Below are 59317 nucleotides of genomic sequence, written 5' to 3'. Positions count from 1 at the left end.
TAAACTAAAAAATAAAGAGGGGTGCGTCTGGTGACTTAGTTAAGCGTCTGACTTTGGCTCAGGTCATGATCTCATAGTTCATGAATTTGAGTCTGCATTGGGCTCTTTGCTGTCAGCAAGGAACCCACTTCAGATCTTCTGTCCCCCTCTCTCTCTGCCCCTCCGCAGCTCATGCTCTGTCCCTCTCTCTCAAAAATAAACATTTTAAAAAATCCATTATAGGGTAGATCTCATTTTTAAGTATTCTGAAAAACAAAGAAAAAAGAAAAAAAATGGATAGGCAGCTCTATGAAACATGTTTCTTAAATAAGACTGATAGATGAGTAGAGATAAGAATTCAAAAATAGACCAAAGTATATGAGGTTAATAAGCAATAAGAAATTGGGGATGACATCATTAATACTTGGGGTTTGGTAGTTGATATTACTTGATATTACTATCACAAAGGTAAGAAATTGATTTACTCTTCACATCCTATAATAAGGTAAAGGTCCAATGAAAAGTACAACTGCATGTTAAAAAACAAAAAGCTTATTTTCATTGCAGACTCTGCCTATTAAATGGAAATCAAAAATACCTTCTCTCCTTCCTGTTAGAACAGTTGGCTCAGTGTGAAGGTCATGGCAGTCAGTACATGCAGGAGGGAGGCAGCCAGATCTTAAGGTCTGGGTTTATGATTCCGCAACCTCCCCTTCCTGAAGAAATAATCATTTCATCTAGAACTCCAGTGAGAGCACAGGTTTGGGGAACTGAGAATATTGAAAAGCTTTTCTTCCTCCCAGTTGCTACTTGCCAAAAACCAATTATAAGTTCCAAATCAGCATCTCTCAGGTGTTTGGGAGAAGCTCTCTCTTTTCCACAAGCCCTGGAGGTAGACAAGTGCTCAAGAGGAGGGCAGGAAATGCTGAGGTCTGATAGATGAGGGACTGTTGAGGAAACACTTGAATTTCTTTTTTTTTTTTTAATTTTTTTTAATGTTTATTTTTGAGACAGAGAGAGACAGAGCATGAATGGGGGAGGGGCAGAGAGAGAGGGAGACACAGAATCGGAAGCAGGCTCCAGGCTCTGAGCCATCAGCCCAGAGCCTGACGCGGGGCTCGAACTCACGGACCGTGAGATCGTGACCTGAGCTGAAGTCGGACGCTCAACCGACTGAGCCACCCAGGTGCCCCAGGAAACACTTGAATTTCAATGGGTTCTCTGCTCTCTTGAGAAATTCTACCCCAAATAGAGTTGTTTCTAACATTCAGACCACTAAGGTGACCTATCATATAAGTTATAAGCATAGAAATGAAATCAAAGTATATGCAAAGGATTTTCAGAGTTACAATCAAAGAACATGCCAACAATGATTTACATCAGGGATCACTGGATTATTTGCACAACTCAGTGCCAATATATTTGGAAGTGTACATGACATGGAAATTTGTTAGGAAGATATGCTTTACCAATTTTGATCTCCCTAGTGTTAACAGGAAGTCTAAACAGAACAGCATCTACAAAAAGGGAGAAGTTTCTGAGACCCTCACAAATAAAAGCACCAGGATCAGATGATGAAATGGGCAGATTCAATAATTCCTTTAATGCTCAGATAAGCCAATACTCATTTAAATTAATTTTTAAGATGTTTAAATTTATTTTGAGAGAAAAAGAGAGAGAGATAGAATATAAGCATGCAAGTGGGGGAGGGGGACAGAGAGAGAGGGAGAGAGAGAATCCCAAGCAGGTCCAGACTGTCAGTGCAGAGCCTGACACAGTGCTGAGTATCACCAAATGTGAGATCAGGTCCTGAGCCAAAATCCCGAGTCGGAGGTGTAACCAACTGAGCCACCCAGGGGCCCCAATGTTCATTTAAATAGCATTTGATGGTTATATCTTTCCACACCTATATTTTTGCTGAGTTTTCAGTCATCAGCTCTAATTGCCTTTATTATTAAAAAAAAAATTTTTTTTTTACATTTATTTATTTTTGAGAGACAGAGCACAAGTTGGGGGAGGTGCAGAGAGAGAAGGAGACACAGAATCCCAAGCAGGCTCCAGGCTCTGAATCGTCAGCACAGAGCCCAATGCGGGGTTTGAACTCACAAACCGTGAGATCAGGACCTGAGCCAAAGTCGGATGCTTAACCGACTGAACCTCCCAGGCTCCCCTAATTGACTTTATTATTAAGAAACATGAGTTCAAACTAATCCTTTGTTTTTCGTACCATAAATACACAATCAAATACTCCCCATGTCTAAGTCAGACAGACATTAGAACCATAATGGTGGACAATCCTTAGTTCACAAATACAAATACATACACATTACACATAGATGCAAACACACGTGCATATGCACAACATAATACTCAAATGCACAGCCATATACCCTCACACAATCACACCCTCATACACTCCATAGCAAACTCACACTCATGCACATGCTCATCAAACACAAGCACACACATTTACACACTCGCCTGTACTCCCACATTCCCAGTCCCGTGTGATTACATTCAAAGGGTCTGCATGCACATGTGTATCTCGACAATGTGCTCATATGTTGGAAGAATACAGGCATCTCCTGACCTTGGATGCCAGACAATAGAGGCACTTTCCACCTCTTTTACTTCTTCCATCCCTACAACAATCCCAAAGATGATATTTACCAAGTGAGATGTCTTAAACTGCTGTGAGCATTGCCACTTCAGGTCCAGGAGAATGGGGCCGAGTTGGAAGGTTGCAGGTGTGTTAGAGCAGGGTCCAAATGAGGCCAGAGGGAGGCAGAGAGCATGGGAGCACGGAGGAATAGATGGAAAACTCTTCAAAGGCATATGATGCCATAGTACTTGGTAAATACAGATTGGGACAGAAAAGCAAGGGGGAAAGGCTAAGTATGGGGTCAAAGTCAGGGACATCAGTATGAGCACAGAGTTGGCTGTAGATATGCAAGTAAAATCACTATGAAAAATAATTCAGTAAGCTAATAGGATATAATATTAATATATAAAAAAAAAAAGAAAAAAGAAAAAGGGCTCATGAAATAAATAGCTTTAAAAAAATAAAATGAAATAAACTGACCAGGAATGAACCTAACAACAATGTGTAAAGCCAATATGTAGGAAAAAAATAAAACATTACTGAAATATATGAAAGTAGGAAATGAATGTAAATTTATATAATGTTCTTGGGTAGAAAAACTCATTATAAAAAGGTCAATTCTCCTTAAGCCAATTTATAAATTTAATTGGATCCTGATATAGATACCATCAGTTAGTTTTTCAAACTAGCAGTGTTATTGCAAAAACCTTACAGAATAATGAACAAATAAGAATAGCCACAAAAACTCTAAACAAAACAAGACAAAACAAAACAAAAAAAATGAGTATGGTTATCCTCCTGAGATGTTTATTTATGAAGAGGGTATTGTATCAGTGAAGTTAAAAATTCAGAAGTATGTCAAAGTGCACAAGAAAAGTTAATAACCAGTAAAAACTAAAGTGGGGATGACATCATTAATGCTTGGTATTTGGGAAATGGGAATTCCTATCAAAATGTCCATAAATGGTCTTTTCTTTACATCCTACAGAAAAATAAAGCTCAAACAAAGGAGGAGTCTATAGGGTAAAAAAATAATTAAAACATGGTTAAATTCCTCATAAGACTTGCTTCTCTCTCTCTCAATAAACTGTTTTTAAAAATCTAATTTTCAAGTATAAAGTAGTCTTCCAAAATAACTGAGAACAAAGATTTTTAAAAATTGAAATTGATGGGGCGCCTGGGTGGCGCAGTCGGTTAAGCGTCCGACTTCAGCCAGGTCACGATCTCGCGGTCCCTGAGTTCGAGCCCCGCGTCGGGCTCTGGGCTGATGGCTCAGAGCCTGGAGCCTGTTTCCGATTCTGTGTCTCCCTCTCTCTCTGCCCCTCCCCCGTTCATGCTCTGTCTCTCTCTGTCCCCAAAATAAATAAACGTTGAAAAAAAATTTTTTAAATTGAAATTGCAATGATATTTGGCAATTACGGACTTAAGCAAAATGCAGGTACCATCTGGTAGGTCTCAAAGGCGTTTGGATTTATAGTTCATCTCGAGAGGTGTGGATTCGAATATCAAATTTAAAGAGAGAAAAATTGATGAACACTCATAGAGGCAGAAATGTTTGTTCCTTTAAAGCAACGTGCCAGCCCTCCGCCCCCACAGCCCAGGGCCTGGAGGGGAACGCCAGGGAACGCAGTCCAGCGAATGGGGAGCAGAAGTGACAATTCAGTGAAAAGCTCTGATGGGGGGTTAGTACCAAATTGCACATTCGCCACAGAAGAGTTTTGCATTTCGCATTCTAGCGTCCATCATCGATACTGACCACCCCGGCTTTTTGCCTCATTAAACAAGGAGCTGTCATGTCCAGGTCTCAGTCGACCCACGAGGACCTCCGGCCCCAGGTCCCCGTGCTGCTACGCCTCCCTCGCTGGCCGCACGTCTCCACCTGTCGCTACAAATGTTTCCCTGGGCACCGTGCTCAACCTGTCAAATACCACTGCTCCCAACAGAAGCGGCCCACCCTTCCCTAACGTTGTACCCAGCCTGGCTCCAAACGACACCAGCGGGATTGGAAGGAATCCAAAAGCAGAGCTCGAAACCGCCGGGGAGAAAGGACAAACAGACTGGCAGACGCAGGGAAAGGGACGGTGCGCAGGCCGGGATCCAGTGACTCAAGCCCCGGCTCCCAACCGTCGCGTCCTCGACCCGCCTCCGCCCCGCCCCACGACGCACGCGCACGCGCACGCGGCTTTTCTAGAGACCCGGAAGCGGATCGCGCGGAGCAACGGGCACGCTCGGGTGAGTGAGTCTCCGTTTTTCTGGTTCTTACCAGCGGTCGCGCTCATCAAATCCCTCCTCCACACCCAGGTTTCGGGGTCACCTGGTAAGGTAAAATCCTGGAACCCACTCGTCCCTCTCGCCGGAAGTTCGTCCCTTTTGCTTCTCGCGTTGTGTCCATAAGACTTTCCGAGCCCTGTCGCTTGGTTCGGGTACCGAGTGTCTGCGTTCCTTTCCGGTTAATATCGCTCAGAGGCAAGTACGGGCCCCAGGCCCACTGCCTTTGGCCGTCTATCGTATGTTGGAACTATTCTTTGATGTCTGGTAAATAACTTTATAGTATTTCATTACACAGGCGTTAAGCATGTTGATGATCTTTTAACATTCAAAATCTAGTTTAGTCAGTTAATTTAATACTCAACAGTTCTCTTCTTCTCTTAAGTTATCTTTTACATTACCGAGTTCTGAGCTGAAGTCTCCAACTAAGTAGATGTTCTCCTCAAGTCCCCTTTGTCTTTTCAGTACAGATGTTGATGGATGGGCTGGATTGATGTGGAACTTTGTTCCAGCAGAGCCCATCCGTTCATGATGCAGAGACTGCTCAGACATCATCTCCACAGGTGACCCTTTTTCATGTTTTCCAGGACTAGTTGCTGTTTGTAATTTAATATAGTTGTTCTGAAAAAAGGAATTAAATGCTTGGGTTTGATTACACCCATGAAAGAGAAGCTTCTCTTGTTTCAGGAATATGAAAGGTTATGATCTGGAATTAGGACAAGCCCTTTCCACTTAAACATGTCAAGGCCACCATTTCAGAATTTACTTATACCCAGTTCTGCTCACTCCACTCAGACTTAAGGGTAACTTGGTAAAGTAACTCTTCCGTGATCCCCAGGGCACCCACCTTTAACATGAGTCGATAGACCAAGAATTCTGAACATGAGCTAATAAGATCCCTGAAATGATCCCTGAAATGATTGGGTGTGTGTTTGTCTTTGGCAGTTTTCCGGGAGAGGGTGTGCAGTTATCATTAGACTTTACAATGTGACCCAGTTCCAAAAATAATGAAAACCACTAAGAAAGAGGCAGGAGCATAGTCTTAGAGACAAAGGCATGCCTCTGTCAGCTTCACCCTCTTTCTGTGTATCCTAGCTAAATCTTAAAAATTTGATCATCTCGTCTTTTGACATTAAACCTTCTTACAGCTTGCCATCACCAGCGGGACAAAGATCTAAACTCTCCGTATGGCTACCAGGGAGCTCTGGACCTGGGGTGGCCTTTAACAATTGTTCTAAATTGATGGAATGGACAGGATTCTGTGTCCTGCATCAACCATTCATTGCATGTTGGTTGCCTAAGGAGGAGCCAAGAACTTGAATGAGGCACCTCCCTTTGGCTCAGTGTCAGGTAGACAGAGGACAATTCAGTTGCAGTAGAGTATGTAGGTTTCAGCAGGAGGGGAGGGCTTTCTGAAGAAATGGGTGAAAATGCACTTGGAGAACTCCATATAGGAGTTTATTATCCCTGTATCCCTCCTGTTGCAGTTGGCAGCAAAGGACGATCTTTCTCCCATCGTGAGGTTCTCCCTATATGTATATTATGGCAGAAGAAGGGGTTATGATTCTAAACATTAAGCAACGTAACTTTTTGTCACGCAGTATAACCTTACCTGAGAAAGAAGACCAGAAGAGGGAAAAAAGGAGGAATGTCTCTTTTCCAGGTAAAAGTCATATTTTTCATTGATTGTTCTTCCTAAAATGTCACATTTTGGACTTGTTAATCTTCTTCGTCTCCAAGGTATCCTGCCTACAATGTTTACTCACACCCAGGGCCTTCTCCCACTCTCCTGTCATCTCCATGCAGATTCCATCTCACTGTGACCCAGTGACATAGAACTTAATGAAAAGGCTCATTTTAGGTGGTAATCCTGTGAAGGATTTTCTACATAGGCAAGGACTGGAAAATGGGAGTAGGCTTTGTGGTGTCCTTGGAGTTGGGCAGTAAGGATTCTTCAGAGACCCCTTCTGGATCGTTTTCAGCTCATATAAACCAGGATTAAAGAGATTACATATGTTAGTAATGTATTAATGTGCACAAGTACCTGAGAAATCCTGGAAAGTAAGACTGACAGGGTAGATTTGCTTTGTCTTATTTTACAAATGCCTTTTGACGTTAAAGAAGGGAGTCCTTGTGCTTCTGACTCCAAAGTATTAATTCTTTGGAATAGAGTGGGAAGTTCAATGTAGGAATAAGGAATACAGAGAATGTTTTATTTTATTAACATAATTGGTTTTAAAGTGTAGGATCAACCTACTTGTGTAACAGTAAGTGTTCTTTAAATTAGTGTTTTTGGGGCGCCTAGGTGGCGCAGTCGGTTAAGCGTCCGACTTCAGCCAGGTCACGATCTCGCGGTCCGTGAGTTCGAGCCCCGCGTCGGGCTCTGGGCTGATGGCTCAGAGCCTGGAGCCTGTTTCCGATTCTGTGTCTCCCTCTCTCTCTGCCCCCCCCCCCCCCCCCCCCCCCGTTCATGCTCTGTCTCTCTCTGTCCCAAAAATAAATAAACGTTGAAAAAAAATAAAATAAAATAAAAAAATAAATTAGTGTTTTTTTATTTTTTATTTTTCTAATGTTTATTTTTGAGGGCGAGAGAGCAGGGGTGAGCAGAGAGAGAGAAGAGGACGGGGGATCTGAAGTGGGCTCTGTGCTGACAGCAGCAGCCCTGATGTTGGGCTTGAACTCATGAACTGTGAGATCATGACCTGAGCCCAAGTCAGCTGCTCACCCAACTGAGCCACCCAGGCGCCACATATTATTTATAGCACATCCATCTCATACAGACCATGGTGTTCATTTAGGAAATGTTACACTGCACATTTTTTAGATAGAAATGTTTAATTTAGCCGGACATAGCTGCAGAACCTTCTGTCATCAGGGAGGCTGGTGCTAAATTTTCATTTTACTAATTGTTAAATATTATTTTTATTTTTTATTTTTTTGTATTAAATCCTTCTAGTATGTATTTTTGTGGTTCAGTTCCACAGAGTGATGCAGTTTAGAAACTAAGAAGTAAATATCCCCTTGCCTGTCATATCTTCCATCATCACGGATTGTCTTCATTGGGAACTGATGTCCTCTTTAGTGCAAATCTTCTAAAAATGCATTTATATGTTGTAATAAGATTTTAGAATATATTCTCCAGTAAATGTTTAATCATCATATTTTATTCTACAAATTGAAATATTTACATACCATATGTCTTGAAGTTGTTTTCATGTTAGGAAACATAGAGATAACTGCTTTTTTAGATCCTCATTGGAACATTCTCTAAATGAAGATACATGAGTCCTTTACAATTTCTTCCTGTTTCAAAGAATGCCATGGTGGCTGCTTCTACCAGGCTGACTTCACTACAGATATCTAAGGATATCTTAAGATTGTACATCTTTACCGTGATTAACCAGATTAATGATGGTCTTTCTGAGGAGGCACAGACATTCCACTTAGTAAATAAAGATTTTAAACCAACTGTCTTGAACATCCTCAGGTAAATGAAAACTTGGAAGAAGTAGAACAGTGTTTCAACAAATAGAAAATGTCAATAAAGAGATAGAAATTATAGTAAAGGGATGGAATAGAAATTCTGGAGTTAAAAAAGTATAAACACCAAAATTGAGAATCCACTAGAGAGTTCATCAACAGATAGACAATAAGAATAAAGAATCCGTGAACCTAAACATAGGTTAACTGAAATTATCAAGTGTGAACAGAAGAAAGGGGACAAAAGCAGAATAAAAGGGGAAAAAAAAAGAAGAAAAATGAACAGAGACTAAGAAACCACTATTAAGAATACTGATATACATGTAGTAGGAATCCCAGAAGGAAAGGATAAAGAAGAAAGGACAGAAAGAATATTTGAAGAAATAAGAATTGAAAACATGCCAAATTTATCAAAAACAACCTACACATCCAAAAACTCAATGAACTTCAGCTATGACAGATGCATGGAGATCCCTGGCAAGCACATAATCAGTCAACTTTTATAAGACAAAGGAGTGAATGCGGAACGTAGCAAGACAGAAACAACTTCTCATGTACTGGTCTTCTCAATAAGTTTAACAGCCTATTTCTCTTCAGAAACTGTGGAGGCCAGGAAGCAGTCTCCTGTGGTATTAAAAGTTTGAAAGATTAAAAAAAAAAAAACCTGTCAGGAATTCCTTACGAGGCTAACTATACTTCAAAATTGATAGTGATATTAAGAGACTCCTAGATGAACAAAAGCTGAGGGAGTTCACACTTACAGACTTAGCCTACATGAAATACCAAGTGGAGTTCCTCAGGCTGAAATGGATGAAACCTAGTAAAGGTAGCTACATAAGTAAATATAAAAGCCAGTATTATTATATTTTTGTTTTCTAACTCAGTTTTTCCTATGTGTCTTAAAAGACAACTGTGTAAAACAATAATAAAAATCTGTTCTTGAGTGTATAAAACATCTGTTCACATCTCTTACAAATAATTTTTGACAGTAAGAACATGAAGGGTGACTGTATAACAACAGTTGTTTGTATGCTATTAAAGCTAAATTAGTATCAACTGAAATTCAAATATTATTAGTTTAACATGTAAACTGTAATCCCCAGGATAACCATGCTGAAAATAACTTGAAAATAGAAAAATGAACATAAAGGCAATCAAAATAGTATGCACCCACATAGACACCTACAAAAGGAGGAATTATGAAAGAAAATATTAGATATACAAACAAATGTTAGAAGTAATTCTTATCAGTAGTAACTTGAAATGTATACAGATTAAACTCTTCAATAAAAGATAAAGGAATTTTTTTTAATGTTTTAAAATGTTTGTTTATTTTTGAGAGACAGACATAGCATGAGTGGGGGAGGGGCAGAGAGAGAGAGGGAGACACAAAATCCGAAGCAGTCTCCAGGTTCTGAGCTGTCAGCACAGAACCTGATGCAGGGCTCAAACTCACAAACTGAGATCATGATCTGAACCGAAGTTAGATGTTTAACCGACTGAGTTACCCAGGCACCCCAAGGAATTAGTTTTTAAAAATGATTCCACTCTATGTCTATAAAAGGCTCACTCTGTTTTTTAAAACTCTTTATTTAGAGAGCTTGAGTGGGGGAGAGGGAGGGAGACAGAATCTCAAGCAGGCTTCCCACTGTCAGCCAGAGTCCAATGCGGGGCTTGAACTCATGAACTGTGGAGATCATTACCTGACCAAAATCCAGATCATGTGTTTAACTGACTGAGCAACCCAGGTGCCCCAAGCCTCAGTTGAGATACACAAATAGGTTCAAAGTGAAGGTGGAAAAAGATTTTCCATGCAGATAGTAATGAAACTTAGTTGGGTACCTATACAAATATCAGACGAAATAGCTTTTAAGTTGTAAAACTGTTACCAAAGATATTGAAGAACATTATGTATTGAAAAAAGAGCCAATCCATCAAGAAGATAAAACAACTATAAACAATATGTACATAACAACAAAGCCCCTAGTTTTTTGAAGCAAAATGGAGGAGATAGTTCTAGTATACTAGCTGGAGACCTCAGTGCTCCCTGTTAATAATGGATAGAACAACCAGACATCAATGATAGAGGACTGTGTGTAAACCAGCTAGATTCAGCGGACATATACAGAATACTGCATCCAACAAAAACTCAAAAATTAGAAGTAGAAGGGAACTTCCTCAATCTAAAAAAGGGTATTATTAAAATTCCATAGCTAACATCATACTGGTGAACAACTGAAAACTTCCCCCTAATACCAAGAACAAAACAAGTGTGCCCATTTTGCCACTGCATATCAACACTGTACTGGAACTTCTAATCAGAGAAAATACAGAGGAAAAATAAATCAAATGTGTCAAAATTGGAAAAGAAATCACACTATATTTGTAGAAGACATGATTTCATATTTAGAAATAAAGAATCCTCAAACTACCAGTGATAATAAATTCATTGAAATACAGAATACAATATCAACACTCAAAATTCAGTTGCATTTCTGTACAGTAGCAATCAACAACTGGAAATTAAGTAAACAATTCCACTTACATGAGCAAGGAAACAAATGGGAATAAATTTAAGAAAGTAAATGGAAGATTTATACACACTGAAAACTACGAAGTTGCTGGGGAATATTAAAGAAAACCTAAATAAATGTCAAGATATCCTGTGTTTGTGGATTGGAAGACTGTAAAATGGGAGTCCTCTCCAGAGTGATACAAAGAGTAATGCAGTCCTCAGCAAAATCCCAACAGCCTTTTTGGCCTAAATGGGATTCCTGATTCTAAAACTAATACTGAATTGGTAAGGATGCCAAATAACCAAAATAAATGTGAGAAAGAAAATATTGGAGGACCTAGAATTCTTGACATCAAACCTTAACTACAAACGTTGAGTAATCAAAAGTGTAATTCCAGCAGAGGCTAGAAATACAGATCACAGTGACAGAACTGAACTTCCACAAAATAAACCCATACATCTGTAACCCATTCCTTTTTTACAGTAGTGCCAAAAACAGTGGACAAGGACAGTCTCTTAAATGGTGCTGGCACAACTAGATATCCGTGTGAGAATGAAATTGAAACTGCCTTATATAAAGAAATCAATCCAGAATTAATCAAAAGACTGTGTGTAAGAGCTACAAGTATAAAAGTCTTAGGTGAAAACATAGGGGTAAATTTTCATGACCTGAGGGTTGGCAGTGGATTTTTATACATGATCCCAAAGCAAAAGAGAAAAAGACAAAGTAGATAAGTTGGTCATCATCAGAATTAATCATGTCTGTGCACTGAAGGACATTATCACATAGGTGAGGAAATGGGAGGAAATAATTTGCTAATCACATATCTACTAAGGGTCTAGAACTTAGAATGTATGAAGAACTTATACAAATCAACAACCAAACACAAAAACCCAACTTATAAGTGGTCGAAGCATTTTAATAGACATTTCTCCATACAAGATACACAAATGAAACAAGCACATGAAGAGATGTTTGATGAAAGTAGTCATTAATAAAATGCAAAATCAAAACCACAATGAGATACCATTTCACACCCACTAGGATGACTATTGTAAAAGAACAACAACAACAACAACAACAAAGTGTTGGTAAAGATGTGGAGAATGTAGACTCATGACACATTACTGTGAAAAGTGTGTAGGTGTTGTGGAAAAGACTGTGGCAGATTCTTAAAAAATTAACCATGTGACCCGGTAATTCCACTCCTAGGAAATAACCAAAAGAATTGAAAACAGGTATGCAAACACTTACTTGTACTACAAAGTTCATGGAAAGTTACTAACATTAGCCAAAGGTGATAACAACCAAATGCCCACCAGTAGTTGAGTGAATATGGTCTAGTCCTGCAGTGGAATACTCTGTATCCAGAAGAAAGGAAATGTACCGCTGATACATACTATATCATGGATGAACCTCAAACATTATTCTAAGTGAAAGAAGGCAGATACCAAAGGTCACATTTTTGATGCCATTCCATTTACATGAAAAGATCCAAAATCGGTAAATCCACAGAGACAAACCATTCATTAGTGGTTGCCATGGACTGGGGAATAGGAAGCGCCTGCTTAATGGGTAAAGGATTTTGGGCTGATAAAAATGTTTTGGATCTAGACAGAGGTGATGTTTGTGAGTGCACTAAATGCCCCCGAATGGTACTTTTAAATGCTAATTTTATGTTAAGTGTAACTTGCTCAAAATTATATTGCATGGATCAAAGAGCACTCACTCCAGTCAAGTCAGTCTTTACACATCTGTGCTTCTCTTGTTTTGTGTCAAATAAGAACACTTTCCCTGTCCACTTGCTGAAATGTGTTTTCCTTTCAGGGGCCGTTGACATTCAGGGATGTGGCCATAGAATTCTCTCAGGAGGAGTGGGAGTGCCTGGACCCCGCTCAGAGGGCCTTGTACAGGGACGTGATGTTGGAGAACTACAGGAACCTGGTCTCCCTGGGTGAGGATAACTTCTCTCCAGAAATTGGTAATTAACTTTTTATGTCTTTGCATTTTCTATTGAGAGCCCCTGACGTGATCATAAGAGTTTCAAATCCCTATTCTTAAGAGAATGATTGCAGCTGTTTTGATTGAGAATGGAAAGGCATCATAATGTGGCAAATGGACTCTAACTTCCCTTTTCTTCAGAAATTCTGCATTCCTGCTTGTTTAGGTATTTGCAGAACATTAGTAGTCAGAAAAGCTTAAGGTAGGGAACTGGTGATGAGGAGCACTGGGTGTTATATGTAAGTGACGAATTACTAAATTCTGCTCCTGAAACCAATATTACACTATATATTAACTAAGTAGAATTTAAATAAAAAAATCTGGGAGTTGGGAGAATAGGATTTAAAACCCTTAAATTCTTAGCAAAGTCAAATTTCACTGACATCTTTAAAGATAAGGCTCAGAGACAATAAGGTTATTTAAAGTTGAGGAAAAGAAGGAAACCTTATGGTGAATTTTCATAAATAACTGATTCTGTGGTTTTGCACTTGTGCTTTTGGTTCAGTAGTTCTTGGAAGAGAACCAGTATTCTGCATACCTAAAATAATCCTTAAGCATTCAGGCAGTCAGTTAACTTGTTTTGACCTTTTCCAAGGTCAGGCGTTTAACTTACAGCACAATCATATTCCCTTAGATGTGCAAGCACAAGCAGCATTCCCACATTGCCCGTTACTCCTTGTGTTTCACTCTTGCTTTTCTGAATCCAGGTCCTGGCCTTTCCTCAGATTTTTCATTGAGCTAAACAAACTATACTGGTATCTTCTGGTATATTAATTTTGAGCACCAAAGCACCTCAGTGTCCACATGTCTTGCCCCTCCCCACACTGTAGAAAGACCCCTATTCATAAATGGTACAGATTGCTCAGGAGAGCAGCTTGATTTGGTGTTTAATAATAATGTGTGTTTAATAACGTATAAGGATATGATGAAGGAAACAAGGTCTTTTAACAAATCCGTATATTACAATCTAAAAATTGATCTAGCAGGTTAAGTTAATAAGTAACCACATTTACAGAAAATAATATTCTCTGGAATTCTAAACAATTCTTCCTTGAGAACTAAAGACAGAATTTACATTCCATAAGGAACACACAGTAGGAAAAATGAAAGATATGTTGAGAATCACTGAATTATGAAATACCGTGTTCAGGTAAACACATTTTTATAAAGATTAAGAATTAAGGAAGATAGACATCTGTATGATTTCATGCACAGTTATATAATAGCCAGTGTATGGATGAGCTAATTATGAAGTTTCATTTCATTATCCAGTTACATGGGCAAAAAATATGTATAGTGTATAATGTGTGTTTGGAAAAATTACCTTAAAATTAGAGAAATTATTGATATGGAAACATTTATAAAAAGAAAACTTACAAACATTGTATATTACAATATTGTTTGAATACCATACTTGAGAAACTTCCTGTGTTCAGTATAAAGTATTATTTTGGTGTGTAATTATGTAATTTAGTATAAAAGATTTATCTTCCATCTCTATTTGATAGGAATCCCTTCTGATGGATTTGCAATCAAAGAATTATCACCAACAGAGGACATTAATAAAGGCGAATTTTACCACTTAGTGATATTGGAGAGAAATGAAAGTTATGGAATCAAGGATTTTGATCTCCAGGAATCCTGTGAAAATATGCATGAGTTTGAAAGTCAGTGGGGATATGATGCAAGAAATTACAAAGAAGTGCCTTTGTCCCATAACAAAAATCTCACCTGTAGAAAAGACCAGCAACTTAATCAGACCTTAGTTACTCTTCCTGAAAAGCAGAGTGTTTCTGTAAGAAATAATACATACCAGTATTTCATGGATGATGAGCCATTTATGAGGAATTTGCTAAAAATGGACAATAACAGAAGTGGTGCTGGAAACCAGTACATAAACTGCATGGAAAATAGAATTGGATTAAGTTTGCAGGCACATCTGGCTGAACTGCAGAGATTTCACAATGAGGAGAAAATGTGTGACTGTAATCCGACTGAGAAGTCTGTCAACAGTGGTTCCTCAGTCTCACCACTTCAAAGAATTCCTCCCAGTACCAAAAACATTTGGAACAAATACAGGAAGGTTTTTAAGTATCCTTTGTTACCTGCACAATACAGGAGAGCATACACTAGAGGAATTTCTTACAAATGTAATGACTGTGGGAAGGCTTTTAGCAAAAGTGCAAACCTCATGAGTCATGAGAGAATTCATTCTGGACAGAGACCTTACAAATGTAATGACTGTGGCAAAGCTTTTACGGACCGTTCAAATCTTATTCATCATAGAAAAATCCATACTGGAGAGAAACCTCACAAATGTAACGAGTGTGGCAAAGCATTTACCCAATTTGGAAACCTTGCTAGGCATCAGAAAACACACACTGGAGAGAAACCACACAAATGTAATGTGTGTGACAAAGCTTTTACTCGAAGTTCAAGCCTTATGGCACATCAGAGAATTCATACAGGAGAAAAACCTTATAAATGTAATAAATGTGATAAGGCTTTTATCAAACATTCACACCTTTGGGGTCATGAGAGAACTCATACTGGGGAGAAACCTTACAAATGTAGTGAGTGTGGCAAAGCCTTTGCTGAGCGTTCACATCTTACTCAACATAGAAAAATCCATACTGGAGAGAAACCTTACAAATGTAAGGAGTGTGGCAAAGCATTTACCCAATTTGCAAATCTTACTAGGCATCAGAAAATACACACTGGGGAGAAACCATACAAATGTAACGTGTGTGACAAGGCTTTTACCGAAAGTACAAGCCTTATGAGACATCAGAGAATTCATACAGGAGAAAAACCTTATAAATGTAATAAATGTGATAAGACTTTTAGTAAACGTTCAGACCTTTGGGGTCATGAGAGGACTCATAGTGGAGAGAAACAAATGTAATGAGTGTGGCAAAGCCTATACGAGCATCTTGCTCAGCATAAGAAAATCCATACTGGAGAGAAACCTTATGAATGTAATGAGTGTGGCAAAGCTTTTATGAGGCATCAGAAAATACATGTGAAAAGAAAGAGTATAAACTATATCATTTGTGGTGGTGCTTTTATTCAAAGTTTAAGCTTTGGGTGTCATGAAAGAACTCAAAGTGGAAAGAAACCTTGCAAATAAAATAAGCAAATGATCAAGCCTTACTCAACATCAGAGATTCCATCCTGGAGAGGAACCATATGAAACTAATGTATGTGGCAATGCTTGTAACCAGGGCTCACATCTCACCTGATATCAGAATATAAATCTCTGAAAGCACACAAATGGAATGTATGGCAAGGCTTATCCAAAGCTTATACCTTGTGGAACATAATTCTTTCTGGAGAGAAACCTTACAAATGTAATGAGTGTGATCAGACTTTTAAAAATGTACAACTTTGGGGAGGGGGTTAAAATAGGCAAATGGGATTAAGAGGTACAGACTTCTAGTAATTAAAAAAATGTGTGGTCTTGAAAGAATTCACATGAAAATCATACAAATGTGTCAAGATATTTACCTCAGGAAACACAGAATTTATACTGGACAGAAACATTACATGTGTAATGAAGGTGATAATTGTTTAGCCAATTCTCAGTGGACTACAATACGAAAATTCACACTAGAGGGAACTAGGTCTATTTGGAGGATTAGCCAATCCTAGGTGTTAAATTCCACAGAAAATTAAAATTATTTAATGTGTTTCAATGGAATAAGTATATAGAAAGACCTAATCATCTTCTGTTTAAATTTTTTTAAGATTTTATTTTCCTGTCTACACCCAACGTGGAGCTCAAACTCACAACCCCAAGATGAAGTCCCATGTTGTTCCGACTGAGCCAGAAAGACACCCCTATAGCTGTTTTTTACTCAAGTATTTGAGGTTTCTTGAGGCTACGTTATTATTGATGACTCATAACCTCAAGTTTGGAATCCACTGATGTTATACTCTTACTAAATACATTTCACTTGTCAACCATGGTGGTCTCAGAGAAAGCATCGGTAAGGTTAAAGGAACCTATTTCATTAGGTGGGGCTTAGTCATAGCTATATGCCCTGGAAAAATAGGATGCTAATTTTAAGATACATTATAGTATAAATCTGAGACAATGGGAAGTGGCAGGGAATAGATCTAAAACTATTATCTAATTTTCCATGTTTTCTATGGTCACGAGTATTTCTCTAGATTTGTTGATATGATTGAGAGCCTTTGTTGATTATTATAGGAAAGGATTACTCTGTCAGGTCATCATGAAACAGTAGGTTGGGAAATTGAAAGAATTACAGTTTCATGTGGCAATGATAGGTTACTAGGGATGGCATTTGGATAGAGAAAATGGAGGGGGAATGATGGTCTCTCCCTCTTTTGAAAGGTAATAGTTGTATTTCATGGATGAATAAAAATTACTCTTATTTTTGGAAACTGAAGAGAAAGTTGTAGAGAACATTTTAATCCAAAGAACCAAAGTAGGCGTGCATAGGTGGCTCAGTATGTTGTGTCTGACTCAATTTCAGCTTAAGGTTTTGGGATCAACCTCTACATTGGGCTCTGCTGAGTGTAGATCCTGCTTAAGATTCTCTCTCTCAGCCCCTCTTGCCTACTCATGCCCTCTCTAAAAAAAAAAAAAAAAAAGAAAAAGATAAACGCAAAAGTAGTATGCTTGTGAAGGTCTCAAATTTGGCCACTGAAATTGCATTTTGATACCATTTGATTTAGGATATCCTATTTCTCATATCTAAGTAACCAAAATATGAATATGAGCTTTTGTGTAACCCTAAGTAAATCATGTGCCTTTTATTAGCCCAGGTGCATCACACTTCACTGGGGCATTTCATAATGAACACTAATAATACATCCTTGTGCTCTCTAGGTTGAATGTCATCCACAACAATTTTTTTTTTCATGTTAGATTCAAACCTACAGTTTTGGAAATACATATTCATAAGTTAAATTTGAGTTACATACTCCATAGTATATCTCATATTATTTTTGTGGCTGTAGTGAAAATACCATAGCAATGCAATCTCAAACTCTCACCCTCTAAAGTCTGCTTCCTATTCATGAATATACTCCATATGATTATATTTCTGCACGCTTTTGTGCTGAAATGAGGCCCATGTGTTGTACCATTAACATTAAATGAAAGTAGAAAAGTAGCAGGCATATGAAAAGTATTGGGAAATAGAAAAATTAAGAAGTAAGGGTAAAGATACTGTAAGAAGTCAGAAGAAGTAAGAAGATACTGTAAGAAGTAAGGATAAAGGCACAATCTATATTTTGTGCTGGAGTACTCAGGGACATAATTTGAAAAGATAAATCTTCACGAATTTACTCTCAAGAATGAACATACACAATGAGAATCTTTTGATAACTAGAAATCTCACATATTTACCCTCTGAAACATTTTTTGCTCGTTTGCACTTGTGCTTACTCCACTGGAACAGGATGTTCGGATGTAAAGAATTGATGACTCCCTACAATTAAGTGTTCACAGAATATTTATTACATAATGATGCTTTCTCAGGAGAGCAGGGTAGACTTTTCAAGTTCTGAAAATGGCTAGAGAAAGCAGGGAATGGTGACTACTTTGTTATGATGCATCCTGTGTGGGGCCAGGGTGATGGTACTCATCGACACTGTGAACTTAAAACTACTGCCAAGGGATGGGCCTCTCGGGCTTTATTATTAGCTTGCCCTGCCCAGATGAGCAGAATAGTAAGAGGTAATGACGCTTCACGGGTACCATTAGTCGCGCATCAAGAGTAGAGTCAGACTCTTCAGTATAAAACTGAATGTTTACTTCTGACTGTCTTGGTTGGGAAAGACCACAATCTTCCTCATGCTAACTACCAACTTCTTTTTCCTGATGCACACATACCGTCTACTGCACAATATGATTGTGGAAAATGGTTGTGAAATACTGTTTAGACAAATTACCAAAGATATTTTTAGACTTGTGATGTCATGATTCTTTTTCTATTAAGTTACAGTCTAATATTAATACAGACTCAGAAGTGAGAATATTTCCCAACTACAAGCCTTTTATAGATCTCTCACTTTAAGGGAGAATGGAATGAATGGAATCTCAAAATCAGTCCTTCCATTTTTCTACCGAGATACTAGACAGGGAGTGCCTGGGTGGCTCAGTTGGCTAAGCATCCAACTCTTGATTTTTGTCTCAGGACATGATCTCATGGTTCATGGGATGGAGTCCCAGGTCTTACTCCACACTGAGCATGGAAAAATGAACAAACTTTAAACAACTTTTTAAAAAGGTACTAGAATCAGAATATCTGTAATGAAACTTGGCAAATTAGTTTTACATTCAGGTAAATAAAATCAACTTAAATTCAAAGGAAATCTATAAGAAAACACTGAGGACTAATAACTTTTGACTTATTTGGAACACATATCATACTGGTCATGGGTTGCATGCAATATTATACTCTCCGGATAAAGAACAAAGTCTGCTGATAAAATCTCTCTCATCCCACAGTTATCCTTGACTACCTTGTCATTTAATATTAATAACGGGTATATTTAAATTTGGTCTGCAAAATGTTTACCATCTTTTTCTTTTACCTTCTGTTATTTAGGTGTGACTATGTAGTTTGAAAAGTCCCCAGTATCTTTAATTAATTAGTTAATTTATTTGAGAGAGAGTACATGCAAGTGGGGGACTGGGTCAGAGGGATCTTAAGCAGGCTCCATGCTCACTGCAGAGCTGACACAGGTCTCAATCCCACAACCCTGGGATGTTGCCCTGAACCAAAATCAAGAGTCTGACGCTTGACTGAGCCACCTCACTGCCCTTCTAATATCCTTATCAAAATTACATTATTAAAATGTGTAGCTAATTGGGAAAAACCTCCTGGGATTATTTCCATGTAAATGAGACAAAACCTAATAAAAAAAAAAGGCCTTTGCCCCTCACCATTCATCCTTCTTGGTCATACAGCGGCCATCCTGCTGTAAGGAGAGAGAGTGCTGAGTGCTAAGGGAGGTGGAACAGGCAGAGGACTGCCCAGGAGACCTGTCCATCCCAACCTGCATCCCTGGGCTTCCTGTTATGTGAGAATGATAAACCACCTAGTTGTTTCAGCCACTGATTTCCAGGAAGACTGTCACAAATAAGAACTGTCCTACCTGACCAATGAGATTAATATTTGTATTGAGAGTAGAATGGAGCATTTGAGAGGGAATCTTGAATTTAACATTTTGTAGCTGCTACCAAAAGACTGAGGGGGAGGAGCCAAGATGGCAGAACAGCATGGAAGTTTTTTGTGTGTCTCACTTCCATGAAATACAGCCAGACCAACACTAAACCATCCTGCACACCTAGAAAACTGATCTGACGATTAACACAACAATGTACAACCTGAACCTCAGAATTCAGCAGGTACGCAGTGTGGAGAGGTGAACTTGGGGAGAGAGAAGCTGCGGAGGGCAGGGAGCCGCTTTTGTGTGTGGAGAGGATGGAGACAGGAGGGGAGAATACTGGAAAAGCACCACTCCCCAAAAGCAGAGGGAGAGAAAGTGGACAATTGGAAACAGCCACAGGAACTGAAGTAAAAAGGGAGAAAGGAGAAGGGAGAGGGTTTAAATTCCATTAAGACTGTAAACAGGCAGAGCGCAGAGTCTGCAACTCCGCAGCACGATACCTAGTGGTGCCCTGGTGGGAAGGGTGAATCTCCAGGAGCAGAGTGGGGTCTGGGAGGAGTTCGGGCCACATGAAGAGAAGTGGTTCCACTGATGGGAGGACATTTGGTAGAGGCTGTGAGGCCACCTGAGCCCACCAGACCCCAGACAATGGCCGCATTCACTGATGCTGGACAAGGTCATTAAGGGTGAAGCCTGGTGCCAGATGTGTGCTGTGATTTTCCATTATCCCTGAAATGCTGCTGCTACACTGTCTCGTGACCTTTTTCTGGGGCGGGCTGGCACCTGGCTGCAGTCTCTTGGCATCGGCAGCAGCATGGTCCTGTGAATGTTTCTGGGTGTGGCCAGCACCTGGCCATTGCTCGGTGAGACCCTCCACAAAGGGGCGGAACAGGTCAAAGCCACAGTCCCTCAGAAGTGGGAGGCTGGGGAAGGCAGCCACATCTGAGACAAAACTCAGGAGGGAGGTGCTGCTTGGGGCTTGGTCATGGACAGTGTGGAAGCAGGCAGTGGACAGAAGCCAAAGACAAAGGACAGGTGCGTGATTGCTGACTGGGGAGAACAGAGTTCCGATACTAGAGACTGGATAGCTGTGTGATGCCATTTTCACTGCTCCTGCGCATGCGCATATGCACCTACAAGCACCACAACCATCCACCCCAGTAGGCTAGCAGCGCCATCTAGAGGAGAAGGTAGCTGTTACTCTAAGCCCCGCCAAACTGGGCCAACCTCACTCTTCAAGAACACAAGTCTCACCACCTGCTTAGTTTATGGACTATAAAGCGCTTCATAGTTTGACTTCTAGGGGAAAACAAAGTAATTTCAGTCATATTCCAGTCTGTTATCTGGTCCAACTATTTAATTTCTCTCTTTTTTTTTTCTCTTTTTCATTTCTTTTCTTTTTCTTGAATACAGAAAGAGAAAAAATTCATTTTTATTTTGCATTTTTATTAAAAATATTTTTCCTTAATTTTTTCTATGTTTTTTACTTTTCTGTAAATTTTTAAAAGTTCTATTTGACTTCCATCATTTCATTTAGTCTACTTCGGTGTATTCATTTTTTTCAAATTTTCAAACGATTTCTTTTTTTTTTTTTTTCTATTTTTCCCCTTTTTACTCTAATCTATCAAGCCACTTTCAACACCCAGACCAAAACACAGCTAGGATTTAGCATCATTTATTTGATTTTTTTTCTGTGTGTTTGTTTTTAATTTTTAAATTTTAATATTTGAAAATTTTATTTTTTAATTTTAATTTTTTCTACCTCATTAATTCCTTTTCTCCCTTCAAAATGTGGAAATGAAGGAATTCACCCCAAAAGAAAGAGCAGGAAGAAACGCCAGCCAGGGACTTAACCAACACAGACGCAATAAAGATGTCTGAACCAGAATTTAGAATCACGATAATAAGAATACTAGTTGGAGTCAAAAATAGACTAGAATCCCTTTCAGTGGAGATAAAAGAAGTAAAAGCTAGTCAGGATGAAATAATAAATGCTATAACCGAGCTGCAATCTCGAATGGATGCCATGGCAGCAAGGATGGATGAGGCAGAACAGAGAATCAATGATATAGAGGACAAACTGATGGAGAATAATGAAGCAGAAAAAAAAAGAGATTAAGGAAAAAGAGCAGGATTTAAGAATTAGAGAAATCAGGGGCGCCTGGGTGGTGCAGTCAGTTAAGCGTCCGACTTCAGCCAGGTCACGATCTCGCGGTCCGTGAGTTCGAGCCCCGCATCAGGCTCTGGGCTGATGGCTCAGAGCCTGGAGCCTGTTTCCGATTCTGTGTTTCCCTCTCTCTCTGCCCCTCCCCCGTTCATGCTCTGTCTCTCTCTGTCCCAAAAAATAAAAAAATAAAACGTTGAAAAAAAGAAAAAAAAAATTAAAAAAAAAGAATTAGAGAAATCAGTGACTCATTAAAAAGGAACAACATCAGAATCATAGGGGTCCCAGAAGAGGAAGAGAGAGAAATAGGGGTAGAAGAGTTATGTGAGCAAATCATAGTGGAAAACTTTCCTAACCTGAGGAAAGACACAGACATCAAAATCCAGGAAGCACAGAAGACTCCCATTATTGAACAACAACCAACCATCAACAGGGCATATCATAGTCAAATTCAAAAGATACTCAGGCAAGGAGAGAATCATGAAAACAGCAAGGGAAAAAAGTCCTTAACCTACAAGGGAAGACAGATCAGGTTTGCAGAAGACCTATCCATAGAAACGTGGCAGGCCAGAAAGGAGTGGGAGAATATATACAATGTGCTGATTCAGAAAAATATGCAGCCAAGAACTCTCTACCCAGCAAGGCTGTCATTCAAAATGACAGGAGAGATAAGTTTCCCAGACAAACAAAAATGAAAGGAGTTAGTGACCACTAAACCAGCCCTGCAAGAAATTTTAAGGGGAGAAAAGATGAATACATACATACATACATACATACATACATACATACATACCAAAAGCAACAAAGACTAGAAAGGACCAGAGAACACCACCAGAAACTCCAACTCTACAAGCAACATAGTGGCAATAAATCCATATCTTTCAGTACTCACTCTAAACGTCAATGGACTCAATGCTCCATCAAAAGACATAGGGTAACAGAATGGATAAGAAAACAAGATCCATCTATATGCTGTTTACAAGAGACCCACTTTAGATCTAAAGACACCTTCAGATTGAAAGTAAGGGGATGGAGAACCATCTATCATGCTAATAGTCAACAAAAGAAAGCCGGAGTAGCCATTCTTATATCAGACAATCTAGACTTTAAAATAGAGACTGTATCAAGAGATGAAGAAGGGCATTATATCATAATTAAGGGGTCTATCCACCAAGAAGACCTAACAATTGTAAACATTTACGCACCAAATGTGAGCGCACCCAAATATATAAATCAATTAATCACAAACATAAACATAACATACATAAAGAACATAACACAATGTTAACACAAACATAAAGACTCATTGACAGTAATACCATAATAGTAGGAGACTTCAACACCCCACTCACAGCAATGGACAGATGATCTAATCGCAAAATCAACAAGGAAACAATGGCTATGAATGACACACTGGACCAGATGGACTTAACAGTTATATTCAGAACATTTCATCCTAAAGCAGCAGAACATACATTCTTCTCCAGTGCACATGGAACGTTCTCCAGAATAGACCACATAATGGGACACAAATCAGCCTTCACCAAGTACAAAAAGATCGAGATCATACTGTGCATATTTTCAGACCACAACATGATGAAACTCGGAATCAAGCAGAAGAAAAAACTTGGAAAGGTAACAAATACTTGGAGACAAAAGAAGATCCTACTAAAGAATGAATGGGCCAACCAAGAAGCTAAGGAGGAAATTAAAAAGTATATGGAAGCCAATGAAAATGATAACACCACAACCCCAAACCTCTGGGATACAGCAAAGGCAGTCATAAGAGGAAACTATATAGCAATCCAGGCCCTCCTAAAGAAGGAAGAAAGATCTCAAATACACAACCTAGCCTTATGCCTTAAAGAGCTGGAAAAAGAACAGCAAATAAAACCCAAAACCAGCAGACGACAGGAAATAATAAAGATCAGAGCAGAAATTAATGCTATCGAAAAAACAACAACAAAAAAACAGAACAGATCAATGAAACCAGGAGCTGGTTCTTTGAAAGAATTAACAAAATTGATAAACCCTAAGCCAGTTTGATCAAAAAGAAAAAGGAAAGGACCCAAATAAATAAAATCCAGAATGAAAGAGAAGAGATCACAACCAACACAGCAGAAATAAAAACAATAATAAGAGAATATTATGAGCAATTATATGCCAATAAAATAGACAATCTGAAAGAAACGGACAAATTGCTAGAAACATATACCAAACTGAAACAGGAAGAAATAGGAAATTTGAACAGACCCATAACCAGTAAATAAATCGATTTAGTAGTGGAAAATCTCCTAAAAAACAAGGGTCCAGGGCCAGATGGCTTTCCAGGGGAATTCTACCAAACATTTAAGGTAGAGTTAACAACTATTCTCTTGAAGCTGTTCCAAAAATAGAAATGGAAGGAAAACTTCCAAACTCTTTCTATGAGGCCAGTATTACCTTGATTCCAAAACCAGACAGAGACCCCACTAAAAAGGAGAACTACAGACCAATTTCCCTGATTAACATGGATGCAAAAATCCTCAACAAGATATTACCCAACCAGTTCCAACAATACATTAAAAAAAGTATTCACCACGACCAAGTGGGATTTATACCTGGGAGGGAGGGCTGGTTCAATATCTGCAAAACAATTAACGTGATTCATCACATCAATAAAAGAAAGGACAAGAACCATATGATTCTCTCAATAGATGCAGAGAAACCATTCGACAAAATACAGCATCCTTTATTGATAAAAACTCTCAAGAAAGTAGGGATAGAAGGATCACACCTCGAGATCATAAAAGCCATATATGAATGACCCAACACTAATATCAATGGGGAAAAACTGAGAGCTTTCCCCCTAAGGTCAGGAATAAGACAGGGATGTCCACTCTTGCCACTCTCATTTAACATAGTATTGGAAGTCTTAGCCTCTGCAATCAGACAACACAAAGAAATAAAAGGCATCCAAATCAGCCAGGAGGAGGCCAAACTTTCACTCTTCACAGATGACATGATACTCTATATGGAAAACCCAAAAGATTCCACCAAAAAACTGCTAGAACTTATTCATGAATTCAGGAAACTTGCAGGATATAAAATCAATGCACAGAAATTGGTTGCATTCCTATTCACCAACAATGAAGCAAGAGAAAGAGAAATCAACAATTGATTCCCTTTGCAAATGCACCAAAAAACATAAAATACCTAGGAATACAGGTAACCAAAGAGGTGAAAACTCTATACTCTGAAAGCTATAGAAAGCTTATGAAAGAAATTGAAGAAAACACAAAAAAAAAAAAAAATGGAAAAAGATTCCATGCTCCTGGATAGGAAGAAAAATATTGTTAAAATGTTGATACTACCCAAAGCAATCTACATATTCAATGCAATCCGTATCAAAATAACACCGGTATTCTTCACAGAGCTAGAACAAATAATCCTAAAATTTGTATGGAACCAGAAAAGACCCCAAATAGCCAAAGCAATCTTGAAAAAGAAAACCAAAGCAGGAGGCATCACAATCCTGGACTTCAAACTATACTACAAAGCTGTAATCATCAAGACAGTATGGTACTGGCACAAGAACAGACACTCAGATCAATGGAACAGAAAAGAGAACACAGAAATGGACCCACAAACGTATGGCCAACTAATCTTTGACGAAACAGGAAAGAATATCCAATGGAATAAAGACAGTCTCTTCAGCAAATGGTGCTGGGAAAACTGGACAGCAACATGCAGAAGAATTAACCTGGATCACTTTCCTACACCATACACAAAAATAAACTCAAAATGGATGAAAGACCTCAATGTAAGACAGGAAGCCATCAAAATCCTCGAGGAGAAAGCAGGCAAAAACCACTTTGATCTTGGCTACAGCAACTTCTTACTCAACACATCTTCAGAGGCAAGGGAAACAAAAGCAAAAATGAACTACTGGACCTCATCAAAATAAAAACCTTCTGCACAAAGAAGGTAACAATCAGCAAAACTAAAAGGCAACTGATGGAATGGGAGATGATATTTGCAAACGACATATCAGATAAAGGGTTAGTATCCAAAATCTAAAAAGAACTTATCAAACTCAACACCCAAAAAAACAAATAATCCAGTGAAGAAATGGGCAAAAGACATGAATAGACACTTTTCCAAGGAAGACATCCAGATGGCCAACCGACACATGAAAAAATGCTCAACATAACTCATCATCAGGGAAATACAAATCAAAACCGCAATGAGATACCACTTCACACCTGTCAGAATGGCTAACATGAACAACTCAGGCAACAACAGATGTTGGTGAGGATGCAGAGAAAGAGGATCTCTTTTGCATTGTTGGTGGGCATACAAGCTGGTGCAGCCACTCTGGAAAATAGTATGGAGGTTCCTCAAAAAACTAAAAATAGAACTACCCTATGACCCAGCAATTGCACGATGAGGCATTTATGCACGGGATACAGGTGTGCTGTTTCGAAGGGACACATGCACCCCAATGTTTATAGCAGCACTATCAACAATAGTCAAAGTATGGAAAGAACCCAAATGTCCATCGATGGATGAATGGATAAAGAAGATGTGGTATATATACACAATGGAGTATTACTCAGCAATCAAAAAGAATGAAATCTTGCCATTTGCAACTATGTGGATGGAACTGGAGGGTATTATGCTAAGTGAAATTAGTCAGAGAAAGACAAAAATCATATGACTTCACTCATGTGAGGACATTAAGAGACAAAATGGATGAACATAGGGAAGGGAGACAGGAATAATATAAAAACAGGGAGTGGGACAAAAGAGAAGAGACTCATATGTGGAGATCAAACTGAGGGTTGCTGGAGGGGTTGTAGGAGGGGGGATGGGCTAAATGGGTAAGGGGCATTAAGGAATCTATTCCTGAAATCATTGTTGCACTATATGCTAACAATTTGGATGTAAATTTTAAAAAATTAAAACTAAAATTAAAACAAAACAAAACACATTTAATAACAAAACTCCCCAAAGGGCTTAAGACTGTATGTGATAGATCCAAAACCATGACCTGTTTGGAGAATGCACAGACCTATTTCTTTATGGCAGCCTTTACCACTAATGAGAGAATACAGCAGTGGGGTGGGGTAATGAATTAATGGAAAGATAGTAAATGCCATTTGTCAAACTGTCTGAGGGATTTGATCCCAGTACTTATTAAGATATATACTTTTCCTGTTGTCTATCCCTGAAGCCAGCCAGGGGTTTATTGCTACTTCACTTAAGAACGTGTATCAAGTAATATTTGGTGGGTATTTTACGCCTTAGTTGTATCTTCAATGCCAATATCATCAAATTTTTAACATCAAATGAGATACTGTGCTTGCAAATTGAATACTAACAAAATTGCATATTTCATGTTTTCCTCATGAGTACAAGACCTACTAACTCCCATTTATTCCGAGTCTTACTCCTCCAGTTGAGACCAATATTGTGTCACCATTGCCTAATATTTGACTACAAAATTGACTTTTCAGTATGTTTCATATCCCAATTTTATACTAATTTAGATGTCAAGATAATGTGACTATGTGTGAGGTTGGCAAACTTTTATGTAAGGAACATATAGTAAATATTTTATTCTTTGTAGGCCATACTGTTTCTGTTACTACTCTTCCAGTATGCCCTTATTGGGTCCAAAGTTCCTAAATATGAGTGTGGCTGCATTCCAGTTACACTTCACGTAAAAAACAGACGTTAGGCTGTTTTTGGCTCATGTTCTGTAGGTGGCAGACTCCTGATCTACACAAAGGAATTAAGAGCACTAGAATTAGTAACTAGTGGACTGTTTAAGAAACTAACAGTCTAGCATATATGTTTATAGCATATGTAAAAGAAACCTATACTAATGGTAGCACAGGGCAGGAGTCCATGTGGAAAGGAAGGGTCGGATGCTCTATATGAAGAAATATAAACTCATGTGAAGGTATACTGTGGTCAGCTGTACTGAATAACCCCTAAAGCAAACACACAAAAAATAATTACAGGCAACACCATTGAACCAAAGAAAAGGATTTAAAACAAAATCATCTGTAAAAATTGACTTATTTCAAAGAAAACAGAGAGGGAATACAGCAAAGGAGACATCATGAAAGCAATAGCAAGATAATGTAAATCTATATAACAATATCTGTAAAAGGACATAGTCTAAAGGCCCCATTGAAAAGCAAACATTGTCACTGGTTGTTTTTTGGTTTGTTTGTTTGTTTTTTTTTTTTTTTTTTTTTAGTTTTATTTATTTGAGAGAGAGAGGTTGAAAGAGAATCTCAAGTAGGCTCTGTGCTGTCAGTTTAGACCCCAACATTGAGCTCAATTTCAAGAGCCATGAGATCATGACCTGAGCTGAAATCAAGAGTCTTAAACCTACAACCATGTGAGCCAACCAGGCGCCCCTGACAATTGGATTTTTTAAAGACAGACAAAAATATATTTCCTAGGGGAAATTCCCTTCAAAAATTAAGGACACAAAGTAAAATCCTGGACAAAAGATAAACATAAATGCTATTAAAAACAGAGTAGCTATATTAAGATCAAAGTTAATTAAAGACCAAATAACATGACCAGGGAGAATGAAATCTATTTCATAATCACAAAGGGGTACATTTACCAGAATGATATCAGAATCCTAATTAATCCCTTGTTTTCACTACACACAAATACACAAATGCTCCCCATATTCATGTCAGACACTAGAATCATGATGGACATCCCGTAGTTCACGAAAACACACACACATACAGAAACATTACACACAGATCCAAACACTTGCATATGCGCTACATTCAAATCCACAGCCATTTACGTTTACACACTCACACTCATAGACTCCGTAGCAAACTCACATTTGTGCGTGCACTCATCAAATACAAGCACACACTCACATTTACTCACACTCGCCTGTATTCCCGCATTGCCAGTTCTGTGTATGTAATTACATTCAAAGAGTCTGCATGCACATGTAGGTCTCGACAATGTCCTCACATGTTGGAAGAATACAGGCATCTCCTGACCTTGGATGCCTGAAAATGGGGGGCACTTTCCACCTTTTTTTTACTTCTTCCATCCCTGCAACAACCCCGAAAGATGACATTTACCACATGCAGTATCTTAAACTGCTGTGAGCATTGCCACTGCAGGGGCAGGTGAATAGGGCATATTTGGAAGGTTACAGGCGTGTGATAGAGTAGGGTCCAAATGAGGCCAGAGGGAGGAGGTTATAGGTAGTGTGCAGAGAGCATGGGAGCATGGAGAAACAGATGCAAAACTCTTCAAAGGCATATGATGCCATAGTACTTGGTAAATATAGACAGATACAGAAAAGCAAGGGGGAAAGGCTAAAATGAACCCTGAAGTATGGTAACACAGTCAGGGACATCAGTATGAGAGCAGTTAGCTGTAGGTAAGTAAATAAAATGGGAAAGAGAAAACTAGATGTGTGTGAGGACAGGTAATTCCCAGGTCGTTCTACTCAGAGAGTCTAAGAGCAATGACATTCCAGCATCCACATCTTGGTTTCTAGCACTATTCTCTAAAAAAAAAAAAAAAAAAAAAAAAAAAAGGCTCCTTGGAATTATGGCTGATTCTGTGGCAGGAGCAGGGAAAATACAAGATGAGCCTGGGGGATCTTGTAATGGCAGAATGTTAAGAGTAAGGAAGTAATAAAAAAAAAAAATGGGGACATATCAAAGGGCCATAATAGCCAAACCTGAAAGAAATCCTGCCACCTGTCGCCAAATCTCTGATACCAACTGGGTGTCCTTCAATTCAATATAATTCTGAATTTATCTGGTATTAGTAGAGACCCCACAAGTTAAGGACAAAGTCCTGCCTGGGACTTCCCCCACTTCAGACACCAGTCACAAGTCAGGCATTCCCAAACCTCCCACGCATCTCCAGCCAACTACAAATTTAACGCTTCCTCTGATCCCCTCTTCTTCAATATTTGCAGGGAAGACTCACAGAACTCGGAAAGTGCTGTAGGTATGATAATCCTTGATAAAGTTATTTGGTATATTGGGACACAAAAAATGGAGGCCACCCCAGGTGCCCGACCCACATCACAAATCTAAACCAGCCTGCTCTTATGTGAAACATCAGCAAAGAAACCCAATATATACCAATCACAGACCTCTAACTCAGTTTCAGCTGGCCGACCTTATACTGGAAAATAGCAGTTCTGTTCTTCTAAGGAAATCCCCGACCTCCTAGCCAAACATGCTCTGTTTCTGCACTGCCTCTTCTAAAAGTCAATCTTGCCCCAAATCCATCAGGAAGAGCACTCCATTCCCTGCATGGGAGGCTCTGTCCTCCCCAAATCAAGGGTTGTCTTCCCTGGAATAAAGACAGCAAACTTGTTACTAAATTGTTTTAGTTTTGTCATTTCACATGTTATTGTAAAGGATAGCAGTAAAGAGCCACATGAAGGCATCCACAGGGCAAAGTTTGGGAGGACTGCCCATACAGTAGCTTTTGTCCCCCACAAAGAAGCTCCCAGGAGCTCCTCCAGGTGTTTAATCAGGGCTTCACTACCTAGACTTGGTTGATTAAATCATTGGCCACATGACTGAACTCAATCCCCAGTCAGCCTCCTTCCTCTCCCTAGGGGTTGTGCTGCTGAGCATTTCCATTCAATCACATAGTTGGTCTTTCAGAGGTGTCCAGTCCCCCATTTTGAAGTTCTGTGGGGAACCTTTGCCCAGAGTTGCCTCCTTAGTGTAATAAGGACACTCCTACCACTTAGGAATTCTTAAAGGTTTCTGAAGCTCTGAGCCAGGAACCTGAGACAAAGACCAGGTGAGTGTGTGTGTGTGTGTGTGTTCATGTTTATTTTTGGGAGAAAGAGTGCATGCACGCACACAAGAGTGGGAGGGGCAGAGAGAGAGGGAGACACAGAATCCGAAGGAGTCTCCAGGCTCTGATCTATCAAAACAGAGCCCAATGTGGGGCTTGGACCCACAAGCTGTGAGACCATGACCTGAGCTGAAATTGACTGCTTCCCTGATGGAGCCACCCAGGCGCCCCCTGAGTGTACTTTATACCACAGCTTCCAATGACCAAAGCTTGAACAATCTAAGCAACTAAATAATTTGCAGACCATTGAAGTATAACACAAGGTATAAAATAAGTATAAATGAGTTCATGCTGATAGGAGGAACCAACTGAATAAACACAAATGAAGGAGAAGTGACACAGCTTCCACACAGAAGAATGGCAGATAATAAATCGGGCCTCTTAGCCCTCCAGGATGTGGAGCTTAGTTCAACAGCACACCCCTACCCTCAAGTACCATCGTCCCCCACCGCCCCCTCACTTGACTGTGGGCTGTGTTTAGAGTTTCCCAAAGAATAGAGTATGGAAAGGCATGCATGGTAATTTTACAGTGGAGGAGTCTGGTGAACATGACCTTAACTAACTGATCACGATTAACATCATCCAAGGTAACTCGTGTTAATTGCATGAAACCTCTCAGACTGTATGCCGTGATGAGATGTGATATTCTTCTCAAGAATCCATAAACCCAGTCTATCCAGGAGAACAACTTCAGGGGAGCCTGGGTGGCTCAGCTGGTCGAGCGACTGACTCTTGATTTCAGCTCAGGTCATGATCTCACAGTTAGTGGGATCAAGCCCCAGGTCAGGCTCTGCGCTGACCGCGTGGAGCCTGCTCGGGATTCTTTCTTTCCCTCTTTCTGCCCCCCCCCCCGTCCTCCTTGTCAAATAAATAAACTTAAGGAAAAGAAAAAGAAAACTTCTGAGAAATTCAACTTTAGAGGCATTCTAAAATGTGAGGGACCCGTATACCTCAAATGTGTCATGAAAAACAAGGAAACTGTGAGAACATGTCACTGAGCAGAGGAGACTGGGGGAGACAGGACAATTCCATGTATGTGATATCCTGGATTGGATGTTGATGGGGAAAAATGAACGTGTTAAAACAGTTGAAATGTAAATAAAGTCTGAAGTTTAGTTAACTGTGACATACCGATGTTGGTTCCTTAGTTTTGACAAGTGAACAATGATAAAGTTAAGATGGTAGCATTTGGGGTACTGGGTGAGCGACATTTTGGAACTCTCAATGTTATCTTTACAAATTTTCTGAAAATCTAAAGTTATTCCAAACTAAAATATTTATCTAAAAAAAACTTGCAAGTGCTTATGATTTATTAACAATTAGATTAAAATATTTCTTTAAAATTTTTTTTTAGAGTTTCGTTAGTTTAGAGAGAAAGAGAGAGAGAGAGAGAGAGAGAGAGAGAGCAGGGGTGGAACAGAGACAGAGCTGTCAGCACAGAGCCAGATGCGGGGCTCAAACTCACAAACTGCGAGGTCGTGACCTGAGCCAAAGTCAGATGCCCAACTGACTGAGCCACCCAGGTGCCCCTGAAATCTTTGTTCTTTAAATTTTTTATTTTTAATTAATCTCTACACCCAATATCAGGCTCAAAGTCACCATCTGGAGATTAAAAGACGCATACTCTACTGGCTGAGCCAGCCAGGCCGCCCTAAAATAGTTCTATGTTTTAGTTAATATCTTTTTTCCCTTTCAGTGGTGTCTATATTGCCCCGGTGGTGATTTCAAAAGTGATACTATCCCTTGTGAAACAAAATATGTTCATCTACTCCACCTTCAAATTGCTACTCGCCGCCTGCACCAAGCCACCAAGCTTGATGAAATGGTCCTCCATAACCTCAAGTTGGAAAAGCAGAAGTCCATCTTGAAATCTCTTTCTCACCAACACAGCCAACTGCCATCAAGATTTAACACAGAACAGTCTACCTTGTAAACATCTCAAAAGTCATTCAGTCTTTTCCCACATACGCAGTCTGTTTACTGGCTGCACCTGCACACTTTCTTTTTTTTTTTTTTTTTTTTTAATTTTTTTTTTTTCAACGTTTATTTATTTTTGGGACAGAGAGAGACAGAGCATGAACAGGGGAGGGGCAGAGAGAGAGGGAGACACAGAATCGGAAACAGGCTCCAGGCTCTGAGCCATCAGCCCAGAGCCCGACGCGGGGCTCGAACTCACGGACCGCGAGATCGTGACCTGGCTGAAGTCGGACGCTTAACCGACTGCGCCACCCAGGCGCCCCACCTGCACACTTTCTAAAATTCAGCTGACACCTCTTCCTATGTTCCTCTTTGTCTCCCGCAGTTTACTCTTCAAACGTTGACCAGAAAATATTTTAATTAAAGCACTCATCTTGCTCCATAAATGTTATCATATTTCAAACATTCCCAATATCTCTTAGATATGAGGCATAATATTCACAATATAGCCTCCAAAGCCAACAATAAGTAAAACCTAGTTTTCCCTCCACCTTCACCCCAGGCCATTTGCGTCAGAAATCAGGATTTACAATTCCACTCTCATGTACATCTTGGGAAAATTTAATATCTCAATATGAAAGTTCAAAGATATTTCCAGTATGTTCACATTATTTCAGGACTGTTTTATGGAATCTTAACTTCTCCACTGTTACCATTAATAAAAATACAACTATATAAGCACACACATATTAATTATAGAGGATTTCTTGTACCATGATCTTTATTATTTCATATCAGGCTGGTGTCAGTGGGTCTCATTCACCCCTCTCTCTGCATGGAAACTGGAACATATTTGTTCTTAACATTATTTGAGGTCTCAGGGCATCCATGACTATTATATTTCCATGATGAGATGAGGGAATTATGTATTTCTTCCACTGCAGACACAGTACACACAGCCTGAATATGCTGGGGTCATGGTTCATGAGAACAAAAGGACTAATAGTTGAAAAACATGCAGTGATTAGTACAGTGATATTCACCAGCCACCAACTAGAATTATTCAAGAGAGCCAAGTAAACACAAATGATGGACAAAATGGCATAAAACGATACAAAGGTGGTCACCAAAACAAGGATGCTTTGGGTGGCTCTGGTCTCACGGTCTCACTGGACGGCTTGGTGGGGGACAGATTGCTCTTATGGATGCATTGGACCCTCTGTGCCAGTTAATAAGAAAAACCAAGGGGTTGCTGGGCAGGGTCACGTGTCCCAAAAACAAAATGTATGGAAAATATCATTGCTGCATCTAATGAGCCTGTGATCTTGTCTCTACACTGTGAAGCACAACAATATCCCAAATCACTTTTTTTGGATAACAGTTTTGTTGTTCCCTTTACCAGCCATATAAATAGGAAAAAACATGTTTACCAACATGCAGAACACCCCCGCATAGGATACTGGAGGGGCCAATGTACTTTGGAGCTTTCGCTTTAAGCTCTGCCCACCTGGAGTTCCCAGGGCTGATCGTGATGGCCTGGAAGACACTCAAGGGGCAGGTGGAACAAAGGGACATACCTCTGGCCACTCCGTGAACATATAAAAGAACATAGCATCCATAACAAATGGTGAAATGTTTCAGCCCTCGCACTGCCATGGTCTCTGGGATTCCTCTAGAGAAAATGGGCAAGGAGTTGGCTACACTCAGGTGCCTGAGAACCAACTTTGTGGATCTCGGCTCGCATCCTCTGCAGCAAAGGGACATCTAATGATAGAAGAGTGAGAAATTGATCAGGATTCCAATGACTATCTGGGATAGGAAGATCACTGCTATATTCAAATGCACTGAAACCATTCTGTCATTGTCCAGAACTCAATATTCAAATTCACAGGCAGAGAGTTCTGCATTAAAGTATGAATTTCAGGCTACACTTTCATGGAAAATAAAATCTCACCTTATCTCTCCTGTTCCCTGAGAATGAATATCTAAACTACATTGTCTTTCGTTAAGAGATTTCCCAAGTTACATGTGTGTCTTTTAATAGCACATATAATGTGTGGGTCACTGTTATTACTGCTTTCCCTATTGTAACTTATATAATATTCACAACCCTTTGAGTTAGGAACTAACATTACTCTCATTCTGTGGATGAGGAGAATTTAACCACAGGAAGTTAAATGACTCATCTAAATAGAAGTAGAATCAGGACTTGAACCTGAGTAGCCTAGTTTCAATGACATGAATGTTTCCTACTGTACTATACTATGCCAGGAAACTCGTCATGGGTATACACATACACATAGACACCTTCTCATATTTTAAATTTATTTTCCTTAATAAACCTGGTTTGATCATTTCCCACTTTTTTAAAGTGTTCTTTTTGACCAATATAACTAAGGAACAAAGTTTCAAAGGTCTTAATAAATTATAGATGCACTGAACAATTTTATATGAGCCAATCTGATTTATGTAATGTAGACAAATGTCAGGATGGCAGGAGAAAACCCATTTCATTTTCTGCCTGGACCAAAGGTACAATGATATCCGTAAGAGAAATTATTGTGCAGAACTGCACTGTGTGCTAATATATGGGACATAAAACTCACATAGTGATAAAGCATATTAGGGCAGAAAATATTAATCCTATTTAAATACATATTAATCAGTGTATGTTTGTTATTTTAGAATAAACAAACTGAAACTTGAACTAATATTTGATTTGAAAATGCAATTAAAGTATAATACAAACATGCAAAATGGAATTTGAAGACTTGGAATCTTGGGCATTTAATAAATTGAAAATCAAGAGAAGTGAATAGTGAGTTGGGAATAGTCTTGAAACGATTTTAAACCAGAAGAAATATAGCTTAATATTGCTTTTTTCCTTGATGAGATTATATTTTTAAATTAATCCATCATATTAAAATTAAATTAATATACAAAAATAAGGTCCTTAATCTTTTGCTCTTTAAAACCCTCTATAGGGGCGCCTGGGTGGCGCAGTAGGTTAAGCGTCCGACTTCAGCCAGGTCACGATCTCGCGGTCCGTGAGTTCGAGCCCCGCGTCGGGCTCTGGGCTGATGGCTCAGAGCCTGGAGCCTGTTTCCGATTCTGTGTCTCCCTCCCTCTCTGCCCCTCCCCCGTTCATGCTCTGTCTCTCTCTGTCCCAAAAATAAATAAAACGTTGAAAAAAAAATTTTTTTAAAAAAATAAAACCCTCTATAGTGATGCTAGCTTTTTCTTAAAGGACCTTTCCTTATTTTAGGAAAGAAGATTGTCTCACTGATCAAGAGACCACAGAGATTTTCAGTAGAGACATATTTACTCTCTCTATTAAGCGCATCATACTCAAGTTACAGAAGAATAAATTTCAGCAATTCCCATTCAGACAACTGTTTCTACTGTTTCTGCTGTATTTCAATTAGTTCCATCACACTCATTAGCACACACACATGCCTTTAGAGAAATCACATTATTGCTCCTGAAAATGTCTCTGTGACCCTTGCACACTGTATGGCAGATCAATTCTGAAAGTATAATCTTTTTTTTTTTTTTTTTAAGTAGGCTGTCAATTCCCAGCACTGGCTTGAACTTATGACCCCAAGATCAAGACCTGAGCTGAGATCAACAGTTGGATGCTTCAATGACTGAGCCACCCAGGTGGCCCCTGAAATTATAATCTTGAAGTATCTTAAAATTCAGACTCTGAGCACACTTGGATCAAACACGAAGAACCCCGTCAATGAGGATTTTGTTAAATTACGTTAGCAGCAGTCATGCACTGATTGAGCAGTCTCTCTCACAAGCTCAGCCTGTGCCGGAAGATTCTTTTCCCAGACATGCTCGCCTACCCAGATTCCTACTGCATCTCCTAACCTTAGAGACTAAACTAGAAGATACTCATAGACTCCTTCCTGCCACAAGAACTGGGAGCTGGGTGTAAAGTAGCAGGCAAAGCATGTGTGGGAGGGAGGAAGCCAAACCCTGAGATAGAGGTTAGTGATTCTGTGACCTCACCTCCCCAAAGAATTGCCATCAACATGTCAGCTGTAGTGACAATGTTGGTTCAACACTTGGGGAGCTGAGAATGGTTCTGAAAAATTCTTTAATTATCAGGATCTATTAGAAGTTTCTAGTGAGCGTATCCAAAGAGACAGTTGGAGTGTATGAGAGCGACTCTTCCTTTTCCGTTATTCTTGGAAGCAGACAGGGTGTCCCATGGAAGGAGAAAATGCTGAGGTCTGAGCCATGAGAGACCAGTGGAGAAGCACATGTGCCTCACTGGATTCTGTGCTTCCCTGAGAATTTGTCTTACCCCAGTCTAATTCTTTGTTAATCCTCAGACCCAACTACCACCACCATTTAACTTATGGGCAGAAAGAAAGAATTCTCCAAATGACCCAAGAAGGATTTTCTATTTTTAAAATTTTCAATAAGTGCAATACATTCAAAATTTTCGATAAATGCAAATAAAGAACATGATGCCAAGAAATGAAATTAAATATTTGTCCTGCTTCCCCAACTCAAAACAAATTAACTAGAAAGCCTATATAAAATGGACATTTCCTAAGAAAATACATTTTATCAAAATTGACTTCAGTAAGATAAGGAGTACAAACACACCAATATCCATAGAGAAGAGGAAGACATTTATCAGAGTCCCTCATAAATGAAAGCGCCCGGATCACATTAGCAGCCAGATTCTTCCACTCTTTTATATAGCAGATAAGCTAATGCTACTTACTCAAGAGCATCAGAGAGGAAGTAAAATTTCCAAATTATCTTTATACGTCACATAAAATTCTGATACTGAAACATCCTAAAGTTTGTACCAAACAGAATACCACAGAAAGATGTTACCTCTTCTGACAGATGGTACCATGTAAAATAAATATAGCCAAAACCCCTGAAAAATCATATAAAAATACGATCAGCAAAGAATTTGTGCCTAAAATTCAAGGATGATTCACTATTAGGAAACTCATTAATATACTGTATCAGATTTATGAAGAGAAATCAAGAAATCTTACTCATAGTTACAAAAACATTATTTGGAGGAATTCATCATGTAAGAATGTTAAATCAAAACACTTGAAATTAGGAAATTCTTTAGGATCTTTCCCAACTTGACAAAACAAAGTCTTCGTCTTGCTCATTGGGAAGTGCTAGATATATCCACTAAGGCCAGAAAACCATACTAAAAAAGTACAATGGTCACCGGTTGTATCCATTTGTCATTTTGTTGGAGGTTTAGCCAGGGCAATTTAAAATGGCATAGGAATGAGAAAGAAGGATGTAGAACTATGTTTGCAAATGATACAAGTATGCCTCTGGAAACACAAAGGAACTCCTAGAAAAATCCACTTTGAAAAATAATTCAGTAAGCTAATAGGCTATAGTACTGATATAGAAAAACAATAGCCTTTTTGCACATAGACTATTTGTTTTAAAGATTTTGTTTTTAAGTAATCTCTACACCCAACATGGGGCTCAAACTCATGATCCCAAGTTCAAGAGTTGCACATTCCACCAACTGAGCCCCACAGGCACCCCTATACATAGAATAGAATATTTTTGTACAATAGCTGATGCACAACAAACAATCATTTACAAGTTATAGTAGCAGGGCCAGCAATTACAAGGGTATAACATAAAATAGGGGTGCCTGGGTAGCTCAGTGAGTTCAGTGTCCGACTTGGGCTCAGGTCACGATCTCATTTCCTTGGTTTGAGCCATGAGTCGGGCTCTGTGCTGACAGCTCAGAACCTGGAGCCTGCTTCAGATTCTGTGTCTCCCTCTCTCCATCTGCCCCTCTCGGACTTGTGCTCTCTCTCTCAAAAATAATAAACATTTTTTAAAAAACAGTGTAACCTACAGACTTCAAGCTGTATTACAAAGCTGTAATCATCAAGACAGTATGGTACTGGCATAAAAACAGACACTCAGATCAATGGAACAGAATAGAGAACACAGAAATAGACCCACAAACATATGGCCAACTAATCTTTGACAAAACAGGAAAGAATATCCAATGGAATAAAGACAGTCTCTTCAGCAAATGGTGCTGGGAAAACTGGATAGCAACATGCAGAAGAATTAACCTGGACCACTTTCCTATACTGTACACAAAAATAAACTCAAAATGGATGAAAGACCTCAATGTAAGACAGGGAGCTATCAAAATCCTTGATGAGAGAGCAGGCAAAAACCTCTTTGATCTTGGCCACAGCAACTTCTTACTCAACACGTCTCTGGAGGCAAGGGAAACAAAAGCAAAAATGAACTACTGGGACCTCACCAAAATAACAACCTTCTGCACAGAGAAGGAAACAATCAGCAAAACTAAAAGGCAACTGATGGAATGGGAGAAGATATTTGCAAATGACATATCAGATAAAGGGTTAATATCCAAAATTTATAAAGAACTTATCAAATTCAACACCCAAAAAACAAATAATCCAGTGAAGAAATAAAGACATGAATAGACACTTTTCCAAAGAAGACATCCAGATGGCCAACTGATACATGAAAAAATGCTCAACATAACTCACCATCAGGGAAATATAAATCAAAACCACAATGAGGTACCACTTCACACCTGTCAGAATGGCTAACATTAACAACTCAGGCAACAATGGATGCTGGCGAGGATGTGGCGAAAGAGGATCTCTTGTGCACTGCTGGTGGGAATGCAAGCTGGTGCAGCCACTCTGGAAAATAGTATGGAGGTTCCTCAAAAAACTAAAAATAGAACTACCCTACGACCCAGCAATTGCACTACTAGGTATTTATCCAAGGGATACAGGTATGCTGTTTCGAAGGGGCACATGCACCCCAATGTTTATAGCAGCACTATCAACAATAGTCAAAGTATGGAAAGAGCCCAAATGTCCATTGATAGATGAATGGATAAAGAAGATGTGCCATACACACACACACACACACACACACACACACACACACACACACACAATGGAGTATTACTGGCAATCAAAAAGAATGAAATCTTGCCATTTGCAACTTCGTGGATGGAACTAGATGGTATTATGCTAAGTGAAATTAGTCAGAAAGACAAATATCATGACTTCACTCATATAAGGACTTTAGGACACAGAACAGATGAACACAGGGAAGTGAAGCAAAAATAATATAAAACGGGGACAAAACATAAGAGACTCTTAAATATGGAGAAGAAACAGAGGGTTACTGGAGGGGTTGTGGGAGGGGGGATGGGCTGAATGGGTAAGGGGCATAAAGGAATCTATTCCTGAAATCACTGTTGCACTATATGCTAACTTAGATGTAAATGAAAAAAATAAAAATAAACAAATAAATAAATAAATAACAAAAGAAAACAAAAAATAGTGTATCCTAAATGAAATACGAGCACGTGGGTGTCTCAGTCAGTTGAGTGGCCAACTCCTGGTTTCAGCCCAGGGAGTGATACATCCACCTCCATGCTGAACATGGAGACTGCTTGGAATCCCACCCCCCCTTCCCTCTTCCTACCCTCTCTCTTTCTCTTGCACTCTAAATAAAAAAACAAGTAACTTTAAAAAATGAAATATACTAACTAGGAATGAATCTAACAAAATATGTAAAGCCTATATGGCGAAAAAATAAAACATTCCTGAAATACATGAAAGTAGAAATAAATGAAAGTAAATTTACATCATGTTCCTGGGTAGAAAAACTCAATATTATAAAAAGGTCAATTCTTCTTAAAGTAACTTGTAAATTTAATTGGATCCTGACGTACATACCATCAGCCAGTTTTTGAACTAACAATGTTACTGCAAAAATCTTATAGAATATTGAACAAAAAAACAATACACACAAAAACTCTTTTAAAAACCCAAAATGAGTATGGTTATCCTTATGAGATGTTTATTTATGAACAGACTATTAGATCAGTGAAGTTAAAAATTCAGAAGTATGCCAAAGTGCATAAGAAAAGTTAATACCCAGCAAAAACTACAGTAGGTATAACATTATTAATGCTTGGCATTTGGTAAATGGGGATTCCTACCAAAATGACAATAAGTGTTCTTATTCTTCACATCCTACAGCGGGATAAAGGTCAAACAAAAGAGAAGTCTATACAGTAAAAAATAATTAAAAATGATTAAATACCTTCCTAAGACCTGCTTCTCAAGCACCTGACTGTAGCCAACCTCTGGCTCATCATCATTAAAGACGTTGCTCAGCAACACTTTTGGCTTGAAAAATATCTTTGTTGAGTGTTGATGCAACTTGTTTTGTGTGTTCAGAGTGGCCACTGGTGTATCCACTGGCACCACCTGCTTCTTGAGTGCCTTCCAGGAGACCAGGATGGCCCCAGGAACTCCAAGATGATAGAACTTAAAATAAAAGCTCTGTGTGCCTAACAATCAGCGGCTGGATCCTAACTGTGCTGGCAAATACCACTTTCTTCTTGTGACTGACAATGAACAGTGAAAACATTATATAGAAATATGACTGGGGGTGCTGAATAAGAAGATCACACAATCAGCACTTGCCCTACTTTTAACGTTCTCTACTGTCAGACATTTGGGATTCACGATCTGGGCCAGCAACTCCATAGTTTTCAAGCTCTTAAGATACAAGCAGTGGGTCCAGCACATTCACAGGACAACATCTCCAGAATTTCCCCAGAAGTGAGGGCTACCCAAGGCATCCTTGTCTTGATAAGCACCTTTGTATCGTTTTATGCTCTCTCTTCAACCTTTTTAGTATATGTGCTGCCGAAGCGAGCACTCTCTTCAACCTTTTTATTTGGCTCTCTGAAAATCCCAGTTGGTGGGTCATGAACCCCTCTGATCTAATCACTCCATGTTTGTTTTTTGTTTTGTTTTGTTTTAACAATCAGCCCTTTTGTTCTCTGGAGTCCTGACCTCATTGTGTCCCGGGTCATCTCTGCATGCTGCAGAAAGAATACACAGCCCTCTAAAATGACAAGATACCTATAAATTATTGTAAACTGTTAAACAATGTGTAGTCATTTGTTCATTCACTCCTTGCAGAGATTTAAGCACTGGAGGGGGCAGTCACATAACAGACAGGGTGTGAAAAGCAAATGCAGCCAGCACCACCTTCAGAATTTCCACAGGAAACAGAAGAGGAGCTATTAACTTGCATATTTCGTATTAAAAATTATTAAGAGTGTATATGATGCTACTGAAGATGTGAAAAACTAGCTTTACTATTTGCTTGTATTATTCACGTAAAGAACAGACACCCTTACCACATGTCTCTGGAAATATTTCAAAACCAGTATTTCATCAGTACTAGGAAAAGTTAAGTATCTCTGAAAAAGTACACATTTTAGAAGCTACGTTAACTGCACTTCACACGTAGCATTCAGAAACAGAAAACGAAGCGATCAGTTAAAATAATCTAATTTTCTAGGCACCTGGCTGGCTCAGTTGGTTAATTAAGCCTCAGACTCTTGGTTTTGGTTCAGGTCATGACCTCAGGATTTGTGAGATCCAGCCCAGAGTGGGGGGCAGAGGGCTCTGCTCAGAGCCTGCTTGGGTTTCTAGATCTAGCTCTCTGCCCCTCCCTTGCTTGCACTTGCCCCTGTACTCTCCCACAAAATAAATACATATTTAAAAATCTAATTTTCAAGTAAAAACTAGTCTTCCAAAAGAAGTGAAAAAAATTTTAAACTAAAATTGCAATGATATTTTGTAATTAAAGGTTAAACAAAATACAGGCGCCATCTGGTAGGTCTCAAAGGCGTTTGGATTTATAATTCACCTCGAAGGTGTGGATTCCAATATCAAATAAAGAGAGAAAAATTGATAACCCATAGAGGCAGAAACATTTGCTTCTTTAAAGCAATGTGCCAACCCTCACCCCCCACAGCCCAGAGCCTGGCCTGGAACCCCCAGGAGAGCAGAAGGGCCAATGGGGAGAAGTGACAGTTCAGTGAAAATTACAACTAGTACCAAACTGCACATTCCCCACAGAAGAGTTTTGCATGTCGCATTCTAGCGTCCATCACCGATACTGACCACCCGGCTTTAACTTCATTAAACAAGGAGCTGTCACTGTCCGGGTCTCGGTCGCCCCACGAGGACCCCCGGCCCCAGGTAGCATCGCTGCTTCGCCTCTCCCGCTGGAGGCCAATCTCCACCGCTCCATGGGCTAAAAATGTTTCCATGGGCACCGCGATCAACTTGTCAAATACCACCACTCCCAACAGAAGCGGCCCACCCTTCCCTAACCTTGTGCCCAGCCTGGCTCCAAACGACACCAGCGGGACTGGAAGGAATCCAAAAGCAGAACCCGAAACCGCGGGGCAGGAAGGACAAACAGAAGACCAAACGGCAGGTCCCCGTGTGGTGCAAGGCTGGAGACCTAACGCGCCGGGGTCCCGCCCACACCCGCCGCTTCCGCAACCGCCCCGGCTCCGCCCTGAGAGCGCCCCGGCTGACCGACGAGACCCATGCGCATGCGCGCTTTCCTGCAGACCCGGAAGCCGACTTCCCGGAGCAACGGTTGCGCTCGGATGAGTGAGTCTCCATTTTTCTGGTTCTTGCCCTGGAGCGGCTCCTCGGTCCCCGCCTCCCCACCCAGGTTTCGGGGGGCACCTGGTAAGGTAAAATCTTTGAAACCACTCGTCGTTCTCGCTGGGAGTTCGTCCCTGTCGCCTCTCGCGGCGTGGCCATAAGACGTTCCGAGCCCAGTCAGTCGGTGCGGGTCACGGGCGTCAGCATTCGTTTCCGGTTAAAATCTCTGTGAGGCAGGTTCGGGCCCAGCCTTTCTGCTTTGGCCCTTACAGACCCCAGTCGCCTTGCCGGTCGTTTTCCTGCTCAGAACCTTTCTCTGACTCCCGAGTCTCCCCCCGGTCGCCACCCCCCACCCCCAACCGCGTCGAGCACAGTCGTCACTAAGGAGGTGGATGCAGGCCCTTCGCCCCGCCGCAGGGAGGGCAGAGATGGCGGGGAAAGACGCAGAAATCTGCGGAGTTAGAGGGTCATCGGAAAGTGTGGGGAGAAAGAACGGCGGGGATTGAAACAGAGGCCGTAATAGAGTGGTGTCAGACTGTTGGAGGAGGAATAGCGAGGGAGGGAAACAGAAATGGACAAAAGGACTGAAGAGAAATAAGGACACAGAGAGACTTACACGGAGAACAAAACACGTAGTGAGTGGTCTGGGACAAAGCACAGGACCCAAACCCTGGTGAGTACTGAATTGATTGGGTATGGGATATTAAGTTGTGAAGTGCTGATTTGTGGCCCTGTGACCTCGTTAATTAAAACTTGGGAATTGTTTCAGTTATGCAGAAGAGAATGAGAGGTGTGAAACCAGGAGTTGGAGGCATCTGCACTTTCTAAGTATTGCATTAGAAGATAATTCCATTTGGAACCCTTACTCATCTAGAGGGCAGAGGCTTAGCTCAGTCACTTAATGGGGGAAGACTTTCTGTAACCACACGGTGCTTTTTACAATGGCCATTATTAACAGTACTATTTCTCTCTTCTTTTTTTTATGGCTCGTCGCATTCTTTTCTAAATTTGATGTATCCTCTTTATCTTTAACATCATAATCCATTGGATAGCTTTTTAATTTCCAAATTATTTTCCCTCTTAATTTTTATTGTTCAGATTATGAGTTTTACATGCTGTCTACTCTTTCACAAGTTGGAATTATTCTTTAATGTCTGGTAAATAACTTCATGGTATTTCGTTACATATCCATAAAAGATGTCGGTAATCTTTTAACACTCAAAACCTAGTTCAGGCAGTTAATTTAATATTCAACAGTTCTCTTCTTCCCTTAAGTGATCTTTTACATTACTGAGTTCTGAGCTGAAGTCTGCAACTAAGTAGATGTTCCCCTTAAGTTCCCTTTGTCTTTTCTGTACAGATGTTGAAGAATGGTCTGGATTGATGTGGAACTTTGTTCCAGCAGAACCCATCCGTTTATGGTGCAGAGATTGCCCAGAGCTCATCTCCCCAGGTGACCTTGTTTGTGTTTTCCACTATCTATAACTATTTGTAATTTCATATAGTTTTTCTGGAAAAGAGGAATTAAATGGGTTTGATTAAACCCATGAAAGAGAAGCTTCTCTTGTTCAGGAATATGAAAGGTAATCTGGAAAACCCTTTCTCATTAAACCTGTCCAGGCCACCATTTCAGAATTTACTTCCACCCAGTTCTGTTCATTCTACTCAGACTTCTTCAGGGTAACTTGGTAAAGTAACTCCCCCTCTGAGCCCCAGTGCACTCACCTGTAACATGAGTCGATAGACCAAGAATTCTGAACCTGAGGTAATAAGATCCCTGAAAGGATTTTCAGAGTTGGGTGTGTGTTTGTCTTTGGCAGTTTTCTGGGAGAGGGTATGCAGTTGGAGTTTAAAATGTGACCCAGTTCCAAAAATAATGAAAACCAGTAAGAAAGATGCAGTTGTATAGTCTTAGAGACAGGGATATGCCTCTGCCAGCTCCGCCATCTCTCTGTATCATAACTAAATTTTCAAAACTTGATTGTGTCATCTTTTGACATTAAACCCACTTACGGCTTCCCATCAGTATCAGGACAAAGATGTAAACTCTCAGTATAGTTACCAGGGAGTTCTGGAGCTCGGGTGCCCCTTAAGAGTTGTTCCAAATTGATGGCATGGACGGGCTTCTGTGGCCTGCATCAACCATTCATTGCATGCTGGCTGCCTAGGGAGGAGCCAAGGACTTGAAAGAGCCAGTTCCCTTTTGCTGAGTGCAAGGACACAGCGGACAATGCAGTTGCATAGAGTGTGTATGTTTCAGCAGGAGTGGAGGGCTTTCTGGAAAAGTGGGTGAAAAAATGCACTTGTTGGCTCCCTTTTAGACTTTATTGTCCCTGCATCCCTCCTGTTGCAGTGGGCAGCAAAGGACTTTTTCCCATAGTAAGTTTCTCCCCGTATGTATATTGTGGCAGAGGAAGGGGTTATGTCGATTCTAAACATTAAACAACATTCCTTTGGTCACACAGTATAACCTTACCTGAGAAAGAAGGCTAGAAGAAGAGAGAGAGAAAGGAGGAATGGCTCTTCTCCAGGTAAAAGTCATATTTTTCATTAATTGTTCTTCTTCTTAAAATGTCATATTTTGGACTTGTTAATCTTCTCTGTCTCCGAGATGTCCTGCCTAAATTGTTTACTCACACCCAGGGCTTCTCCCAGTCTCCTCTCATCTCCATACAGAGTCCAGCTCACTCTGACCCAGTGACATGGAACTTGGGAAGAGGCTGCTTTTCGATAGTCATCCTGTGAAGGATTTTCTACGTAGGCAAGGACTGGAGATGGGGTGTGGGCATTGTGGTGTCCCTGAGGTTAGGCAGTAAGGATTCTTCAGAGACCCCTTCTGGATGCCCTTTCAGCTCATATAAATAAATGAGGATTAAAGAGATTACATATGTAAGTAACGTATTAATGTGCACAAGTACCTGAGGAACCCTGGAAAATAAGACTGATGGAGGAAATTTGCTTTGTCTGATTTTACAGATGCCTTTTGATGTTAAATGAGGGAGTCCTTGTGCTTCTGACTCCACAATATTAATACTTTGGAATAGGATGGGAAGTTCAAAGTAGGAATAAAGAATAGAGTGAGTGTTTTGTTTTATTAACATTGGTTTTAAAGTATAGAATCAACCTACTTCTCTAACACTACATGTTCTTGAATTATTTATAGTGCATTCATCTCATAAAGACCATGGTGTTCTTTTAGGAACTCTTACACTGTGCATCTTTTAGATAAAAATGTTTCTAGTTTAACCAGACATAGGAGCAGAACTTTCTGTCATCAGAAAGGCTGGTGCTCAATTTTCATTTTACGAATTATTCTTAAATGTTATTATTTTTCTTTTGTATTAAACCCCCCCTAGTGTATATTTTTGTGGTTCAGATTCACACAGGGATGCATTTTAGAAACTAAGAAGTAAAATATCCCCTTCCCTGTCACATCTCCCACCATCACAGATTGTCTTCACCCAGAAGCTATGTTCTCTTTAGTGCAAATCTTCTAAAAATGCATTTACATATTGTAATGTGATTTTAGAATATATTCTTCAGTAAGTGTTTTATCATCATATTTCACTCTGCAGATTGAAATATTTACATACCATATGTCTCGAAGTTGTTCTCATGTTAGTAAACGTAGAGATAACTGCTTTTTTAGATCCTCATTGGAGCATTCTCTAAATGAAGAAACATGGGTCCTTTACAATTTCTTCCTGTTTCAAAGAATGTCATCGTGGCTGCTTCTGAGAAGGCTGACTTCACTACAGATATCTAAGGATATCTTATGATTGTACATCTTAAGCACGTTAATGATGGTCTTTCTGAGGAGGCAGAGACATTCCACTTAATAAAGATTTAAAATTTTTTTTTTATATTTATTTCTGAGAGAGAGAGACAGAGCATGAGAGGAGAGGGGCAGAGCGAGAGAGGGACACACAATCCAAAGCAGGCTCCAGGCTCTGAACCATCGGCACAGAGCTCGACCTGGGCTCGAACCCACGAACTGCAAGATCATGACCCAACCCGAAGTTGGACGCTTAACCGACCGAGCCACCCATGTGCTCACTAAATAAAGATTTTAAATCAACTGTCTTGAAAATCTTCAGCTAAAGGAAAACATGGAAGAGAACTAAGAAGTAGGAGAACAGTGTTTCAACACATAAAAAATGTCACTAAGGAGACAGAAATTATAGTAAAGGGATGGAATAGAAATTCTGGAGTTAGGCAAGTATAGACACCAAAACTCAAAATTCACTAGAGAGTTCATCAGCAGGTGGGCAATAAGAAAGAATCAGTGAACCTAAACATCGGTTAACTGAAATTATCAAGTGTGAGCAGAAGAAAGGGGACAAAAGCAGAATAAAAGGGAAAAAAAGAAAAATGAACAGAGACAAAGAAACCTCTGGGACACTATGAAGAATACTGATATACACGTAATAGGAGTCCTAGAAGGAAAGGATAAAAGAAGAAAGGGGAGAAAGAATATTTGAAGAAATAAGAGCTGAAAACTTGCCAAATTTATCAAAAACAACCTACACATCCAAAAACTCAATGAACTTCAGCTATGACAGATGCATGGAGATCCCTGGCAAGCACATAATCAGTCAACTTTTATAAGACAAAGGAGTGAATGCGGAACGTAGCAAGACAGAAACAACTTTTCATGTACAGGGCTTCTCAATAAGTTTAACAGCCTATTTCTCCTCAGAAACTGTGGAGGCCAGGAAGCAGTCTCCTGTGGTATTAAAAGCTTGAAATATTAAAAAAAAAAAAAAAAACCCTGTCAGGAATTCCTTACGAGGCACCTATACTTCAAAATTGATAGTAAAATTAAGAGACTCCTAGATGAACAAAAGCTGAGGGAGTTCACACTTACAGACTTAGCCTACATGAAATACCAAATGGAGTTCTTCAGGCTGAAAAGGATGGAAACTAGCGGTACATCAAAGCCATAGGAACAAATAAAGAACACTAGTAAAACTACATAAGTGAATATAAAAGCCAGTATTATTATATTTTTGTTTTTTTTTTTTTAATTTTTTTTTTCAACGTTTTTATTTATTTTTGGGACAGAGAGAGACAGAGCATGAACGGGGGAGGGGCAGAGAGAGAGGGAGACACAGAATCGGAAACAGGCTCCAGGCTCCGAGCCATCAGCCCAGAGCCTGACGCGGGGCTCGAACTCACGGACCGCGAGATCGTGACCTGGCTGAAGTCGGACGCTTAACCGACTGCACCACCCAGGCGCCCCTATATTTTTGTTTTCTAACTCAGTTTTTTCCTATGTGTCTTAAAAGACAAATGTGCAAAACAATAATAAAAATCTGTTCTTGAGTGTATAAAACATCTGTTCATATCTTTTACAAAGGAATAACTTTTGACAATAAGAACATAAAAGGTGACTGTATAACAACAGTTGTTTGCATGCTATTAAAGCTAAGTTAGTATCAACTGAAATTCAAATATTATTAGTTTAATGTGTAAACTGCAATCCCCAGGATAACCACTCAGAAAATAACTTGAAAATGGAAAAATAAATACAGAGGCAATCAAAATGGCATGCACACAGAGGCACAGACACCCAAAGAAGGGAGGAATTATGAAACAAAATATCAGACATACAGCAGATGTCAAAAGTAATTCTTACCAGTAGTAAATTGAAATGTACATAAATTAAACTCTCCAATAAAAGACAAAGGAATTAATGTTTAAAAATGATTCCACTCTCTGTCTAAAAAAGGCTTACTTTATTTTTTTTAAGTTTTTATTTATTTTGAGAGAGTGTGCATGGGGGAGGGGCAGAAAGGGAGAGGGAGAGGGAGAGAATCTCAAGCAGGCTTCACACTGATAGTACGGAGCCCGTGCGGGGCTTGAACATACGAAATGTGAAATCATGACCTGAGCTGAAATCCAGTCAGGCGCTTAACTGACTGACCTACCCACGTGCCCCAAGGCTCACTTTAGATACACAAATATGTTGAAAGTGGAAGGATGGAAAAAGATATTCCACGCAGATAATAATGAAACTTATCTGGGTAGGTATACAAATATCAGACAAAATAGACTTTAAGTAAAATTATTATCCAAGATGCTGAATGACATTATATATTGAAAAAAGGGCCAATTCATCAGGAAGATAAACCAAGTATAAATAATACATAACAACAAAGCCCCCAATTTTTTGAAGCAAAAATTGAGGAGACAGTTCTCTACTAGTTGGAGACCTCATACTCCCTTTTTAATAATGGGTAGAACAACCAGATATCAATAATAAAGGAGTGAGCAACACTGTAAACCAGCTAGATTCAGCAGACATATACAAGACACTTTATCCAACAAACACTCAAAAATTAGGAGTAGACGGGAACTTGCTGTTTGAAAAAGGGTATTATTAAAATTCCATGGCTAACATCAATGGTAAACAACTGAAAACGTCCTCCTAATACCAAGAACAAAACAAGTGTGACCCATTTTGACACCACATATCAACACTGTACTGGAAGTTCTAGACAGAGAAAACACAGAGGAAAAATAAATAAAATATGTCAAAATGGGAAAAGAAATCAAACTATCTCTATTCATAGTATACATGATCTCCTATTTAGAAGTAAAGAAAGCTCGGACTTAGAATGAATTCATTGAAGTTACAGCATACAATATTAACACTCAAAATTCAGGTTGCATTTCTGTACAGTAGCAGTCAACAAATGGAAAGTAAGTAAACAATTTATAAGAGCAAGAAAACAAATGGGAATAAATTTAACAAAGGAAATGGAAGATTTATACACAGTGAAAACCAGAAAGCTGCTGAGGAAAATTAAAGAAAACCTAAATAAATGTGAAAATGTCCTGTGTTTGTGGATTGCAAGACTGTAAAATGGGAATCCTTTCCAGAGCGATATGAAGAGTAATGCAGTCCTCAGCAAAATCCCAATATCTTTGCCCAAATGGGAATCCTGATTCTAAAACTCATATTGAATTGGTAAGGACGCCAGATAACCAAAATAAATGTGAGAAAGAACAAAATTGGAGGACCTAGAATTCCTGACATAAAACCTTACTACAAATTTTGAGTATCAAAACTATAATTCCAGCAGAGGCTAGATATATAGATCAAAGTAATAGAACTGAGCCTCCACATATAAAACCATGCATGTATAATCCATTCCTTTTTTACAAGTGTGCCCAAAACAGCGGAAAAACAATACTCTCTTAAATGGTACTGGCACAACTAGAGTCTATGGGAGAATGAAATTGAAACTACCTTGTACCATATAAGGTAATCAATTCAGAATTAATCAAAGACTGAATGTTAAAGCTAAAACTATAAAAGTCTTAGGTGAAAACATAGGGGTAAATCTTGGGGTTGGCAGTGGATTTTTATACATGATCCCAAATCGAAAGAGAAAAAGACAAAGTAGATAAATTGGTCATCATCAGAATTAATCATGTCTGTGCAATGAAGGACATTCTCACACAAGTGAAACAACCTACTAAATGGGAGGAAATAATTTGCCAGCCCATATCTACGAAGGGTCTAGAACCTAGAATATATGAAGAACTTCTACAACTCAACAACCAAAATACACAGAACCCAACTTAAAAAATGGTCAAAGGATTTTAATAGACATTTCTCCATAGAAGATACACAAATGAAACGAGCACATGAAGAGATATTCAGTGACAGTAGTCATTAGTAAATTCCAAACTCAAAACCACAAGTGATCATTTCACACCCACTAGGATGACTACTATAAAAGAACAACAGCAAAAAAAGTGTTGGTAAAGAGGTGAAGAAATTAGAATCATGACACATTGCTGTTAAAGTGTAGCTGCTGTGCAAAAGCACATGGCAGATTCTTAAAAAAATTAAACCATGTGCCCCAGTAATTCCACTCCTAGGTATATAACAAAAGAATTGAAAACAGATATCCAAACACTTGTACTCGAAAGTTCGTAGCAAATTACTAATATTAACCAAAGTTGATAACAACCAAATGCCCATCAGTAGTTGAATGAATATAGTCTAGTCCTGCAATGTCTAGTCCTACAGTCTGCAATAGACTAGTCCTGCAATGACAGGTCTATAGTCTAGTCCTTTCCAGAAGAAAGGAAATGTACCACTGATACATACTGTATCATGGATAAACCCCAAACATTCTACATGAAAGAAGGCAGATGCCAAAGGTCACATTTTTGATCCCTTCTTACATGAAAAGATCCAAAATTGGTAAATCCATAGAGACAAAGCATTAGTGGTTGCCAGGGACTGGGCAATAGGAAGCACCTGCTTTAATAGTATTTAATAAGTATTTTCTCTGGGGATGATAAAAATGTTTTGGATCTAGACAGAGGTGATGTTTGTGCAATATTGTGAATGCACTAAATGCCCCCCAAATGGTACTTTAAAATGGCTTGTTTTTATGTTAAGTGTAACTTGCTCAAAATTATATTACACGGATCAAAGAGCACTCACTCCAGCCAAGTCAGTCTTTACACATCTGTGCTTCTCTTGTTTTGTGTCAAATAAGAACACTTTCCCTGTCCACTTGGTGAAATGTGTCTTCCTTTCAGGGGCGGTTGACCTTCAGGGATGTGGCCATAGAATTCTCTCAGGAGGAGTGGGAGTGCCTGGACCCTGCTCAGAGGGCCTTGTACAGGGACGTGATGCTGGAGAACTACAGGAACCTGGTCTCCCTGGGTGAGGATAACTTCCCTCCCGAAGTCGGTAATTACTTTTTATGTCTGCATTTTCTTTTGACTTGATCATAGGAGTTTCAAATCCCTGTTTCTAAGGGAATGATTGCAGCTGTTTTAATTGAGAATCGAAAGGCATCATAATGTTGCAAATGGACTCTAACTTCCCTTTCCTTCAGAAGTTCTGCATTCCTGCTTGTTTAGGTGGTTGCAGAACATTAGTAGTCAGAAAAGCTTAAAGGAGGGGACTGGTGAGGACGAGTACTAGGTGTTATTTGTAAGTGATGAATCCCTAAATTCTGAAACCCATACTACACTGTATGTTAACTAACTAGAATTTAAATAACAATCTGGGAGTCTGGGGAATAGGATATAAAAATCCTTAAAGTCTTAGTAAAGTCCAGTTTCACTGACCTCATTAAAGATAAGGCTCAGACAATAAAGTTACTTAAAGTTGGGGGGAAAAAAGGAAACCTTATGGTGAATTTTTTTAAATATCTGATTCTGTGGTCTTACCCTTGTGCTTTTGGTTCAGTATTTCTTGGAAAGAACCAGACCTCTGCATACCTAAAATAATCCTTAAGCATTCAGGCATTCAGTTGACTAATTTTTGAAGTATGTTTCTACACCCACATATACTGAATGTCCTTTCTTCTTTGCTGAAAAATGAGCTGGGAATGTGTTCTGGAAGAGAAGCAGAACATGTTTTGTTTTTCTTCATAAATAGAAATCTTTTCTTGAACTGAATATCATCTCTATCATCTCTTTCCAGGGGAAAGATCCCTGGACTGTGGAAAGTGAAGTGAATATAGGAGAACATCCAGACAGGTGGGAATGTGTTGGGATGTGAGCATAAGTCAAAACTGAAATGGGCACAGAGTAAGCAGGTCCATTAAGTATTGTTTGGAAAGGATCTGTGGGAAAATAAAAGTTTATTTCTTAGGAGCTTTCAAAGGAAATCTTCCCCCATCCCACACACACTTCTCATTCTGTTATTCATATGAGTAAATCAAATTACGTACAAGTTTAAACTCCCACTATTAGGACCTACAACACTGTTATTTGGGCCCTCTGACCATACTGGTGCTGTGATTTGAGAGGGACTGAGATGGCTGTCTCTAAGAGAGTCTTTCCCTCCATCTCTCATGGTTCTCATAACATACAGGTCAGAGCTGAGGTCTCTGTAGTACAAACCCCCGGAACTATTCACTTTCCATTTCCATTTTGTATCCTTGACAGAACTTTTCAGGAGGCCTCTTTCTTTCCTGGGCTATCCTGGCTTCTTGAGGTTGGGCGCTTGTGCAGTAATTAGGAGGAAGGCATGATGTAGATAGTTCTAAAAAGTGAAAATCAAAACTAGATGTAGGTTAAATAGAGCACAACTTACTGATATCTCTAGTTAGCTTTTCTGTAGGAAAAATGTATCATTCCACAGATGTTTGTTGTATTCTTGGTATATGGAAAGCACTATATTGATATTTTTTTGGTTGTTTTGTTTTTATTTTTTGGTTTTAAGAACTCAAGAGTTGGCAGCAATTTTTGTTTTGTTTTTAAGTAATCTCTACACCTAACATGGGGCTTGAACTCAGAACGCCAAAGTCGAGGGTTGCATGCTCTGTGGACTGAGCCAGGCAGGCATCTTTTTTTTTTTTTTTTTTTTTTTTTTTTTAATATTTTGATTACCTTCACCCATTTCTGCCACCATCCCCTCAACTACCTGCCTCTAGCAACCACAAATATATTCTCTGTATCTAAGAGGGGTTATTTTGTTTTTTTAAGATTCCACATGTAAGAGAAATCATACTTTGATAACTGCCATTCTTTTTTTTTTTTTTTTTTTTTTTAATTTTTTTAACGTTTTTATTTATTTTTGAGACAGGGAGAGACAGAGCATGAACAGGGGAGGGTCAGAGAGAGGGAGACACAGAATCTGAAACAGGCTTCAGGCTCTGAGCTGTCAGCACAGAGCCCGACGTGGGGCTCGAACTCACGGACCGGACCGTGAGATCATGACCTGAGCTGAAGTCGGCCGCTTAACCGACTGAGCCACCCAGGCGCCCCGATGATAACTGCCATTCTAATAGGTGTGAAGTGATATCTCATTGTGATTTTGATTTGCATTTCCCTGATGATGAATGATTTTGGCCATCTTTTCATGGTCCTTTTGCCATCTCTAGATCTTTGGAAAATGTTCATATCTTCTGCCTATATCTTAAATTGGATTATTTGAGCTTCTTTTTGCCATGTTTTGGATTATTAGCCCCTTATCAGATACATATTTTGCTAATACTTTCTCCTGTTCAGTAGGATGCCTTTTCATGTTGTTAAAAAAGTGTTTCCTTTGCCATGCAGACACTTTTTCGTTTGATGTAGTCCCACTTACCTTTGCTTTTGTTGATTTTTCTTTTGGTGTCGAAGTAAAAAAAAAAAAAAAAAAAAAAAATCATTGCCCAGACCTGAATCAAGGAGCTCATTACCCCGTATCTTATAGGAATGTTATGGTTTCACATCTTAGGTTTAAGTCTGTAATCCATTCTGTGTTAATTTTTGTGTATGGTTTCAGACAGTGGTCCAATTTCATTCTTTCGCGTGTGGAGTCCAGTTTTCCCAAACCATCCATTAAAGACATTGTGCTTTCCCCATTGTATAGTCATGTCTCCTTTGTTGTAAATTAATTGACCATGTGTGTGGGTTTATTTCTGGGCTCTATTCTGTTCTGTTGATCTGTGTGTCTATTAGATTTATGCTAATACCATACTGTTTTAATTACCACAGATTTGTAGTCAAGGAGTTTGAAATCAGGAAGTGTGATGCCTCCATCTTTGTTCATCTTTCTCAAGATGCTTTGGGCATTTGGGGTCATTTGTGGTTCCATACAAATTTTAGGATTTCTCTATTTCATGTGTAGGTTTTTGTATAGATATAAATTTTCAACTTATTTGTGTAAATACCAATGAATGAGACTGCTAAATCATATTTAAGAGTATGTTTAGTTTTGTAAGAAAGTGCAACTTGTCTACTAAAGTGGTGTACAACATTCCCACCAGTAATGAATGAGAGTTCTTATTGGTCCACATTCTCACTAGTATTTGGTATTAGTGTTCTAAATTTTGGCCATTTTCATAAATGTGTAGGGATATTTTATTGTTGTAACATATATTTTCCTCAATTAAATTTATGTCTTTTTTTAAAAGTTTATTTTTGAGAGAGAGGGAGAAACAGCGCATGAGTTGGGTAGGGAGGGAGGGAAGGAGGGAGGGAGGGAGGGAGAGAGAGAGAGAGAGAGAGAGAGAGAGAGAGAAAGAGAGAGAGTCAGAAAGTCAGAGAGTCAGAGTCAGAGTCAGAATCTGAAGCAGATTCCAGGCTCCGAGGTGTCAGCATAAAACCCGAAGTGGGGTTTGAACTTCTAAATCATGCGGTCATGACCTGAGTCAAAGTCGGACACTCAACCAACTGAGCCACTCAGGTGTCCCTATGGCAGTCTTTAAACGGAGTATTTGTGGTATCTTTAGAACGTACTTTTTTTTTTAAAGTTACTGCTTTAGTCACAAATGTCATTAATTTGATTTGCCATAGCTTTTTAAATAATGATACCTTATTTTGGGGTGCTTGGGTAGCTCAGTCAGTTAAGTGTCTGACTCTGGATTTTCGCTGAAGTCATGATCCCACAGTTCATGAGTTCAAGTCAAGCATTGTACAGTGTGCTTACAGTGTGAAGACTGCCTGGGATTCTCTCTTTCTCCCTTCCCCTCCCCCATTTGCAAGCTCCCTCTCACTCTCTTAAGTAAATAAACTTAAAAAAAAATTCTTGTACATGTCTCATGGAACATGTATATATTACATAATTCTTTTGAGTATATACCTAGAAATGGAATTCATGGGATATTTAGTTTGATAATTTTTAGAGGAAATACTGTCCTATAACACCATACTGTCTCCCTGTTGAATGTTTTCCATTGTTACTTCATACCATAGTATAAATTCTTACAGAATGAGTCAATATTATGCCTGTTGCTATATCAGTTCCTTTCTCTAGGGTCAGGCTTTTAACTTACAACACAATCATATTCCCATAGATGTGCAAATACAAGCATTATCCCCACATTTATAAAAACAAAATTTAAAAACATTGTATATAACAATAGTGTTTGAAGACCATGGTTGAAAAGCTTCCTTTATTCATTATAAAGTATTATTTGGGTGTGTAATTATGCAATTTAGTGTAAAATATTTATCTTCCAACTAAAGTATTATTTGGGTGTGTAATTATGCAATTTAGTATAAAATACTTATCTTCCAACTCTATTTGATAGGAAGCCCTTCAGCTGGATTTGTAATCAAGGAATTATCACCAATAGAGGACATTAATAAAGGAGAATTGTGCCACCTGGTAATACTGGAGAGAAATGAAAGTCATGGCATCCAGGATTTTGATCTCAAGGAAGTCTGGGAAAATATGCATGAGTTAGAGACTCAGTGGGAGTATGATGCAAGAAATTACAAAGAAGTGCCTTTGACCCATGACAAAAATCTCACTTGTGGAAAAGACCGGCAACTTAATCAGTCCTCAGGTACTCTTCCTGAAAAGCAGAGTGTTTCTGTAAGAAATAATATGTACCAGTATTTCATGCATGAGGAGCCATTTATGAGGAATTCGTTAAAACTGGGCAGTAACAGAAGTGGTTCTGGAAACCAGTACATAAACTGCGTGGAAAATAGAACTGGATTAAGTTTGCAGGCACATTTGGCTGAACTCCAGAGATTTCACAGGAAGGAGGAAATGTATGAATGTAGTAATCCAATTGAGAAGTCTGTCAGCAATGGTTCCTCAGTCTCACCACTTCAAGGAATTCCTCCCAGTACCAAAAACATTTGGAATAAATCTAGGAAGATTTTTAAATATCCTTTGTTACCTGCACAAGACAGAAGAGCATACACTAGAGGAAAATCTTACAAATGTAATGACTGTGGGAAGGCTTTTAGCAAAAGCTCAAATCTCATGAGTCATGAGAGAATTCATTCTGGACAGAGACCTTACAAATGTAATGACTGTGGCAAAGCCTTTATGGAGCGCTCACATCTGACTCGACATAAGAAAATCCATACTGGAGAGAAACCTTACAAATGTAATGAATGTAGCAAAGCCTTTGCTGAGCGTTCAGGCCTTACTCAACATGAGAAAATCCATACTGGAGAGAAACCTTACAAATGTAATGAGTGTGGCAAAACTTTTAAGCAGTGCTCCCACCTCATTAGACATCAGGATACACATCCTGGAGAGAAACCATACAAATGTGATGTATGTGGCAAGGCTTTTATCCAAAGCTATAACCTTATAGAACATCAGAGGATCCATACAGGAGAAAAACCATATAAATGTAGAAAATGTCATAAGGCTTTTAGCAGACGTTCAAACCTCTGGGGTCATGAAAGAACTCATACTGGACAGAAACCTTACAAATGTAATGAATGTGGCAAAGCTTTTACCAAATTTTCAAATCTTACTACACATCAGAAAATACACACTGGAGAGAAACCATACAAATGTAATGTGTGTGACAAGGCTTTTATCCAAAGTTCAAACCTTACTGACCATCAGAGAATTCATACAGGTGAAAAACCTTATAAATGTAATAAATGTGATAAGTCTTTTATCAAACGTTCACATCTTTCGGGTCACGAGAGAACTCATACTGGAGAGAAACCGTTCAAATGTACTGAGTGTGGAAAAGCCTTTACGGAACGTTCACATCTTACTCAGCATAAGAAAATCCATACTGGAGAGAAACCTTATAGATGTAATGAGTGTGGCAAAGCTTTTACCCAATTTGCAAACCTTACTAGGCATCAGAAAATACATAGTGAAAAGAAACAGCATAAACCTAATATGTGTGGCAGTGCTTTTATTCAAAGCTCAAGCTTTGGGGATCATCAAAGAACTCATAGGAGAAAGAAACCTTGCAAATAAAAAGAGCAAGGCTTACTCAACGGCAGAGATTCCATCATGGAGAGGAACCATATGAAACTAACATGTGGCAAAGCTTGTAACCATGGCTCACACCTCCCCGATATCAGAATATAAATCTCTAAAAGAAAGCACACAAATGGATTGTATGGCAAGGCTTATCCAAAGCTTATTATGTCTTGTGAATGTAATTTTTACTAGAGGGAAACCTTACAAATGTAATGAGTATGATCAGGTTTATAAAAAATGTACAGATTGGGGAGGGGGGTAAAATAGGTGGATGGGATTAAGAGGTACAGACTTCCAGTGATTAAAAAAAACCCAAAATGTACAACTTTGTGGTTTGTGGTCTTGAAAGAATTCACATAACATGGAAACCATACAAATATGTCAAAGTGTTTACCTTAGGAAACACCAAAGAATTCATACTGGACAGAAACATTACATGTGTAATGAAGGTGATTGTTTAGCCAGTGGACTACAATAAGAAAATTCACACTAGGGGGAAGTAGGTCTATTTGGAGGATTAACCAATCTTAGGTGTTAAATTCCATAGAAATTTAAACTCAGGAGATGATGTGAGTCAATGGAACAAGTGTATCTGTGGAAAGACCTAAACATCTTCTGTTTAAATCTTTTTTAAAGATTTTATTTTCCTTTCTACACCCATCATGGGGCTCAAACTCAAAACCCTAAGATCAAGAGTCACATGCTCTTCCAGCTGAGCCAGCAACACACCCCTATAGCTTTTTTTTTTTTTTTTTTTAAATTATTTGAGGTTTCTTGAGGCTTCATTATTGATGACTTTATAACCTCAAGTTTGGAATCCAATGATGTTATACTTTCATTACATGCATTTCATTTGTCAACCATGGTGGTTTCAGAGAAAGCATCAGTAAGGTTAAAGGAACTTATTTCATTAGGTGGGGCTTAGTCATATGTGTATACCCTGGAAAAACTAGGATGCTAATTTTAAGATACAGTATAGTATAAATCTGAGAGCATGGGGAGTGGTAGGGAATAGATCTAAAACTATTACCCTAATTGTCATGTTTTCTGTGGTCATAGGCACTCCTCTGGATTTGTTGGTATCATCGAGAGCCTTTGTTGGTTAATACAGGAAATGAATACTCTATCAGAAAAATGATCATGAAACAGAGTAGGTCGTTACATTGACAGAATGAGATTTTTATGTGAGAATGA

At 39.2% G+C, this 59317-nt stretch overlaps 1 protein-coding gene across 1 annotated transcript; it reads left to right on the top strand.

Moving 5' to 3' along the window:
* The first annotated feature begins 4773 nt into the window (after positions 1-4773).
* LOC123578487 lies at positions 4774-58445 on the top strand. Its single transcript, XM_045441353.1, is given in 10 exon segments — positions 4774-4813; positions 5320-5412; positions 6451-6512; positions 12673-12826; positions 14355-15741; positions 15743-15774; positions 15777-15971; positions 42944-43449; positions 52027-52180; positions 56463-58445. Coding segments are annotated over 8 exon segments (4098 nt in total). The 5' UTR covers positions 4774-4813; positions 5320-5412; positions 6451-6497; the 3' UTR covers positions 58118-58445.
* Positions 58446-59317: the final 872 nt, after the last annotated feature.

The sequence above is a fragment of the Leopardus geoffroyi genome, chromosome E2 (genome assembly GCF_018350155.1).
Source record: "Leopardus geoffroyi isolate Oge1 chromosome E2, O.geoffroyi_Oge1_pat1.0, whole genome shotgun sequence".
In the NCBI taxonomy this organism is placed as follows: Eukaryota; Metazoa; Chordata; class Mammalia; order Carnivora; family Felidae; genus Leopardus; species Leopardus geoffroyi.
This window is presented reverse-complemented; position numbering and strand designations above follow the sequence as displayed.